Source organism: Trichoplax adhaerens, genomic scaffold (assembly GCF_000150275.1).
Source record: "Trichoplax adhaerens TRIADscaffold_3 genomic scaffold, whole genome shotgun sequence".
Lineage (NCBI taxonomy): Eukaryota > Metazoa > Placozoa > Uniplacotomia > Trichoplacea > Trichoplacidae > Trichoplax > Trichoplax adhaerens.
In genome coordinates this window covers 5473836-5545924 of record NW_002060945.1, presented here as the reverse complement: position 1 = coordinate 5545924, position 72089 = coordinate 5473836, and the positions used below count along the sequence as shown (strand labels likewise).

General features: G+C 33.6%; 11 protein-coding genes across 11 annotated transcripts; 4 read left to right on the top strand and 7 right to left on the bottom strand.

The window, feature by feature from the left end:
- Positions 1 to 4412: 4412 nt before the first annotated feature.
- On the top strand, positions 4413 to 5613 carry TRIADDRAFT_54647 (uncharacterized protein; the record flags this gene model as incomplete). The annotated part of the gene is made up of 5 exons (XM_002111040.1): positions 4413 to 4492; positions 4698 to 4815; positions 5088 to 5203; positions 5344 to 5437; positions 5536 to 5613. 5 exons carry the CDS (start codon positions 4413 to 4415, stop codon positions 5611 to 5613), a joined length of 486 nt encoding a protein of 161 aa, XP_002111076.1.
- Positions 5614 to 6378: 765 nt separating this feature from the next.
- Positions 6379 to 8542, bottom strand: TRIADDRAFT_54646 (uncharacterized protein; the record flags this gene model as incomplete). Its single annotated transcript, XM_002110495.1, has 8 exons — positions 6379 to 6564; positions 6707 to 6872; positions 7010 to 7037; positions 7141 to 7168; positions 7247 to 7399; positions 7641 to 7716; positions 8140 to 8189; positions 8429 to 8542. The coding sequence occupies 8 exons, from the start codon at positions 8540 to 8542 to the stop codon at positions 6379 to 6381; spliced, it is 801 nt and encodes a 266-aa protein (XP_002110531.1).
- A 621-nt stretch (positions 8543 to 9163) lies between these two features.
- Positions 9164 to 10137, top strand: TRIADDRAFT_54645 (uncharacterized protein; the record flags this gene model as incomplete). Its single annotated transcript, XM_002111039.1, has 2 exons — positions 9164 to 9389; positions 10022 to 10137. The coding sequence occupies 2 exons, from the start codon at positions 9164 to 9166 to the stop codon at positions 10135 to 10137; spliced, it is 342 nt and encodes a 113-aa protein (XP_002111075.1).
- A 12249-nt stretch (positions 10138 to 22386) lies between these two features.
- TRIADDRAFT_23036 (uncharacterized protein) lies at positions 22387 to 22792 on the bottom strand (the record flags this gene model as incomplete). The annotated part of the gene is made up of 2 exons (XM_002110494.1): positions 22387 to 22626; positions 22709 to 22792. Coding segments are annotated over 2 exons (324 nt in total), but the record flags the coding sequence as incomplete, so codon positions are not given.
- Positions 22793 to 30692: 7900 nt separating this feature from the next.
- TRIADDRAFT_8256 (uncharacterized protein) lies at positions 30693 to 31024 on the bottom strand (the record flags this gene model as incomplete). The annotated part of the gene is made up of 2 exons (XM_002110493.1): positions 30693 to 30860; positions 30941 to 31024. Coding segments are annotated over 2 exons (252 nt in total), but the record flags the coding sequence as incomplete, so codon positions are not given.
- A 7311-nt stretch (positions 31025 to 38335) lies between these two features.
- Positions 38336 to 46677, bottom strand: TRIADDRAFT_54641 (uncharacterized protein; the record flags this gene model as incomplete). The annotated part of the gene is made up of 31 exons (XM_002110492.1): positions 38336 to 38422; positions 38497 to 38595; positions 38731 to 38808; positions 39008 to 39147; positions 39239 to 39317; positions 39444 to 39517; positions 39593 to 39650; positions 39722 to 39764; positions 39902 to 39957; positions 40055 to 40141; positions 40223 to 40379; positions 40527 to 40650; positions 40707 to 40746; positions 40886 to 41069; positions 41139 to 41200; positions 41319 to 41462; positions 41601 to 41721; positions 41791 to 41879; positions 42094 to 42222; positions 42313 to 42400; positions 42556 to 42675; positions 42749 to 42857; positions 43282 to 43363; positions 43457 to 43544; positions 43614 to 43687; positions 43759 to 43800; positions 43962 to 44058; positions 44167 to 44208; positions 44485 to 44652; positions 45128 to 45217; positions 46316 to 46677. The coding sequence occupies 31 exons, from the start codon at positions 46675 to 46677 to the stop codon at positions 38336 to 38338; spliced, it is 3213 nt and encodes a 1070-aa protein (XP_002110528.1).
- Positions 46678 to 48707: 2030 nt separating this feature from the next.
- On the top strand, positions 48708 to 52813 carry TRIADDRAFT_23096 (uncharacterized protein; the record flags this gene model as incomplete). Its single annotated transcript, XM_002111038.1, has 5 exons — positions 48708 to 48797; positions 49916 to 49956; positions 51154 to 51375; positions 51987 to 52124; positions 52504 to 52813. 5 exons carry the CDS (start codon positions 48708 to 48710, stop codon positions 52811 to 52813), a joined length of 801 nt encoding a protein of 266 aa, XP_002111074.1.
- A 1387-nt stretch (positions 52814 to 54200) lies between these two features.
- TRIADDRAFT_54639 (uncharacterized protein) lies at positions 54201 to 57467 on the bottom strand (the record flags this gene model as incomplete). Its single annotated transcript, XM_002110491.1, has 15 exons — positions 54201 to 54269; positions 54378 to 54457; positions 54567 to 54664; positions 54791 to 54856; positions 55001 to 55083; positions 55179 to 55222; positions 55321 to 55449; positions 55522 to 55561; positions 55681 to 55717; positions 55814 to 55880; positions 55995 to 56055; positions 56362 to 56456; positions 56591 to 56705; positions 56852 to 57005; positions 57151 to 57467. The coding sequence occupies 15 exons, from the start codon at positions 57465 to 57467 to the stop codon at positions 54201 to 54203; spliced, it is 1455 nt and encodes a 484-aa protein (XP_002110527.1).
- Positions 57468 to 58718: 1251 nt separating this feature from the next.
- On the bottom strand, positions 58719 to 62402 carry TRIADDRAFT_54638 (uncharacterized protein; the record flags this gene model as incomplete). Its single annotated transcript, XM_002110490.1, has 8 exons — positions 58719 to 58815; positions 59561 to 59682; positions 59830 to 59942; positions 60095 to 60137; positions 60441 to 60548; positions 60703 to 60826; positions 60964 to 60998; positions 62352 to 62402. 8 exons carry the CDS (start codon positions 62400 to 62402, stop codon positions 58719 to 58721), a joined length of 693 nt encoding a protein of 230 aa, XP_002110526.1.
- Positions 62403 to 64139: 1737 nt separating this feature from the next.
- TRIADDRAFT_4567 (uncharacterized protein) lies at positions 64140 to 64784 on the top strand (the record flags this gene model as incomplete). Its single annotated transcript, XM_002111037.1, has 1 exon — positions 64140 to 64784. A coding segment is annotated over one exon (645 nt), but the record flags the coding sequence as incomplete, so codon positions are not given.
- Positions 64785 to 66815: 2031 nt separating this feature from the next.
- TRIADDRAFT_63771 (expressed hypothetical protein) lies at positions 66816 to 71801 on the bottom strand (the record flags this gene model as incomplete). The annotated part of the gene is made up of 2 exons (XM_002110489.1): positions 71659 to 71801; positions 66816 to 68048 (listed from the first exon to the last, which is right to left on the bottom strand). The coding sequence occupies exons 1-2, from the start codon at positions 71707 to 71709 to the stop codon at positions 66816 to 66818; spliced, it is 1284 nt and encodes a 427-aa protein (XP_002110525.1). The 5' UTR covers positions 71710 to 71801.
- Positions 71802 to 72089: the final 288 nt, after the last annotated feature.

The window sequence follows — 72089 nt, the reverse complement described above, 5'->3', positions numbered from 1 at the left end:
TGTGTATCATTCTTAAGTAAGTAATGTTATTTTGATAGCGTAACAGTGACGTGTAAATATAGATTTACGAAAAAATTAAGCTATTAATAAGCACAATAATAAGCGAAGTAGGTTCGTAGTAGCTTTTAAATACATTGCGCTACTAACAATAGATAAAAATCTGTAGAAATCTGTAACAGTTGCTATAAGTATTATAAAGTTAACCTATCGGAGCTGAAGTATCAGTTTATTTATGACTTCCATTACATATGAATATCTTACTACTGGATACTCGTCGGCAGTTATTCCTAAACTACATTATTCATTGATTCAGAATACTGTATAGGGTATAAGAGTCTAATTGTATTCACTTTTATGATTTTTAATACCTACAAATCAATACGTTAATTATTTTTTTGGATATAGATTTAGCCTTTTCCAAAGGTATTAATAAAATTACAAATCCCGCTATAAGTAATATTGTACCGAATATTTTCAATACTGAAAATGATTCTTTGAGGACGATCGCGTCAATAACTGCATTAATTGGTATTCCGAAGAGAGAGCCAAGCGAAACAAACACTGGATAAGTAACGGCGACTCCAATAACTATACAACAGCTATATAGCACATTTAATATATTTGTAATCATTAGAGGCTCCCAAGGAATTTGAGACCAGACAAGATTTTCAATTCCCGTATAATGAAATATGATGACGGATATCCATCCCAACAACAAGTTAATAATACCAATAATCGTCAACAGCATTGCCCCTTGAACTGATGATGCATCACCGATAAAAAATTTTTCGTAGACCTAACAAATATTATATATCTTTTATTACATTATACTTTAAAAAAATAAATAAAACATCTACAAATATTGATAAATAACTAAATTAGAATTATCAATACTCACGCGGAAACAAGCTGCGCTGAAAGCAAACATTGTTGATAAAATAACACCAAGAGCTGCGAAAGAACCAAAGCCATCATCATACGCAAAGAGTATAATACCTCCTGTAGACAAGCATACTGCTAATGCCTGACAAAATTGATAATTTTTTAAAATGTTATTCTTATTTTATGGATAAAGCATTATTATTCTAATTAAGAGTTATGTATTATATTTCTGTCTCTATTTATGCTTATTGCTGTCATGGTTTATGAGTAATGATTATGATATATTTACCCTAAGCAATATTAACGGCTCTTTCAAAAATATAATAGATAAAATATAGACCATAGCAAGTACCGACGAAAAAACTGCTGTAACATTCGTTGGGGTAGTAAAATTTAGAGGATAAAAATTTAATGTAATAACTATATTTAGGAGTATTGCTAAAGGTAGGAAGCGTAACCAAAAAGTCTTCTTGATATCTTTACGTGGATAAATTTTAATTGATTCTCTAGATAATATCAAAACATCAAAAGTGATGTAAGCCTTGTTGCTGTCGCTTAAGTAATTATAAAGGTTAGCTGATTGTCGCTTGTCAGTAAAAATTGTATCTACAAGATATAAACTGAAGGTATTCCTACGTCTGTAATATGTTTATCTAACTAGTTTAGTTAATCAATAGGCGTTTAGTGATTTCAATAATGGATTAATATATAGCGTATAAAATATTGCCGTGGATACCTATAGATTTGGCCAAAGTTTTCACCCTTGAAAATCATTAAAAGTATGGCGTAGAGTGGGAAAACAAGTGAATTAGTTGAAGTTGCAATCCTAAAATTTGGATTAATTACCGTAACTTACATTAGTGTCATTAATTCAATAAAGTTATAAAATTTCAATGCTCAATCTAATCTATCAAATACATGACAAGTTTGTATATCGATATCTTTATCATTATTTTATAGCTAAAAAAATATTATGTTAGGGAATAAATATAATGGTGTAGTAAGCTGGAGAGAATATTATTATTATTATTTAATACCGTACTGTACGTATATTGTATCATCTTATTGCAGTAACATGTAATGCTAGTACAATATGTTAAAATTATACGCTTTACTACCGTACCAAGTAAATAACGTTATGGAAGTGAAATTACTCTCGCTTGAGACTGTAAGCTGTCCAAACTGGTTAATAAGACTGAAACTGATAGCTGTTCCAAGAATAATAATAATTCCATAGATTGTTTTACGAGTGGTTAATTCAGAAAACGTTGATTTCCCTTCCTCGTTGTCATCTTATAGTTGAATTTTAAATAAAGCATAGCTTACGGTTAGTTAAATAATTAATAGAGTATTTCACTTTATAATAAAGAATCGAAAAATATCGTGGTAGTGTTAATTTCTAGATTTAAAATTTTATATGTATATCGTACTCGCTCTATACAATAGTCAGTAATAAAGCATGAAATATTCCTACCTGTAGAGACTTTATTCAAGGATTCTATAGCCATCTCATAGCTATTTATAGAACAATTATCCATTTTCAGTTAGTGTTTGTTACGATTTCTTTCCAATCTAAGAAAGATTGGTTATGTATATTAATTATTGATTACATTATCTGTCTGTTTTATCTCTAATTTAAATATTTGTTAACATTACTGCGAATTATCGTGATTATGAAGTAAAATACAATTGGTAGTCTTAGTTAAAGGTACTTATACGTAAGGATAAGTGAATATATCATGTGCATCTACAATGTACACATATCCATGCATATATCGAATAGAACGATCTATCATATTTAACGGTGGTATATGTTAATTATATCTAGTTCGAAACATTCTGTATACGTAAGCTAACCACCGATAGAGATATAAAGACTTATACATTCTGCTGTATAATTCAGCTAAAGCATTGGTTATAATCCTTAACGCTGTGCATGCTAGGGTACCGTACCGAATCAGCAGTATATGTACAAAGCAATTACTGGCTACCAATAAATCTGTTAACGTTAGGCTTAAGAATTGAGCATTCCGTATTAGGTCTAACGAGAACAAGATCGATTTAACTTAAAGCTGTAGAATATGGATAATTATGCGCTTAGTAGCTGGAGAAAGTTGAGTAGAAATAGAATTTGCTTTACTTAATAAAATAGAAATGTAAAGTATATCTGTACCAGTACAAGTATCTGTCTACATTTATATTTTATTAAATAGTGAAAGCAACTTATAATTCTACTCGATTAACTCAATACACAGGAATATACGAGTAATATTCATTCAAACCGCTACGCGTTGCAATAACGATACATACAGAGTGGTCCAGTTGGGGAATAATTCCTACATCAGGTGAACATACAGATATAAGTGTGTAATGTAACTTAGTATTGTGATTGTAGACTGTTAGCCATGTTTAGTATAGTCTAGGGTAGATATTTATCCTAAGAGATATTTGGTAGCCATAACTATAGACTGTAGTGGTATAGACTCTATGCTAGAGTACAGATGACTATATACAGTAAGGTGTTGAGTTACTAATAAGGTTATAGGTAAAAATAGAACTGTAAATCATATATTCGGATATGGTTAATTCATTGTACTTTGGCTGGTGTGAATAATGTCTACGTAAATACTGAAGTCGTATCCATATCGGATTAATGATGGTCCGCAGTAGAGTAGAGTTACTAAGAATAATTTAACTACAGTATGTGTAAAATCAGGTAAAAGGTTGCCGTGCAGATTGTAGCTGCGAATGCTACGAAAAGTATAAAAGCATGCAACTTTCGATTATTCTGTTAGTTCGTTCTAGAAGTCTTTAGTAGTAGCATTCGGCTAGGGTAGAGCTGTGTGTAGTTAATCTTTGTATAAGATTCAATAAAGCACTTATTTTTCTAAAATTTGGAATTTCGTGATTGGGTATATATCACAAAGTGCAAAACGTTCAAATTTTCAAGACAATGTCAATCTAAAGTTATTTCTTACCATGTATCATCAGTTGGAATACTAATCATGAATTATTTCGTTGAAATACGTGCTCTGTAGTTTGCGTTGTACCTTTTCAGAATGAGTGTAGCAGCTGCTACCTTGCTGCACTTATTTTTGTATGACCCTGTCCATGATAGCAGTAAACGTTGTCTCCTTTTCTAAAAGTAGTAGTACAGTACTACTACACTTAGACTAAAACGTTCATGTACACTTTACTAATATACTGCGATTTTAATTTCATTTTAATTAAAGCCACAAACGTCTTTAAGAAACCTCAATCCCCAAGAGGATCCGAAAGCTCTAAGGTTTCCTCTGCCAAAAATAACACTGTACTGTACTGTACTGTACTGTACAGTAGATACCTCGCTCGTATACAGTACGTACTGTACTTGTGAGTTAATTTGACTGCGCAGTAGTGTATTGTATACTGTAGTAATATACTGTACAAGTGTACAGTACTGTACTGTAAGGAGTCTCACCTGTTGTTTAATACGCATGAGCGGTTACTAGCCGAACCGCAGTGGCGCGTATTATAATAGTGAGAACAAGATGGATGCAGCAGACTTGCGAGAGGTCAACTTGCGTAAAGCTCTTAATTTAGCAGTAGAAGATGCCACCAAGAAAGCGCAGTAAGTGGAAATTGAATTGTGTATGATTGTAAATGATAGACAGGTAAATCGTTGGAATGACAATAACAAGTGGTTCTAGTGATAATAAAATATGGAACTTAGTCGATTTCATCACCACAAATTGAGTTTGTAGTAAAGAGTACAATTTGTTGAAGGCTAGAATGTATTCAAACTCGACATAATTCCTTGTTAATGGATTGATCAGGGCTAAATGTGTCAAGTTATATCGGCGTCAATCTAAGCATAATGCTTCCAATCCAAAACCTGAAGTTGCGTTAGAAATTATACAACAATGCCTAGAAAAACTGAAAAAGTCTATGGAGGTTTGTATAATATGTACGTTATCTTGTTTTCCGATCAAGTCTTCTTGATGAAAGTCTTACAGTACTGTATACTGCTTTAAATGAGTCTATCGTATAACTTATAGCGAATAAAGTCAATCTGTTTCTAATTTGAAAGGAGTCTAAGTATTTACATTACATAGGTACGTTGGTGTAGGATGATTGTGAATACTAGACACTATTATATATACAGCCTGTTAGCCTGTCAAGTTGTAAGCAATAAACATCTGTATTCCAATATTGACAATTGTTAGGACGAGTTTCAAGTTATGTTAGAGGAAGAGGAAATTCCGTTAGCTTTAAAAGAATTGGTTAGAGTACAGAATCAATTTTATCAGCATTTTCCTGATCGTAAAGGTGTAAAAGCTTGGTAAGCCTTCTGTTAACTCAATTAAAATTGACTTGAAGGGAAAAACTTTCTTTCATTAAACATTCTATACAGTCATATTCATGAAGATATGAGACTAAATATCGTATTTGTAAATAATCCTGTTACTTTATGTACTGAAGGCGTCCTACTAATCATTCTTTAACGGATGGACGCAGCGAAAGAATGAAAGAGAAGTTCTACTACCTCAATCAATGCAAGGATGATTTAGTGAAGGTTTGTAATACAATCATCATTCAATCAGTATATAATAACGGTAGAATGGTGTGTGTAGTTATTCGTTCGTTTTATAATTAATATTTTTGGCATTATAGATCAAGCAAGAAGTGGCAGATGCTGCAGAAATATTAAAACAACGACGCCAGATTATTGACGATCATTTCTCATGCTAGTATCTGACGCGAAGCTAGGTATATGTTGCAAAAATTTTGTTTTCACTAAGATACGATATGTGCATATTGGCATCAACGATTATAATAATTGTTATGAATACTATTTGCATAACAACTTTTTATTTGCAATTAGATACGTCTGCCGTTGCTCGAGAAGATAAAAAGAGAGAAAAATAAAACAGAATTGACGATATCAATAATTACGCATCAGATGCTTTATTATTTTTCACTGCATCAATTGTATATTCTAACATTGAAAAAATTTTAAGATTTTATTGTGTACCATGTTGTCCTAATACGAAGATGATAAGACATCTTCATTTTCTAAATTGTAAGTTGTTTTTTAGAGTGCCTTATTCTATATTTAAGCTTCTGCACATCTACTGCAGTTTTTAATCGAATACAATAAGCTGCTAATAATTCATTTACGCCTTGTCCAGTTATTATTATCATTGCCAAGATACGTTAGATTAATAGTGATACGTAATATATATAAACACGTAATGTATGATATATAGAATATTACTGCTTAAAAAAATTGAAGACATCCTTTTCGTCGTAATATATTTATGTCTGTCGTTGCAGAATACGTAATTAGTATACTCGATATCGCACAAATTGTAGTGATATTTTTTGGGAATAATGTACAGGAATATATAGTATATAACTCGTTTAACATTTTTTATCAAAATCAAATTTGTGATACTGAGTGCAATACTGCTAGTAGATCTAGCATATTATTAAAAATCATACAATATTAACAACTTAATAACGCCTTTTAGGAAAGATGCGAATGAAAACAATCATAGATATGAATATAAAGCATACAAAAGCCAGCATAATCCATAACCACCATGCGCACGGCTTTTTTACATGCTTTGAAAGTCTGTCAGATTCTACCTTTAATCTTTCGTAATTGGAATCAGCAGTTTTATTTATTGATTGAAGATTCTGGCATCGCCGAGAAAAAAAGAAAGCAGCATCTTTACCTTCATTCTAACAGACTCCATTCCAGGAATTGATACCAAAACATTCTAGTAGTATAGTTACTGTAAAGCAGTTATCTGCAGTGATTGAATGCATTTATTATTACCTTATTATCTTCTTGAATTATAGCACGCGTTAGTAAACTAGTTTGCTTTAAGCTCTTGGCCATACCAGCCATTTCTTCAGTTATCTTTTCATGATTGGCGCGGTGGTATTTTAATAAGGCATCGTCATCAACATTATCGTCGGTAGAGTTTTCATCACCCAGTAACCTGTTATCATTGTTTAGGAGGTCGTTAATATCCGTGTGATGGCGTAGAGAGGCTACATAGTGTCACACTTAATAAAAGAAATTCGCTTTCTACCGACTTGTTCTATACGTGTAACGTATTTATGAAATTAATCATACCTCTTTCTTAATGACGCTTCTTCTTGGCCTTTCAGTGATAACATTTTTTACCAAATACAATATAGAGTTAAATTAGTCATCAAACTTACATGAGTAGATGACTGTTATAGATATCTATTCTTGGTACTTACCTGGTAATGGATTTTTTTTCTTGATGTCCTATGACCAAAAATCAAACAGCATTAAAATGATATCATTTATAGTGCGTTTATATCAAGGTATACTATTGTATCATACTTTGGAAAATAACTCCTCCTTCATATCTTTATGATATTTAGATCTTGCAAGATAGTGTAAATTCTTTCCATTTTCGTCAGGATGACTATCACCGTTAAGTAGATATCGGGCTGTTGTAGTCGGTTGTTCGATTTCACTTGTTCTTTTTCGTGACTATCAAGACAGCATTATGGTAAAAATTAAATGATGATATAAGAGAATAAACTGTAGCGAAATATCACCAATATCGGTATCATATCTAATATGCTTCTGTATCTTATGTGCAAGTTTAACACGTGTATTCATAATTATATAATCGGAGCTGGTATGCTGTCAAAATAACTACAGTCATTGAAAGTTGGAACTGGTATCGCATGTACACATACAACATACCATATGATACTATTACAAGTACCTTTTCATTTTCAACATAACACTTCAAGAAATTCATTCTCTTAGTATAATCAGTGATACTTTGAGGTCCGGAGTAGCTATGTGGAATTATTGATAACTTTATTAGGGTAGACGTAAACAGTATCGATCGATAGGATTGAGTCATTCATTGATTAAAGTAGCAATGTAATTTTATAACTATGACGGAACTATTGTTTAGCCTACAGCATATTAGCTAATAGCAATGACTATCGAATTGTGGTAGCTATACAGTAATTATTCTCGTAAGATATTACGCAGTTACTGTTTACGTCAGCACAGCTTACAAGAGTCTGCTACAGTATCTATGGTTTTTTGTGGATGATCACTTTAGTACGATAGAGTTGAACTCGTTTAGCATATTGCCTAATAAGAACGAGATCATCTACGTGTATACTTGTACTCACTATACAGTACTACAGTATCGTCATGTTGGCATCGTTAACATAATCCATTGATCAACGAAAAGAATTTCAACTTACCTGCCGGATTTTTCTAATTCAAGATACTTGTTATACAACGTATCGATAAACTGCAACATGACAAAGTACAATCAAAGGGTCAATTACACTTAGTTGAGATTGATGGTATTCATTTCCTTTATAGCAGGTACTATGTACAACAGCATTGTATTTGATAGTCGACTACAGCACAAAATTATTTCAAATATCTTGACCGACGAATAAATGAAGAATACCAACAATACCATGATACTGTTATTTGAATAACGACAAGTCCACGTCTATCGACTGTCGACATTGATCTATTTACCCTTTCTAGTCTCCAGTCAATTGGCTTATCCGTTCTTGTAATTTCTGATGCCATTGCTTCACAACGTGATAGCAAACGCTGAAAATCAATTTCTATTCTAGTCATGGTAACCATGATTGGATTATTGAACTCGTTTCTACTTTCAGGATTTCCTAGTTTTAGCTTGTTGCACAGTCTGTATCAATTTCAAAAATAGAGATGATCCTTCGGTGGATTTCTTCCTACGATAAGATAATAGCACTTAGTCTGAGTAGCGCCGTATCACCGACACAGTCTATCCACGACTTCGATTCCTTTATGGAATGCAATTAATGCCTTTACTTCTATTTATTTATTAATAGAAATGTGTTTGCTGCAGTTAGTCCCCAACATTTAGCCAAAGGACAAGATTGGGTTGAGTTTGATCATCCAGGTGTACAGTGTACAGTACATATGAGCGTTCAGTACTGTACACTGTACAGTACTGACATGCTCACTGTGGAATTAATGCACGCAGTACAGTACAGTACTGGAAATACTGTACACTGTACAGTACACTGTACAGAACTGACATGCTCACTGTGGAATTAGTGCACACAGTACAGTACTGTACAATACTGGAAATACTGTACACTGTACACTGTACAGTACTGTACCGTATAGGAACCCTGAAAACTGAGCTGGAACATGAACTGGAACCCTGAAAAGTAGACTTTTGTATAGAAACTACAGTATCGCTTTGTGGGCTAGAGTGAAATGGAAGGCACTGGTCTAGTAGCGCTTGTAGCTAAACCTGTCTTGTACAATTGTACTACAATATTTGAGCCAGCATTGCCATTGGCAAGGACAACAACTGGAAGAAGGAAGAAGCCTTGGATTAATCAAAGACCGATGGCTTTCACTTTATACGCCTTGTTAGAAGCGGCTCTGCTATGTATTAATGCCATTGCTATCTTGAATGAAGAACGATTTTTAGCCAAAGGTATCGTACCGTTATTCTATGCACAGTGCAGTATTGTGACGAGAGTAGAATTCACTTTCCAACTACTGTAAAGAACTGTCAATCCAAAGTCTTCCTCCTTACTCATCAGTTGAACATAAGTAGAGTGGATATAACTTGATAGAAGTTGGATAGTATTTCAATTGAAAACGATGCAATAAGATGGATGATACAATGTTGAAAGTGCTCTAAATATCCTACATACAAGCAGACTACAAACTTCAGATATCATACTGTAGACGAATTGACCGAATCGTTTTAGTCTACAATACAAATACTTGCCAAGACTTCTACTTTAGTTCTATATAAGTAGACTTAAATGAACTGTAAGGTAAAGTATTTCATTGATGATGGAGTCGATAATTGAACGATAATCTTGATGAATACGGTACATCTATCATCATACAAAGAATACTATACTGTAAATGATGCTTTGTGTATTGGACAATTCAATATCCTAAACTGTCAGTAGACAGTACGTAGTACTCGTTGATTCAATTATACATCATGCCAATAGATGAACATTGGATTGCCTTACAAAGTAATTGCTGGCAAATAGATGATGAAGAACAATGATGATATAACTGTCTAACTAGAATGATCTATCATTTCAGTCGGTTGGTCCTCATCTCAACCTCAAGGATATGGCGAAGAAGAAGGGGTCAAGAGTAAACTTATGAACGTTATTAAATCAGTGCAAACATTACTAAGAAGTGAGTACAAAGAATAATGCAGTTAGCGTTTTGAATAATTTAGTGACAAATAGTGTAATTTATTACCCAGATGGTGTTAATTGAAACATACAGTACAGTAGTATACTTTTACCCGTATATACCATAAATAGGAGTAGAGACGCAGGATTAAAATGTAAAAATAGACTAAATACGATCAATCTTGTAGCCACTACAGTGTTAATACTTAACATGGTTAACGACTGTGAAAAGATGGTTGATCTTACTTTGTATAATGTAGCAAAGTTGGAATTGGCAAACTACACCAATTCTTATTCCTGTTTTTTTCTTAAAAAAGTTCCCCTTATAGGTCTCAACATTGTCACAATACTTCTCCTATTACTATTCGGATAAATGGACTATTATGGATATCAATTTGACTCTCACGTGAAGTATTGTTGTCCTGCTGTTGGATGTGCATGCACTGGATTAGAGTGAAAATGACGATCAATATATACCACGATGTTTTATTCAATGCTATTAGTTTATGTTTTTAAGATAAAATTTGTGTATTCATACTCACCAGATAAAAAATTATGAAAAATAACTTACAAAATTGCAATTAATTCTTATCTTCTTTCATGCCATAACTTTGTATATTATGGTAGATCATTGTATAGAACATATTTTGAAATACATTCATTACCTTTAAAAGCCTATACAGTATATATGTTAATAGGTTATATACAATATTGCTACATTAGTACTGTATCATATATTGAGTAGCACTTGAACGATGAGTGATATGCTAATAATATTATTTTTGTTACTTATTGGGGTGATTGATTTGGAATGTTCACGACAACTCTTTATTCGTACACGCACATCTTAATCCTCTATGATGACGACTTTACCGTAAAAACTACAGATGTGTATGCATGTTTGTGTATAGTCTGCGTCTATAGAATTAATAGCGATGACATAAATTATTGGTATGGAAATGAAGGATTATGAAATTTTAGTCAACTAGACGCTAAAATTGCAGTATCCGAGCGTATGCTAGTCTATTGACTTAAAAAGATTTATGTTATGAAACATAACCAGTGCAATGTAGCGTAATGTATGAGATAATTAATAAAAATGTTTAGTGTGTGATCATGCTATGCAATCTTCAAACGTATTCTTGTAAAAATGACATAAATTATTAGTATAGACATGAAAGATTACATAATGCTGATTAATTATACATTATAATTAAACTAAAAGTATATACATCATTAATCTGTTTATGTAGAAGTCCTCATGTTACGATTTGAGCTGCCTAGCCTTATTACATGCAATATTGATATCGATAAAATAGAGTTAATTTAGATCATATGGTATAATCAATCACTTGTATTACACTGTACGTGTATGTTTAAGATGATTACATACGCGTATATATATACGAGTATTATTATGCTTCGGCCGCCTAGACTAAAATATGTATACGAGTATAGTTGTATGTCGCGGAGGTCTCTCAAAAATACTAAGCGTAGGTATAGCCATAACAATAAGAAAAGACTAATACAAACATGAATAATGTTACAATAGATAGATAGCATATGTAGATATTATATATTTTTAGGGATGGAAAGTTTGAAAGCTTATGGTAAACATGTTTTAACCTTACGATAGAACGATTCCATCCATTTAATTGTGCAAGTTACCGATCAAAGCACAATGGTTTCTATCTGGAATTCTTTTAGTAAATACGGTACTAATCTCAACAAACAGCTCAGAACCTACCACGTCTGCAGCTTAAAGTACAAACCCAAACAACTTTTTAAGACTCATTTAACAGGCTCTAAAAGCCTGTGAAACATTACTTCCTAAAGCACATAGTAACTTTCTTTGTATTTACATGCATTACCTACGAAATCATTCGCTACTGACTTACTGTACAGACGGAACGTTAAATACCTACAAGAGTTCAGTAAATCCAAGTAAACGAATCACCTTTACTTTTTTTTTGCAAAGCGATAGTTGGTAAGATATTTATTTACGCAATAGTCTTAGAATCTGAGTATTAATTGCATGAATTTCATGTAAATCATAGGAGACAGGGCAGTCCGAAGATCAATACGTATATGGTTGTAACCTCAACAAGCTAATAAATTAATTTCATTACTTTGTCAAACGACAATTTTCGATCTTATCAATATTCAGGGTACAAGAGTAGATAGAATAGAATTGTAATAAACGAATTAATCCTTAATTGGCAACTTCTAAGATTGGTACGTTAGCTAAAAATTTGTTTAATATGTGTCAATAATATGATATATGTAGTTATAGAGTGATAGTACTTAGTACTGTTCGAAATTTCATGAGTTAGCAAGTAAAGCAATAGTTTATGCTCTGGCTTTCCAGTTGAAAGATATTATAGCTTTACAATCATTGCCATAAATTCTTCATGATAATAGAGTATAATAAGATTATTAATGAATGCGTTAAAATACAATTGTGCATGTGCAAGAAAATAGCTTAAAAATCAATTTTGAATATAGATTAGTGATTTCTTCGGAAACATTACCAATAAAACCATGATAGCAAGGATAAATTGTCAAACAACTAAATAGCGACGAGAAAGACAATGATGATTTCGACCAAAATAAGAGGGAACGTTGTAATCATCAATTTCGCGAATTAAAGTATAATATCATAACCACTTTTATAGATCGCGATTTGTATACCAACCACCAAATTGCGAATTACTGCAGGGAAGATATCGTGACCTTACCAATTACTAACAATGGCTGCAGTTGACATAATTGAAAGTAACAAACTGTATAATTTCTAAAATGACACAGATATAAAAATAGGATACAATTTTTTCTCTATATTTGCAATACAGAAGTCTTAATAGTTCTTTGACTTGCATCTGAGATTTTATGTTTTCGATAAGCGCTATCAAGTCTTTCTAACAAAGCTGGAAATCGTAATTCTGAAAATTTTCTCAAGATTTCTCTCATCCTTGGAAAGCTAGGTCTGCTTTCCGGCTTATAATTCCAACAATCACTCATTAGCTGATAGATCACTTCAGAACAACCATCAGGACAATCCATTCTATAGCCTTCTTCAATATGTTCCATTACTTCATCTTTCGACTGAGAAAATATAACAAAGTATCAAGGCTAAATTTCTCACATATGATACCCACTTATTTTGAAACGTTGTTACGTACCACTCTCGGATACGGAATACGTCCAAATGAATACAATTCCCATAAAACGATACCAAAACTCCAAACGTCCGATTTTACAGAGAAGAGCTAACATTAAAATATAAATAAAAATTCTTAGCAAACTTCAAATTGTTTTTGTAGCAAATGAATTACCACCTCTTGCGATCTCACAGCCTCTGGTGCAGTCCACTTCACAGCAATTTTTCTAGTGCCAAGTGATGGAGCTGCTTCGTTATTTAATTGAATGGTTAAGCCAAAATCTGAAATCTGGTAATCAAATTAATCAGTCACAATTTTAACCAGAGGGAAAATTCTAATAGTGCTTTTGTCGAAATTATAAAGACACATCGTATCTTTCTATGTAAGCAAGATTATAACTAATATTAACCTTAGCTTTTTCGTTGTCCGATAGTAGAACATTTCTGGCAGCCAAGTCTCTACATATAGCAACAGTAACTGTCTAGGAAAAGTTGTTACTATATAACCAAAATTATTATTACATACTAACCTATGAACGAAATTTTTACTAGAAAGGTAGCACATCCCTTCACAAATATCTCTAAATATAAAAAGTAATCATAATGTCGTATAAGCAACATGAATAATTTTTCAATTACACTGGCACGATAGCTGACTTACAAAGCAAACTTAAGTTGTATTTCCTCATTAATAACGGATCTACCACGGCTGCGAAGATAATCAACGAGTGATCCCTGATCAAAAATAATTATTAGTTACTACTCTATCGTGACATTAGATTCCATGCCGGTAATTCACGGCTAGATATTTTAAATAAAGGCGAATAAATCTACATTACCCTTGGCATAAGTTCAACTATCATATACATGTTGTTATCATCTGCAGCGATACCAATTAACTCAACCAAATTCGGATGATTAAGATGCCTAAATGGTATTTATAAAGGTGTCAACGATTGACTACAGATTTTCGGTACAAATTTTCAACAATCGAAAACTAATTTGATCATTTTAAAATGTAAAAGTAGACGTAATCATTCTTGCAAAGCATTCCTATAAGAATGTATGCCATGCACAAAGTGGCTATTATTTAAAAAACGAATAATACAAATAGATATTATTTCCTTACGTCGATATTGACGCTTCATGAAGTAACAACTCCGTGGCTACGTTAGAAGCATTCATTGATTTAATTGCTACAGGTCTTCCTCTATAAAAACCTTTTTGTACGCCTGAAAATAGTGTTGGGACGAAAGTATTTTAGCCAAAATTATCCAGAGTATTATGTATGTGTAATAATAATATAATTGTAATATCTAGTGTTGTACATATACAATTAGTTTCATACTTCCAAATTCCCCTTTGCCTAAAATTACTGAGTCTTTAACAATTTCTTCCATTGGCAAAAGCCATCCCTCTGAAAAGGTGAACAATTGCATTTAACAGAAGCGATATCGAAAACAATATAACTAAGCTACAAAGATAAAATCAAACCGATGACGTTACCTGCTGCAAAATGCTGTTTATTAATAATAGGCTTCTTTTCACCTCTATAACCACATGCAATTTTTAACGGTGTAACCAAGCCCATATCATTGATCATATAATGCTGATTTTGATGACAACGATTGAAATAACATGAATAATCAATTAATTATTGATCTAAATTAAATCAAATAGCATTATGAATTAAAAATATGCTGAACAATATTAATTATTACAGCGATAAGCTTCTCCAAATCCGTAAAGAAGACTTCATTATCTATTGTCATCATATTAGTTGGGGTATGGACAATGCGATAATGTTGAACTCCGTTTTTACAGCTAATACATAGAATAAGACATCAATACAGAGCAGCAGAATAGATTCATTTTAACCCTTTACAACATTGCAAACCTTAAACTAATTGAATAATCTCCAGGATAATGAGTACTTTCCCTAATTAAGAAAATACCATCTCTGGCGTTCTTAAGGCGGCTTTCAGCTTGATCTCGAGTTATTCTTCCATGAAACCAGCTATAAATAGGGAAAATTAAACAAGAATCAATGTAGCATATCGCCCTATAACCAAATTGGAAAGGTCTAAAATCAATTTATCGTATAATAAGCCTTACTCGTACGCTGATTCAATGACAGGATTTCTGTGGACTTCGACAAGTATAGCAGTCGGTACTCTTTCACGTTTATTGTCGCTAGTTTTTACGTAACACCAACCTTGTACTTGCTACATAGGATAGCAAGATAATTTTATAAATCAAATATTAGTTGCAAGAATTATAACTTCATTCATTACTTCATATCAAAAAGGGAATTTATTATCCGGGTTAATCGTAGCAACATAGAGTATGGCTAAGTATGTAACAAGAGTAATGTTAAACGTAGTTACAGAATTAATTAATTAATCCATTTTGTTAGGCAGCTTTTTAATATTGTACATATAGCGACATAAATACGTATAAGAGAATCTGTAACAGTATAACTATTGAATCACTTTTCTTAGGTGTTCTACATGAGTGGTAAAATGTCTTACCGAACATATACCAGTTACAGTAACAGTATCATCGACCCGTAAAATAGGACTCTAAAGAAACAAAAATAGGATATAAACATAGTTATGCGGTGACAGCATTCAAATTTCTTTCTAGGATTTACCAATTTTTTGGTCGATTGTATAACTATGTAAATGTACTCCCTTGGTGAAGGTAGAATACTTACATCAGCTTTTGGGCCCTTGAACTTATATAAAACGCGAAATTCAGTTCCAACATTAGGATTTGAAACAGTGGTGGGCTAAATTAAGGGTTAATTTCAAAATTAGGCTTATATAAAAACTAAATTATGGTATCCTGTATACATTAGTCTACGTTGATATCATCCTTTAACTCTACATAAGTATATTGTAAACAATTTAAACAATGGGTAGTAACTGTCACTAAACCCCATAATGCCGTCAATTTTTGTTTTTAAAACTTGCGTTATCAAATAGTAAATTTAAAGTAGCAAAGTCACTAATGTCAAAGAGCAACTTGAATTAAGATCTCAATGGAGAAAGGTAACTGCTTGAAAGTAATGATAAGCATATAGAATATCGTGTGATCTCGTATTTGAATCTATATATTAAAATGAGCATGTCAAAATAAAATAATTTGGTGTTTGCAAGAATCATTTTAGCGCTGACTATGTTTTGTTTTAGGCCGACAAAATCGATGTTTTACGTAATTACCGCAAGAATACTCAATAAGTTTTCATTCTGATATTATCTAAGATTATAACTCATTCGCGAAAGAAGGTAGGCATGGCCGGCAATGACTACGAATTTAATCATTTAAATATATTTCGACCAATATCAGTATTAAATAATTCTATTTCTATGAGAGTAATTTCTTACCGAAACAGCGGACATGATGAATCCTCGCACTATGATATCTTCGGATACGTTTTCCCACTCCACAGCCAAATAATCTCAACTTGATTTTGCTATAAGCGTACGATCATATCAAAAAGCAGAAAGACGAATCTAAGATAGAGTTAGGTAGCATACTGTACGCGTATATACAGTCAAATTCTTCATATGGAAAAGTTATTGTGGATTCAGTTTCACAGTTTATTTGATAAACTTATAAAAACTTTGGTGAAGAAAAGGAATAGCAATTCGCTTCCATTGCATGGAATTGATTGTTGATATCAGACTGGATCAATGGGAACTACAGTATAGTACTGTAGTGTGCATAAATAGCAGACTAAAGCAGAATGATTTCCATTTTATAATATTAGTGTTAGTACATTATAAAAAAACAGGATTTGTTTTTTGGTCTTATTGTCATGAATTGACTAATAGAACCTTCTATCTATTAGGTGCTCGTGTTAGCTTGACTGAGTGGACGTTTTAAATGTATTATAAAGGTAATATTTGTGGATTACAGCATTGGCTGGTAGACGCAGAATATGGTAGCACCAAGCAGGAACATTCAATTTTCTACCCGCCGATCTTCTCCTTTGAACTAATCAGAGTTTTCCCAATGTTGTATATGAATCACTATCAATAATTGATGAATATTTAATTTATCGGTCTATTAACCTATACAATTATTCGAATACACGCATGTAAAGCATAATGGGAATAGGTGTAATACAGCAATAAGATTTAAGATCGAAATGTATGCATTCCGTACAGTCTTGTGACCATCATTATGTTCACAGGGCTGTCAATGTCTGAGAGCATATAGATCTAGGTCTTAATAAATGATGACGCACAAGATTACATTGCAATGAACAGTTTTGGTAGCCGATGGAGTCCATTGTGGTCTTGTGGATAAGGGTACGAGTCATTTGAGCTCTTGTTCTATTGGTAGTTTGAAGATAAACTTCCATGTTTTAACATTACTCCGAAAAGATTAGCTACATAATAGGAAAATCAAAGGCATGACAACGGCAGTAACTTCTAAAAGGGTAAAGCGTCAAGAGATCAACTGGTATGAATGTCTTCAAATAGAAGCAAACTAAGATTATCGTATTGCATTGATCCGCCAAGACTGCTAGTTGACAAGTCTACTTTTTATGGCTAGATTTGACGTCTGCTATGCTCTGTGTATGTAGGAGAGAAGTTGTCAAAGTCTTAAAATTGATTTCGATAGCGCTAGTCAGAAGTAGGGGGGTATAGGCGATCATTTCTACCGATGATAACATAAATGTATCAACAAGCTACAGATTGACCAGCACTGGCCAATGTATAAAGCTACTCTGATGCGAGTGAGGAAAAGTAGTCATTCGATCATGGCCATGAGATTGGTAGTACCAAATTGAATGGTCAAGGTCGTTACTCTACTGTATAACCGATTGTCGTTATAATATATGGATTGTGCTCGATTGATCGATTTGTATTGTACAGGCTTTGATGCTACTGTACGCTGCTGAAATTTAAGATGTTGCCATGGAAAAAGATTTGTACTGGCATGTCAACTTCTCCTATCCAAACATCATGACTGTATTAGAGTAAATGAATTTTTAGTCGTCGAAAGATTGAATCATAATAAGAGCATGCTACCATTGCTCCCCGTAGAATGGGATAGCGATCGATGCAATAAGGGTAGCTTTAGAGTAAGACAGCTATTTTGTTAAGTATATCATTAAGGGATATATAATTTATAATCCTTTCTGCCACAATCGATTAACAAGTGTGATCGATTACAATAGAAAACCAAACCAGCGATATTTGAGATTGGAACTGATGTTATTTGGTAAGTTATCATGGTGTTTTTGACAGGTTGAATTTTTCAAGCATTTAGTAGGAGGAGTAGAAATAGAATGATATGTACAGTATAGGCGATTTCAATAGGTACTACCCGCTACAATCAACAACCCTGTCTAAGCGAAATGCTTTATCAAAGTCAATGAAGGATCTCGATTTTAAGTGAAAGACTTTCAGAGTCAACTACAGTACTGTAAGATGGCGAGCGCCTGCAGTATTATAGACGGTATCATTTGTAGAATGAGTCAATGCATCATCCTGCAAGGAAGCTTTAGTCCATGATTCTGATTTTATCCATCCAACACAATCCTTCCTATTGGCTATATCAAGGCAGCCATTTTCACTTGGTCATGACATCAACTAGGGAAAGAATCCCCTACTTGCCTCGTCAGTCTGATCAAGGTACAAGGCATCGACAGTGAAAAATGTCCTACTAGCCCTTAGGGGCTATCCTACATCCAAGTCGCACGATAGACTACCGCTTTGACTACGATGCTGTACCCAAACAAGTATACTTTCAAGATGATGTCATCAGTCCACGTCTCCTCCACTACACTCCATGCATATCCAAGGCAGTGAAAATAGAAACTAAATCTTTTTTAGCCATTCTAATGAATGTCTGAGAGAGAGATTCAGTTCACCGTTGCAATCGCACTTGCGATCGATCATGGATCATCTACACTCTCCTCCACCTACAGTCCATGACTATAGCAGCCAGTGAAAATAGAAAACAACTCTTTTCTATCCATGTCAAGATAGTCTGAGGGAGAGATTTAGTTCACCATTGCGATTGCACTTGCGATCGATCATGGATCATCTACACTCTCCTCCACCTACTGTCCATGACTACAGCAGCCAGTGAAAATAGAAAACAATTCTTTTCTATCCATGTCAAGATAGTCTAAAAGAGAGAGATTCAGTTCACCATTGCGATTGCACTTGCAATCGATGATGGATTATCTACACTATCTATCTTCCACTACACTCCATGACTATAGCAGCCAGTGAAAATAGAAAACAACTCTTTTCTATCCATGTCAAGATAGTCTGAGAGAGAGATTCAGTTCACCATTGCGATTGCACTTGCAATCGATGATGGATTATCTACATTATCTATCCTCCACTACACTCCATGACTATAGCAGCCAGTGAAAATAGAAAACAACTCTTTTCTATCCATGTCAAGATAGTCTGAGAGAGAGATTCAGTTCACCATTGCGATTGCACTTGCAATCGATGATGGATTATCTACATTATCTATCCTCCACTACACTCCATGACTATAGCAGCCAGTGAAAATAGAAAACAACTCTTTTCTATCCATGTCAAGATAGTCTGAGAGAGAGATTCAGTTCACCATTGCGATTGCACTTGCAATCGATGATGGATTATCTACATTATCTATCCTCCACTACACTCCATGACTATAGCAGCCAGTGAAAATAGAAAACAACTCTTTTCTATCCCTGTCAAGATAGTCTAAAAGAGAGATGGAATCCACCATTGCGATCGCAGTTGCAATCGATGATGGATCATCTACACTATCTTCATAACGCATTGGCTATCGCTACATCAGATTGATGACAAGCAAAACAACATTCTACTCACAAGGAATTGGTCGCTGTCGATGGATGAAGATTGGCTTTGCAAAGTAAAACGCTCCGGCCCAGCAGCCGTCTTTACCACTTGTGGTAGTCCCTGCCTTGACTCTACAGTACCACCCAATTGTTCACCAAGGGTCGATCGCTTTGTGCCGCTTGAGTGTGCGTAGTATGGACTTGTGACCTCCAGTAGACCGTCAACACACGAACCACCAGAACCACAGCAACGCGCGAAGGCCATCGCTACCGCCAACCTATTCGCCACTCTGTCTGATTCAGTTCTGCCAGATACATGCGTTAGTATGAAATCTGCAATCCCAATCGTGTGTAACAAGTCTGACTAGAGGCGATATGGACGTACACTGGACCGGACTGGACCGGACTGGACTGGACCGGACCAAGGGACTACTCAACATACAGTACTGTATAGAGACACATAGTGAACTAAACCGGACTGGACTGGACTGGTCTAGTCTGGTCTGGTCTGGACTAGACTGGACTAGACTGGAATGCAATGCACCAAGGACTACGCAATACTGTACGGTGTACAGTACTGTACTGTACTGCACAGTGTACAGTGCACAGTGCACAGCATCAATCTGTCGTACAGTACTGTACTGTAGTGTCTCATAAATCTATCCCGGAAATTGAAATGATATGAAAACGCAATCAACCAATGAGAAAACTTTATTAGACAAATTTGCTATCAGTCCATTGGAAATAAGACGCTCTATGTGAATATGCCATTGAAATGGATATAAAGTGTGTAAAGTTGCTACGATTAGCACTGAAAGTCAAAAATACCGATGTCAATTCTTGTCTTTTTCTACAGTACTATACATTGTAATGTACAGTATTCTGTTCCTTACAATACTACTGTACAGTATTACGGCGGTACTCTGCGAGACCATCAACCTCCACAGTCCAGATACTGGACATGACGTAATTAAAACTGGAAAATTTCTCGAAAATTGAGCACCGACTCCAAGTCACCAAGCTCTCAAGTGAAAATAGTCGGCCAATTTTAGAAGAAAAAAAGCTCATCGCTCCCCTGAATCAGTACATCCCCCTAGTCAACTATTATTTTACTTGAGAGATTCCTGAGCAAAGTACCAACACTTGCAGAGGTCTGCATTCCATCCTGTTCCATAGTACAGTCATGATCAACTATCAGCCGCTTTGCTTATACTGTGCACTATAGGCTGCTATCATTGACAAGATGTCAATTCGTTATTTCAATAGACGAACTGTAGCTTTAGCTGGGAAAATTCCATTTTAATCAATTTATCTCAATCTCAGTAACTATTCTCCATGATGCCATTCAAGTAATGCATTAAATTAACTTTTTCAATGAATGAATGAATGAATGAATGACTCACCGTGCCAGTCTTGAAAACGTATGTCGAAAAATCATCAAAACGCGTCTATCAACTTTTAGCCAATTCTCAAGATCGAGTCTTGATATCTAGAACTAGGCGCGTAGCAATCGATACGTAGTATAAACATCAAGTATTAGTTAATATCAATTGAAGACAGACTAAATGTTTGTGGTGCCATTATTACTCCCTATTCCATAAGACTATACTACAATAAAACAGGTAACCCCTTTCGAAGAAAAAAAGAATCAAGATTCTCTCATACTATCATTGCTATTGCCAAAATATAATCAATTTTATTGGTGACACGCGTAAGAAATCAACTAGAGCCATCGACTCCTATGCATTTCCAAGATATTCCAGTCAGGGCCATTATCATTGATAAATTCGTATCATCATTCAAAAATAAAAGGACTGATCATAATGCATCGGTGCTAATATTAGACTGATTTATCAAAGCAGTGTCAACCACATTAGCTATATCATATACAAAATTTGATCGATAAGGCATCTGTAATTCTTGTCATTTTATTCATTCACCTCTTGTAGTAGTCTTAGCTATACTATCAATATATTCATACGATATACAGAATTGGCCGTCAGGCAGAAATACTGTAGGCAATATCGACACCAATGGATAATTAACTCTTGTAACCAATACCCTAGCGATAACTTGCGTAGATAACCGTAATATACATTTATATGCCCAAGATGAATCATTTTGCATTATAATACTAAATGAATACACCAATAACTCTGTTTTAATCATACAGGCATAATAACTAGGAATGCGATAAATGTACTAAAAATCGTCTTCTATTTATGTCCGGGTAAAAAAGTTAATCATTCCATAGCTCTACTAATTCTTATAAAAGTGCAAGTTAGATAGTAACTTCATTATCATTAACAACTGGTTGAAATTCAGGAATATCATTATGTTGGCCCTGCATTATCTTCGTCTTTAAATTTAATAACAACTCTTTTATTCTTACAAACGTCGGCCTATCTTTCGGTAAAGCATTCCAACAGTCTTTCATAATATGATACACATTAGGGGAGCAATTCTCCGGGCAGTCTAACCGCAAACCGCCTTCGATCACACCTAATATTGAGTCTCCTGACTAGAATGTTATAATGGGTACGATATCAAGAATTAGTTCAACTTTGATGCCTTCTGTTTAAAATAGAATACAACTAACTTACAATTTCGGCATAAGGTTCACTTCCGCTAGAAAATAACTCCCACAACAATATACCAAAGCCCCAAATATCAGATTTACTAGTATACAGCTATGGAAAGCGATGATAACGTTATAAAATAATTTCACAAGCATAAGACCAAAAAAGAGCTAAATTACTTAATACTATCAGGAAACTATAGTATAAGATATAATACAGTAAATTAATACAGTTGAATACCCTATTTATATACAGTAAGACCGTTTGCAACAAACATTCAATTACCTCTTCTTTTATTGATTCTGGTGCCATCCACTTGATGCAATAGTGATGTAACGGAGGTGCATAACTATTCTCTTCCGTAGCAAAGTTAAAATTGGAAATCTACCGCCCGTAGAAAAGAGAATGTGTTGATTTTTAAACGATAGTTGCAATTGCTATTGTGCAACTATTCAATTCTTACATACCTTTGCAGTTTGATTACCAATTATAGCTATATTGCGTAGTGCAAGATCTCTAAAATAGTAAACAATAGAAATTTCATATAATTTTACAGATTTTGTCATTTTCATAAATGGAACGAAAACGTATTAGATGAAACTTTACCTGTGTATAAAGCGATTCGCAGACACATAGCACATTCCAGAACAGATATCTCTAAAGATTGAACAAAAACGATGTTTCTATCTGTTTTTATTACGATCATCAAATGGGAAATATAAATACACTAACAGCGCAAATTTCGCTAGCATATCTTCCTTCCGTGTATTAAGATCGCATTCATGAATATAGTGTAATAAAGAAATCTAATGATAAAGGTTAGGAAATTTAATTCAGTGTATTGTAATAATCATTATAAAGTTAGTTTAATTACGGCTTTGAATAAATATTCGTACCTCGGATACCGCTTCAGTCACTAAACTGATATCCTGCTGATCGTTTAGAGTTATACCAATAAATTCAATGATATTTTCATGGCGGAGATGACTACAAGGTTAGATAATCAAGTATGAGTACAGGAGTGCTCACAGAAACAGCTTTCAAACGATACTACCGGACAGTCAGTAAATCTTTTCATAGTAATAAGTAATACAAAGGTACTTTTGTCATCCAACTACATAACTACCGCGATGACACATTACAAGTAGCATAGTATACTCAATACACACAGTAAAGAATGTTTTTTAGGTGCAGCTTCTATCTTAGCAGGTATCTCTAATTTTTAGGTTTAAATGACAATATATTGATGCCGGAGTATCGAATACAACTGCGAATAAAAAAACCATCAGCGCAAATTAATTAAGTATACGTATATTACGTTAGTATTGATGCCTGATGTAGCAGTCCTTCACGGGTAATAATTGCATTGGATCCTCCTGTTCTGATCGATACATCGCGTCCCCTGTAATTACCACTGTAGACATCTAAAAAATATAACAATATTAGAACAAGTATTAGAATTATGTAAATGATGATTTTACTTACCTCCAATTCTACCTTCCGAAAATAGTTTCTGTCCGGAAGTAATTTCTGTCAAAGGTATTAGCCACCCTTCTGTGCGTGCATTGAACAGCAAAAAATACATCATGAGCACTAATGCGTTCATGCAATGAACGTCTAAATTCAGATTGAATCCTATGCTGTATCCAATGCAAAAATAGTTTTACATGTAGTGCACGCCCAGCAATAACAATCTGTTACCTTCAGCAAAAAATTTATGATTAATTAAGATACGTTTTGGCTCTGGACATCGAACGGCTTTACGCAGTTGTGAGCAGATTCCAGAATTAGAAAACACCTTATAATTCTGGAAGAAAATGCAGCAAAATAACAAATACGCACTTTTAAATTCGGTAAACATGCCCAAAAAGAGATTTTACGTTTATCGCTTAAGAAGCCAGAATCAATTTAATACCTGGATCAAGCTTTCGAGATTTAAGAAGTAAAGTTCGTCGTCAATGGTCACCATGGATGCAGGTGACGAGAATTTTAACCGGTAATGCTGCACATTCTCTCCGGCGTCACAGCTAATGTATCATAAGAATATCTTTAAATGTTATTGGCTATACAAATCATGCCGAACTTAAAAGTTTACATAAACAGCATACAAAATATCGGATACAATCTCTGCCGGTTGTATTCGTATTACGTACTTTATACTAATTACATATAGTGCTGCCTCATGAATACTCTCTCTGATCAGAAAAGTTCCTACATCCATATCTTTAAGCCTATATTCACTTTCCTCCCGTGTGATTCTGCCATGGTAGAAGCTGTAAATGTGTCAATTTACCGTTGGAAGTAAGTAAATTTGTACTATATTCAATCCATGGGATTAGAAAAATAATCTTTTCAACATTACAGTAGCAATCAATTTACTGACTCGTAGTTGAATCCTTTTACTGGACTTCTATTATAATTGCAAAGGATTGCAGAGGGAACTTTGCCTTGTTTTTGTTTGTCATCCAATGCTACAATACACCATCGATAATTTGGCTGCAATATTAACAAATTAAAATTTGACATGAATGTAGGAAGATGTATGAAGGCTTTTATTAACTGGAAAATATGTTATTAAGAAAAAGAACTAAAGTTGACATTTACGATTAAAAAGGATAATTTTCCCTGAGGTAATATGTAACATTATTGCAGTAGATCCAGATTATATCATCTTTAGCTAATATAATAAGGCCTCTTATGAAAACGACGAAGGGAATCTACATCTTACCTGACTTATTTCTAAAACGGTAACAACGTCGCCGATATCAAAGCTTGGACTCTACGGGAAAAAGCAGGGCGAACGGTTAGATAACGTAATGACCTATAGCAATTGTGAAATTTATGAATTTATCTACCGCAACTTTAATTATTTCAATCAGGGAAAGTATTATCAATGTAATACAAATCACTGCATAATTCAAATATGTTTCCTGCTAGAAAATGTTTTACTAATAGCCACATAATCCTACTAGTAAAATTTTGTGAGTGGATAAAGTAATAACTGTTGCAGTAAGCTATCAGCAGCTTAGCAGATAATTATCCCACAAAGTGTAAACTGTACAGAATGATGATCAACTTCGAAATAGCTTTCACTTCGATACAGCAAATATTGGAGGTACACTCGTATTCAGTTAGTTTGATGCCCTGTTGTTTAAGAATTGACACTTTCTTTACTAACATCTTCATTTGGATCTTGAAAATTATACATGACTCGGCATTTTGTTCCAACGGCAAACGGAGGAAGTTTCCGAACCTGTAATAACGAAAGCAGGATTGACGAAGTTGAGATCGACGCAAGCTAATGATTAGGGAATTTGCTATATTACTAAGTTAATTATTATCCATCCATTATTAATGTTTATTTTTCATACCTTGCATCAGATTTAGCTTATTTAGTCGATTAATTGAACAATTTTTATTATTTACATAAAATTATAAGTCGATTGGAAGATGGTGAAATTATTATTCACTGGCATACGGCACAAGTGTTGGACACAGATATCAATTCGCTTTATTTGGGTGAGCAAGTAGAATTCTATAAGATTTTCATGTGGAATAAAGTGCGTGTATAACTCAAAGTAGATTTTTGAGCACAAAGTCGTCAGCATAGAAGCAATAACCAGCTCTAATTTTTTTTACAAGTTTTAACTGTACTACGCGTATGTTGTTTAAAAGAGAGCGTTGATGAATCTTATTGCAGTAATATTATAAATCCCTTAATTAATTTATAATTATATCTTGTAATACCAGTGTCAATAGTACGTCTATTGATATGATTCGATTAAGATTGTCTTCTCATCGCTTGCCTAATACTCGCAGATTAGAGAATATCGTCAAGATCGAATATTCTTTACCTACCTCAGTTACTGATAGACACTTTACCAATGTCTTACGAAATTAGTTGACAGTTATATGAATGCAGGGGTAGTAGATTTACTATCAGATGTTAAATCTGCCTGGCAATATCGTGGATAATTAACATAGTATGATAGCGTAGGAAAAATTCTCATTCTATTCATTTTTTACGGCATACTGTAGTACTGTAGTGCAGAAAAATCACAATTGATCTAAAAAATAATATAGAATGATCATAATACCGGAGGGTTGATAAGACCGATGATATATATTACTATTATTATTCCAATTGCTATGCATCAACGTAGATATGGGTCAAAATTTTACTACCTTTGCGGACTACTAGAAGACCTTGACAGTGTAGACAGCATTGCAATTTCCCTACTAGATCGATTTCCAAGTACGTTGTGATAGCGTAACCGCCTTTGTGAAGTACGATAGAAGGAGTTTCCTTCAACGTACCGTTTAGAAGTTATACAGTATTGCTTGATGAATGCATCGATAAATCGCAGGTGATTTTATTGCAATCTACATCATTCTTCCTTTCTACTCTGGAAATACTACGACTATGTTCTTCACTCATCGATGTGTTCACTTAATATGGTCTAAATCTACGCGTATACACTTATGTAAACCGTTGTTGGCAAGCTCACCGAGGTCATTGAAAGTCTACTCTGATGGCATTAACTACTTCGTTATTGGTCATTTCTACAACGACTGCATCAAAATCGAAAGCGCAGCGTTCTATTTTTTTATATCATTCTTCTTGACTCGATAAATACGACGACAATGTTCATCACTCATCGAGTGCTAATTTAGTATGCTGTAGTTTATAGGTAACTTATTTGCTAGCAAGTTTACGGCGGTCGTTAGAAAGTCCACTCTAATGGCGTTTTACTACTTTCTACAGCTATCGCATCAAAATCAAGAGCAGTGTTATATTTCCGACATCATTCTTCTTGACTCAGGAAATACTACAACAATGCTTTTCACTTCTTGATGTATTAATTTAATATGCTCTAGTCTAGATATATATAAACCATGGTCGGCAAGTTCAGCGAGGTCATTATATAAGTCTACTGTCATGGCTTTAACTACTTTGTTATGAGTTATTTTCACAACGACTGCATCAAAATCAAGAGGGTAGTGTAATATCTCCGCTATCTTACCTCTTTCATCATTAGTTTGATATTTTATGCTTCGTGCTGGACCATTTAGAATTCAATCCAAAAAAAAAAGGAGCGTATGGTTGGCTACCACTAAGGCCAGCGGAAACTCTACCGAGCGTCGTGTCGTCGTTTTAACTCCTTTCCAAGATTAACCGCCGCCGATGCTAACCTATGTATGTAAACTGTCGATTCTAAATATTGACAAGTGCCACTACGACTGTACTCTAATTGCAAAGAGATTCTTTTTCTCTTCTCAATGTTCTAGTGGACTAATAGATCTCAGCAAGTTCATTAAGTTTGCAGTAGATATCATGGGTTGAAATATGTTTACTAATTATATAATGATTATTATTTGCGAGCAATGCATACTGTGCAGTACTGTGCAGTGCCATGAGCTGGTTGTCTATATACGTTAAGCTTTGGGGTTGTCCAGTCTACGTACGGACATACGGATAATTAGCCTAATGATGGCGATAGGAGCGATGGCGCCCATAAGAGCTATATCACTTTACTATTGTACGCGTAGGACTGCATGGAAGATTCAAAGGGAAAAGCTATCATGGCAATAATTCAATTCTTTAATTCATTAACTAACTAAATAAATAAATTCCAAGCTTTGAAATTGTCATAACGAATGCAGCAGCTATTCAAAAGAATTCTTTTTCTCCTCTAGGGATATGGTGTGGGCCCCAAATGAGCTTAAGATCGAATTACAAGATAGCGCAAAACTAGTTCAAGTTGTGCAAGCTATCATGAAAAAAATTATCATGGCAATAATTCAATTCTTTAATTCATTAACTAACTAAATAGATAAATTCCAAGCTTTGAAATCGTCATAACGAATGGAGCAGCTATTCAAAAGAATTCTTTTTCTCCTCTAGGGATATGGTGTGGGCCCCAAATGAGCTTAAGATCGAATTACAAGATAGCGCCAAAGTAGTTCAAGTCGTGCAAGCTATCATGAAAAAAATTATCATGGCAATAATTTAATTCTTTAATTCATTAACTAACTAAATAGATAAATTCCAAGCTTTGAAATCGTCATAACGAATGGAGCAGCCATTTTAAAAGAATTCTTTTTCCCCTCTGATACTGTAGAGATATGATGTGGGCCCCAAATGAGCTTAAGATCAAATTACAAGATAGCGCCAAGATAGTTCAAGTTGTGTATTGCAGTATAAGGTAGTCTAATTTTATGGAATCAAGTTTTATAGGAAATACAAGTTGATATCTGAATAGTTTGAAGATGTTTTATCGCTAGGAATTAATTAATTTGAAGAGGGAATGGCTCCCTGTGCAATACGGCATATACGGTAGATAAAAAAAATGGGAAATACTGCTGTAGTTTGTTATTATTTGTTGCTTGGCGAGAAGGAACCCATTTCTGCACAATCGGGATTTAGGGACTATTTCAGCATAGACCTGGATAAAAGTCAACTAAAGCTACCTACAATTTCAATTTTCTTCTTTTGAATCTGCAAAGCTTCGATCTTGATCGTTCTAAATCAGGTGGAATTTCTTTTACTAAGCTACTAAATGGAGTACATTAAATTGGGCGAAAACTTGAATCCGTTATCGCATGAAATTTCACTTCATTTCCATTACAGATTTAAAGTAAAAAGAAGTACTATAAAGATGAAGCGTGGATAAATTTACTTCATAATTAATCCAATCACAATTCCAATGGCATTATATCTCTAAGGCAGTTTGCAACAATGCTAATCGCGTAAAACATCATCTACAGCTAGGATTGTTCTCTTATATTGATTTCATTCATCCGCCATAATTGTAGATCCTAATAACGTAGGAACTGTGCTAATTTTTAATTCGTTTATCACATCGAATTTTCAGTCAAATTTCTGTTACAGATTTAAAGTAAATAGAAGTACTATGAAGATTGGGCAGGTATAAGTTTGCTTGATAATTCAAAACTTAATCAAAAACTCCGATGAATTTATGCCTTTAAACCTGAATAAAAAGTCAACTAAGGCTAATAGAATTGCAATTTTCTCCATTAAATCTGCAAAGCTCCACGCTTGATAGTTATAAATCAGGTGGAATTTTTGAACTATTAAATTTGAATACATGAAATTTTTCGAAAACTCTATCTATTACCACATTGAGTTTTCTGTTACAGATTCAAAGTAAATAGAAGTGCTATGTGAAGGTCTATAAGGATTGGACAAGTACAATGAGTTTGCTTCATAATTCGAAATTCAATCTCAATTCCAATAAAATTATGTTTTTGAGGGAGTTTCCATGCTAATCACGTAAAGCATCAGCTACATCTAGGATTATTCTCTTACATACAGTATAATTAATCTATTCACTACAATTGCAGATAGCGTAGGATCTCCACTATTATATAATTTTTAAAATATGAACTGATTTTCCATAACCAACTGAAAATGATAAAATAATGCCCAACGATACTTTCATAAGTTTTCACTTTAATGTGAACAGCTACAATGTTATTAAACAATATAAATTGGCTTTATTTTCAACATTATAAATAATTCAAGCTCCATACTTGCATTTAGGCAAAATGATAAATAATTATACAATCAAGAATTAGCTCAATAATTTAAAAATCAGTTGTAGCGCAATAGGGCTTTCTATAATTATGAACTTCTTAAAGATTTCCGAACTAGATTGATTGAACTACTAAGTAAAGCCAGTAGAGCCTGCACTCAGGCCACAACAAGTATCTACATCGATCTGTAGTTGGCTCTCAAGACAAGAAAACAAAAATTATACAGTTAAGTGCTTGCTTTCGCGAGTAAACGTGCAATTTTGCTTTAAATAGTAGTGAGATCAGCAATCGTCATGAAGCTAAAAAAAGTTGTCTTCCTCTTACCTCCAAGCAAGAGTTCATCTGCTAACCGCCTTATTATTTCTTTTAAAATAAAGCGCTCGATATCCATAATGCTCCATCCTCTGTTAATTTATTTTCTGAGACGCTATCGGGTTGATTTTGTGCTTGTGTCGATAGTTGCATTCGACAATAACTGCTTAATCTTTTCAAATGTCGTCCTATTCTGTGGTAAAATATCCCAGCAACTCGTGATAATATCATACATACTCGTAGGGCAACCCTTCGGACAATCTAAGCGGAAACCGCCTTCAACGAGGCCTAATATTTCATCTTCTGACTAAAATAGGGAATAGAAATTAAATTCCAACTACACAATCAGCATCATTGAAAATAAATAGCGCTACAGTATTCACTTACGCGCTGAGGATAAGGCTGACATCCATAGGAAAATAATTCCCATAGCAAAATACCATAACTCCAGATATCAGATTGACTAGTGAATGACTAAAGGTGTCGAATAGCAGTAATATTGTTACCAAAATTGAGCCAAAATATTATATAAACCGCTTCAACGATCCAAATTGTATATATATATACACATAGAGCCTGCAAAAGTCCTAATCTATTGCAGCTTTAAATTAGCGTCAAATAAAAGAATCAATTACCTCATCTTTTATGGATTCTGGTGCCATCCATTTGATGCAGTGGTAATGTAACGGAAATGGATAACTACTCGCTTTCATTGCAAAATTAAAATTGGAAATCTACCAAGAAAAATAATGCATATACTTGTTATTAACCACACCAGGAATGTTATTTGTGTCGCTGTTAAATCATTACCTACCTTTGCAGTTTGGTTATTCACCAAGGCTATATTGCGTAGTGCAACATCTCTAAATATGATAATAATCAATAGAAATTTTATACATCTTCATAACTCCCTTCATGTTTAGCAATTTAAAGACTAGTCACTATTACTTTACCTGTATATAAAATTTTTCTCAGAAATATAGCACATTCCGCAGCAAATGTCACTACAAATTGAACCAAAAAAATAATTTATATTTCTAACCAACATTGAATAAATATCATCAAAAACCACGTACGAAGTATACTTACCGTGCAAAGTTCACTAAAACATTCTCCTTTAGCACAGTTAGACCACATCGACGAACATAGCTCAATAACGAAATCTAAAGTGAGTGTTAGGGATTTAGTATGACGATAGTAATTATAAATTTGATTTAAAATGAAATTACAAAAAATTCTCAAATGATCGATACCTCAGATACCGCTTCAGTAACTAAGCTGATGTCTTGTTGATCATCCAGAGTAATACCAATAAATTCTATAATATTCTTATGATGCAGATGCCTAAATGGTTGTAAGTACGTATTAGTCTTTATACCAATGATTTTCAAATCTATTCTAGTTACCAAAATCTTAAACAACAGTAACCAATCAAAATGAATTTTTAAAGTCTGTATTCGAATCTGGCAAAGACTTTAAAAACGAAGGTAATACATATTAAGTACTCGATCCTAAGAATAAACCTTTTCTTGGATCTAAGATATAACACAAAGATAGTTTGAGCAAATCTGAATTAACTAGAAATTAATCTTTATCAGCCTTTAAAGTATACAATCTAATTGCACTTTAATAAGATATAAACAACATTGCATACTCATACATAAGGTCAAATCTTTCTTAGGATTAAAATGCGACGCAAAGATATTATCACCAAATCTAAAATGGCAGTAATCAATCTATAGGTCTTTAAAAGTATGGAATTCAATTTATTCCAGTACTTCAATGAAATGCCAATCTCATGTATACATCAAATCTAGCTCCGATTTTATATTAAAAGCAGAAAACTGTATTCTCGATTTATAATTAAGAAATGGAAGCTTAACTCTATTAATAGCATTACGTTAGGGTAGACGCTTGACGTAACAGTGCTTCTTGAATAATAATTGAATCGGGTCTTCCTGATTTAATTGATATTTCCCGTCCTCTGTAACTGCCACTAGATACCTCTTCAAAATTATCCAATAGAGTGATAAATTATTATATTAGGCTTATTTATAACTTTTATCACCCATTATCAAATCAATCTGCACATGTGAAGTGAATTTTTGTAACTAAAATATATCCGCAATTTTTGAAATCAATAGGAAATTCTTACCTCCAAATCTACCTAGTGAAGATATTTGTTTGCGGTGTGTGATTTCCGTTAAAGGTATTAACCATCCCGCTGTGCGAAATAGTAAATTATTAAAGCATAAATAGAAAGTAACTTGTTACAAATCCACCAAAGTTTCAGCTGAATTATTGAATCCTATGCTATAAGTATATCCAATGGAAAAAATTATCACGTATGATAAAGGTCTAGTAAGAGTAATCGATTACGGTACCTTCAGCAAAAAAATTATAATTGATTAATATTTGTCTTGGTTGTGGACATCGAAGAGCTTTATCCAATAGCGTAGGTATTCCAGAACTGATATAAGATTTATAATACTGGAAAGAGTTAAGTTAGGTTAGTACATAAAAGGGGTTAAAATTGCCTACAAATGTTAAGCATAATTGGGAGATCAATATGTAAATATATCCAACATAGTTCAGCTGTACCTGGATTAAGCCGTGAAGGCTAGGAAAGTAAGCTTCAAAGTCAATAGTTACCATATATTCAGGTGATGTAAAGTACACGAAGTAATGGGCTATCTCTTTTTCCAGACTGTGGGTAGCATAATTATAAGAAAATATCTTAAAATGGGCTTTATAATACAAGTTATAACGAAACGAAAGTACTTTAGAAGCATTTAATGATGTAAATGTTAGGACGGAATTTATATGGATAGCTTGTAAGTTTGTACCTCACGCTCATTACATATTGTCCCACTTTATGAACACTTTCTCTCATTAAAAATGTTCCTTCACCCATGTCTTTAAGCCTTATTTCACTTTCCTCCCTCGTAATCCTTCCATGATAAAAGCTGTAAACGTAATATTAATTTATAGTTCTAAATTCATTGAAAGATCAAATCATAGTAGGCCCAAGATTAAGGCAGTTTTCAACTTTAGAGCTATAATAAATTTGCTCACTCGCAAGTTAGTCCATCCACTGGCTTCTTGTCACATTGAACAAGGATTGCAGAAGGGATTCTGCCTTGTTTTTTATTATCTGCTGTTACAATGCACCATCGGGAATCAGGCTGATCATCAATCAGTTTAAAAGTAGCGTTAGTTTAGGGAGAAATTATAAAGTTTACGGTATTACTGGAAAAGCATTTTCTATGAGGATCTGAGGTTAACGATATCTATGACTACTTTTACTAAAACTTGCTTAGAATATTTCGTATACAAGCTTACATGCCCGTAAATCAGAGTAGAATCAGCTTTATATAATTAAAGATTGAAATTATTGGATAATGGAATGGAATTCCAACTCAATTTACCTGGCATATTTTTGAAACAGTAACGACATTGCCGATATCGTAGCTGAGGCTCTGCAGACAAAAAAAAAAATCGAGAAAATCAGTTCATTTTAAGTACCGTACAGTAATGTAATCGAAGTCATTATAAAATTAGCAAATAGTAATTGGTTAAGAAATTAGCCAATTCAAATAGACTACTAAGATAAAATAGGATCAAAGATCATTTTCTTCATTTGAAGAAAATTAATGACCGTCTTTACGAGATTTTGAATTATAATTAATATTACTATGAAACAAGACCAAGTAGAATTGTCGATAAAAGTTGAAAACTAGCGCTGAGTTAACTATAGTAAATTGATTATCTGATTACGTAATTTTTCCTATATAAATTATTCATGAATTTTGCAACATTCATTTATGGTTAGATGAATATGTAAATAATTCATTAGCAAGTTAGATATGTAGCTGCTGTAATTAGAATACAAGCAGTTTTCTTGACTAACATTTTCATTTGGATCCTCATAACCATATAAAACGCGGCATTTTGCTCCAACTTCGAACGGAGGAAATTTCCGTACCTGTAACAGCGATGCAGAAATTAGTAAGCATGAGATACAGATTCGTAAATGATTTAATTATTTAAGGTTCTACTTTGAATACTGTAATAGTTAGCTTACAAAGTAACAAAATAGCGTTTACTTATGTCATAATGTATAGCAGATCGCAAGATATCAAGATTGAATCATCGCAAAAGTTTTTTCTAGCTAACGAATATATAAACGTGTTTATGGTACTTTGATGCATGATAGTACTCGTATATAGATATATTAATAGATGCTTAACTGCATCGTGTAGTAACTTGCTAGTAGCTAGCATTAGCCTGTTCATTATTAGAGCTAATGTCAAGAACACGATCAGTTTATGAAACTAAAAATATTGCATAAACGATAGCATCCACATCCATGCAAGTAAATTATCAATTACTATAAGCCCAAGTTAAATAAAATTAATTTAAATTCGGTCTATCTTAATTATACCTTGCATTCAAACTAATAAAGTTAATAAATTATGCCTTACAATAGTAAAGTATAATATATATGAATAGTAACTAAAAGAAAGGAAGCATTTGTCGATGTAAAGTAGAGATACCCTCCACACTGGAATTCAAATCTTACAAAAGCACAAACATGATCCTTATAGAAGCGTACAGCAAAATGCTTAAGATGTTCGTTAACGGTTATGTCCACATTAACAATTACTTAGTAATCAATTTTCCGACCACATCTCTGGACAGTTTTAGTAATGCATATGTAGTGCTTTGAAAAAGTACTCAGCACTTTCTAGATTAGTGAAGAATTTCTGTTGATGATATCATAAAAAAGTAACCGTGTAAATTAATTGTAATTTATCCACAGTAAGACTCACGATTTGATATAAGTAAGAGCACACATATACGCGTACTGTGGGCGTTTTTTAATAACAAAGAGAACGAAAATAGATGGATTGGAAGTAGTAGATTAAACTGATGTCGTGCAATACAATTAATCTTAGTCTATTCTCACAATCTATCTCATGACTGATCAAAGAAATGTTATCTAACTTTCATGCTTTCAATGAAGAATACAGAAAAAAGATGGATTGAAAGTAACAGATTCAACCGATGATATCCAATAAACTTGATCTTAAAGTTCCATTCTGACATTCTACTTAATGACTGATTAAAGAAACGTTATCAACCTTTCGTGCTACCGGAAAGCTATCTAGCCTTTTTTAGATTATAAATGACTGTAGTTGCCTGAAAAGTAACGAATATACTAGTATACCGTCCTAGTAATGTGAATATAAAGGCAACAAGAAATGATCATCTGTATCCCGCGGGCTTATTATTTGGCGCTAGTTTAATTTCTTTCTTCGATACGCCTTATACGTAAATACTAGCACACATAATATTCGCGTGTATATTATCGACTATATAATAATCAAATGCCTAAATTACATTGTCTTGCCCGCATCACAACTGGCATATTTTCAATCACACAGAATTTCTGAATTCATCTTTCAGCAGAGAATTTTCACGCGATAACCTAAAAGCTAAAGTTAAATTGCCTATGTCCTACCTCGGCTATCATTGGAGTTGGATCATTCATTGCTCAAGAAATAGATCGGTAAATGTTTGGGATTAGCTACTTGTAGGAAACCAATCAATTATAAATTAATTCACTATTGAAATATATTAGAATACGTTTTAATTTACTGCTAATCTCAACTCTCGATTAAAGATTCTAATCTAAGCAAACGCTGCAACTACGGAAGTTGAACAGTAACAGTTCTTCTATTTTCCTTTCGGAAAGCTATTAATTAATTAACCAATGTTATTGTATTATTCAAATTTACCCGATTCGCTTGAGGGCAGCTAATGTTGCAGTCAATCTACTATACAGATACGTATGCCATAGACAGTGACATACAGTATTGTATCAACGATCATGCACTATTTTAAGTGATGTGCTGTGCACTTTCTTTCAAGTACAGTTTGAAAGCAAACATTCGCATTTTACTCTTCACTAAGAACCCTATCGTATTGGCTCTAAAAGCAGTCAATAACTATTATATCATTCTGAGCCATGAATTACTGTCTCTCTCTCAAGTATTTACCATCTTATTTATTCATTAATTCATTAATTTCGCCGCATGTATAAATTACAAGCTTTATTTACTAATAGGATCCAATAATTAATTATCATGCCTATAGATAATGTACACACCCAATTTCTTTATACTATACTACTACATTCACTAGTGAATTTATCACATTATCAAACTATCACAGCATCTAATATTTTAAGCTGAGCCTGATAAATTCCTCATAAAATTATTTTTTTTATTTTAATAACCTATTTTCTATTATGGGTGTTCGTCACACTGTAGCATGCGGTTCTATCCCTGAAAATTGTAGATCAATAAGCAAGATGATTAAGTATTGTGTTGCATAAATCAGAAAGATGCTGTTCCTAGAGGATAAAATTGCCCCATATGCAGTAAACTACTCTGTGTCGTGTAACAAGAATGATAACTGTAAGTAAGTGAATTCAAAAGCGTTGTCCAATACTACTACAGTTACCAGTACTAGAGAATTTAATGTGATCCCATGACTACGAGTAGTGTATGCCTGGTCTTTACGTGCTGATTTGTCAACGTGTATTCGCATGTTATGTAATTATAGACATACATACAATAACGAATAGTTTTTCAGCTTAAAATCTTGTAATCATATACATAATATCGTTTGTAAGAAATTCGCTTTTGCAAAATCAGCGCAATACTTCGTACAATAAGATCACAATGAAAATTGTAGAAAAAAACCTTTACATTTATTTGAAGATACCGTAGTTTCAATTAATTCCAACAGGTCATAAACCAGAACAGTACAACGTGTAAAGAACTAACGGTGTTGACGCATTATTATAATTATTTATACGTCCGAAGAATAAACAAATAGGCTTCAATTAGTATCATAATATCAATGACCTCATCATGCTACGTCTTGAAGCTCTTAGTTGTATTATAACTTCATACAATCAGCAAATATTCGTAAGTTATTTACGGTTCAATACAAAAACATTCTTACAAATCCATGAGCAATAATTATTGTTAACTATCTTGGTGGTTAAATACGTTATAAATTAAATCACCAGGATTGCAGTAAGCTGATATTCCTTACTCGTACTGTAATACAGATTACTGACATAAATTTAAAATCATCTCAGTAGCTTCCGAAAGAAACGTTACAGTATTCATTACGTGACAAATACACAATAAAAGCTGAGTTAACTCGTCACCTTTTAGCCCATAATATCGCAAGTATGTCATAGCTTTCGAGATCGAGAAAGGCAAAGCTATTAAATAGCGATTGTTGATAGTGTTCATTTCATCAGTTGCATCTCATAATGGGGTAAACTAGCCATTTCCTATGTTGAAACGTGACGTATCTACAGTACAGTTTTTTGTATAATATTTCCCTATGTCTATAACATATGAAATATACAGTAAATACTGTATTAAGAAATCGAAGGCGACGGATTTCGCGAACCATAAATTAGCACAGCCGAAAATTATCCGTAAATAGCATTAATCGGTTGCGCTGTTCACCTTTTCAATAGAGCCTCTGAACAGTTAGCAATTCAGTACGCGTCATCGATAATTGCAAATTTTGTCAAGTACTACTGTACACCGAGGTAAAAACTTATGATAACAACCGATCGCCTATCTTTTGATATTGAATAAAACAATATGTCTAGTAACTCATGATTAAACTTTGATTGTCAGTGTATCATAAATCCACAGTACTATAAGAATTTCGCTTTTTTAATCGACTTTAATTTCTCTTCATGTCTCGATAGGAAAAGTTTAGCTCTTGCGACATGCCAGAATGCATCTTAAAGTCTTCATTCAAATAGCTATCCTATTTGATCCCAAAAAATATTGTTATCATTTACCGTATTAAAACGTATATCAAGATAGTCGTATCATATCAACCTGAGATAAGCCACCAGATTGAGAAAGGGTATGCATTCCCTGGTTTGTTAGTGCTGGATCTTGAGTAAGAAGACCTAACGAGAATGGTTGAGTGGCATCCTAAGCAACATAAATATAAATAACACCGTTAACATTATATTATCGCTGTATATATCTTTTTAATTATCTTTGTTCTACATTTCTCTTAACTATTAAATAAAAAATAAGGAGATAATTCAGACAAGAATATCTTACTTGGCTCATTGTCATATTTTGTGAAAAATCTTGCTGTGATTTATCTCTATGGCCGGCTTGACCACCACCGCCAAATTGCTAGTGTATAATATGACATAGAATTATTTACCCGAAGAATTATAATTAATAAACGATCAATACCTTTTTGAGCAATATCGAGTTAAGAGTTAGCTCCTACTTTAAAAGCTCTCATGTAATGAACGCATCGCTAAATTATGGTCCCAAAAATACTGAAATCCATAGCTATTTCGTTAATAAAGGCGATTTGATCATATACCTGATTAAAGTGGAGAACCGGTGGTGGCATAGGAAGTATGATATTTCTTGGTAAGGGTATTCTTGCGTCATTACCGAAACCACCCCCTCCAATATAAGACATTAGATCGTGACCTCTATATAAATCGTCCGGGTAATTTACTATAAATAAGGAACATTGACTCTTAGTTGTATAGCAATACTTTATCATGGCAAAATTGATCTATTTCCTAGAATAAAAGGGATAACTAACTGTTTCTGTAAACCGAAGATTGAATTGGTACTTCCTGTAAATCAGATAGAGTGTAATTGCCAGGCAATAAACCGTAGCTCTACACATGTAATAAAAATTAAAAACTTTTTGAGGCCATAAGTGCTTAAAACATTGCGAAGTAAACGAGTTCGTTAAACAACTATATTAACAATAAGTTAAATGAGTGACGATAAGTTTCACATACAGATTGTACTTTGCTCGCTTTCTTACGAGGTACTGGCAATCTCATATTGCATTCCCGTAGATTGTTTAATGACCCTAGATGCATGAAGTAAACGTAGTAGTGAATTGAGTTACTTACATAGAAGACATACATCTAATTTCATGACATACCTTCCATAAAGCAATGTTTGTCTTTCATGTAATCAATTAAGTTATACCATAGAGGATGCTATGAATATCAATACATTGACAATTAGAACATCGTTACAAATTCTACAGTTGGAAAATAGTTAAATTTACCTTAGCTAGAACACGAGCATTTCCAATGATGATAAGTCCATTTCTGTTAATAACAGATGAGACTTCATTAGCAAAATATCATACGATAACTGTGATTTAAGAAATACTAAGAGAATATGAGGATATCACCCTGCAGTACAGAGTTGATACCAGTACAAGTAATTGCATTTAAATGCTAACTTTGCTCGTGTAATTGATACGTTCAATCGCCGCGGATCATTTAAAAACCCTATGCCCTAATATTGTAAAGAGTTAAGTCAGGTATTTAGCTCAATTTGATAGCTGTAACACAAGAAGAAATGTTGTTACTTTTCATAAATATTTAGAACTAACCTGATATTCGTTACTCCTAACACAAGACAATATAATATAATCTTTTTCCCGACCCTGAAAAGCATCTACGCTTGCTACTTCTACTTTCTAAAAATTTTTAAAAGACGACGAAAGTAAGCAAAATGAAATTCTGATAAGAATATCAATAAAGTATTGCACCATACATACTTGGTACAAATCATCCTGCATAGATCCACGAGTTTTCATTAGAGTTACTACGTAAGCTCTTTGGCTCTCATAAGGTGTAATAACACCTATCTGTTCAGGTTTTATACCTGTTCGTAGGAAACACGTAATAATTTTTTCCACACTTTCCGCTTCGCTCCTATCCAAAATAGCATAGCAATTACGTCAGTTACTGCATCGAACAATTTAAATTTGTTCTTAACCTCATTAGATAAATCGAAATATTTAATACACCGTTTATGTTATTGTTGCATTTTAATTGATATACACGACTTATAAGTTACACCTATTTAAATAAGAAGAGCCAGTTGCGCCCGGTTCTTCCGTTCCTTGCGTATTCCAAAAGAACATTGGCCTATTTCGATCCACTATCAAAGATTCGGGCGAGGATTCCGAATCTGAAAGAGTAACTTTGAATGAATTTCCATGATAATATGAAATAGTAAATTAAACAAATAGAGCAAACCATTCGCTTGGTCTTGCTGAACCTCTTTCGAATTATTTCCCTTTACATAGTTAATTAAATAAATATAGAAACAAGATTTTAAAAAATTTAATTAGCTCTAGAATGAATTCGAAATCTTATCAGCAATTAAAACTCGAGCATCAAATATAAAGTTATGGCTAGATTATGTTAGCCAATACCGAAGCAGTAATCGTTGGTAAGCCTTTTCTATCTATTGCAACACCATTTTGCAACGCTCCTTCATAAAAGTGGAACGACGGAAATTCACTGAGATCAGGATGCATTCGATATTGGACAGTTAATCGTATAGGGCGTACACCAAGAGCAACAAGTCGTGCAAATAACGATTGAGCTAATCCAGCACTAATTGAAATATTGAAGTTTAAGCGATATTGAAAGTGTTAAAAATTCGAATTATCTGTAGGCACGTACCCTGCAGCTTTCTTACACATTACAACCGGTCCAAGCTGACAATGATCGCCAACTAAAATGCACTGAAAATATAGCGATAGATAAGCTTAGATATTCGATAAGCAGGGGATAGTAAGAATACGATTAACTTTATATAAAATACGAAATTTTAGTTTTATAAATTTAACATTTAGTAATCACCTGTTTAGCTCCTCTAACTATAGGTATCATGCACTCCGGTTCCGTAGCTTGTGTGGCTTCATCGATGAGAATCACACGGAAAGTAAATCCGGTTAAGCGCCTGTCGCCAGCACCAACACAAGTACAGCAAATAACATCCGCGTGCTAATAATATCAAAGAAATGATCATACAATGTCTACAGTTTACATTTTATTAACACTGCAAATCTTGAATGATAATTATCAATTTAATCTTAATATTTAAGATATCTGACATTATATCATAGGGTCTCATTAATGTACCTGTAACAATTCTTTTTCACATGTATTCCTTAACTGACGATATAGGGCATCATCGCTACTAGACAATTCCCCTTGCTCTTCTCTTAATTGTTGTAGCTTACGTAATTTCATTCCTTCCGGACTAACCAATTAAAACCGTTAGGAAGTTAGTTATAATTCTTATACGGCATAATATTGTACTTCTACTTACGTTTCCATTCGAAGGATCTGATTATGTAACGATAGCATTGAAACCGAAGAATCTAAAGTTTCTCTACTTCTAGCACAAAGTCGAATTACCTACAAAAGACATCAACGTTTCAATACTATTCAGGATTTCAAGATAATACGATGTACTTTCAGTACATATTAAATCTGTCGTTAATAATTACTTTTAGGCCTGCTTTATGAATTTTTTCAGTAAGTTGGTCAACTGCAACGTTGCTGGGGGCACATACGAGTACTTTGCTGAAGTGCGGGTAAAGTTAATGGTAGTTAGTATGCTTACTTATACCCTTAAATGTATTAATTCAGGTTTAATATTTGGATAAAGTCTATCATAACTTTCGTACCATCGGTTTATGTTTACCAAATGATAAACTAAAGCAGCAGATGTCACCGTCTTACCAGTTCCCGGCGGTCCCTAATAAAAATTGATATGAAATATTAATGTTCATGTTGTGTTATTATCACAATGAAGCGAATCACTAGGATACACTGTAAAGGATTTTACCTGGATCAAGCTTAACGGCTTTTGTAATACATTCTTAATTGCTGTCCTTTGAGAATCATTTAGTTCTGGTAAACCAGAAACAGCAATACTAGGAATGAAATACAAGCAAAAATTTCAGCATCATAAAATATTTCTAAAGATATTTACTCATGGTTAAAGTCTAGATATTTAAAATTAAAACAAAAATTTAACAGATATTGGAACCAAAATCGGTTCTACTAGATGGTCAACATAAAAGCATACCGTTTCGGAAGTTTACAACTTATTGGTCTTTCCTCCACTAAATGCCCTAATAATCGGTGGTATAAGTATCCATTCATAGAGGTCTTATCTATGGCAAATTTATGAACAGCAGCTCGCATTCTAAAAAAAAGTGATAAACAACAAAAGCTACAAAAATTGTATATACAAAAATTAAAAATTCGTAATGTTTTACCTATCAAATGAGGTGGCTTTCCATACAAATTCTACTTCAAAAGGTTCTTTACAACTTTCCGGGACATCAAAATTTGATTTTAATTCTAAACCTACTTCGTCGTTATCATCTACATTGAGAAGATGTAGTTAAAGAAATGACAAAATAATTAAATGATATTAACAGTTACAAATGCCGCCACAATCCTTCAATCTTAGTATAGATAATTTTATCTTGGGCGCAAGTATAGACATTGAAAGGTCTCTTAATTAACGATTCTTGATAACAGTGTGAACTAAAATACAGTTGGATAATAAAAGGAAGAAAATATCAACTAAGGTGTTAATTCCATGTCAAAAAAGATACTATTTGGAATTTTGATAACATGACCAGAGCATTCATTAGCTGTGCCATATCCACTACCAACATAGCGAAGCTTTAATTCATCGCCAATCATAAGTTTCATATCTGTCAATTATCATCATAAGAACAATATATAGGTAAGGGCAGAAGCGATGATAATTATAATTTCAATTAATAGATTTGTTCCAAACCTTGAAGATCAGGAAGGCTGAAATAAGCAAGTCTTTTCTTGTTTAGACGTTGATCCCAGCGAACTTTTACATTTTTTTGGGCCTACATTAAAAATTTTTATCAACAAGTAAATATAGGGACTACTTACTGATTGTATTGAAGTGCAATATCCGTATGAAAATCATGATGCATTACCAAATTTTGTTTCAATTGCTTATCGTAATCAGATTCCATTATAATTAATGGTTCAAATATGGACTTGTAGATATAAGCGTCTTCATATCTAGTTGATAAATTGAATTTTATTTCTTGAATGCAGGATAGATTCAGCTATAGTTTATCAAATAACAACCTTAATAAAACTGGATGGACTTCTTCTGTTAGTTCCGGTTTATCTAGATCTTCTAACGTAGCTTCAGGATGTTCCTAGAAAGAGATTTCAATCTAAATAAATATGTAAAAGCGTATGCCATAGCTAAGAATAATGTCGATCTTACCCTCCACAAATCTTCTAGCCTATTGATTTGTTGCGCAGTAATCTGACATGGAAATTAAAAGTTAACGCAAACAACGGTTTATTAGCAGAAAATGCTATTTTTAAAGTTATGGGATTCGCAATTATTAAGATGTATTTCCAAAAATCAATAATTTTAAAGCCGCTAAAGTTCAAATATGCGTATTATAATCTTATCAATTGTACCTGCTTGGCTCTCATTTGTTCTTGGTCACTAGGTACCTTAACAAGCCATTTGCGGAAGCACTTTTCATCAATTAATGACTGCCACTGACTTTGATCCCTATGGGTATAAATATACTTAGTTTTAGCTGTCGGTTTTGAAGATTTTAAAAATAAATACTAAATTAGCTTTATGATAATAATATAGTTGTTAACTGAATTTACTAACCAGTCATCATCTTTCGATTTTGTCAATGTTGCACAAGGATGTCTTATTAGAGAAGTTAAAAATATCAATTACTTCATATTGTACGTACGTTACATTAATTTGTAGGTATATAAAGCAAGATAAGAATGAATGTCAGCTGTTTCGCTGGTTGGCAATGTTAACATCATTAAATCTTCAGTGACATTACTATAGTAAAATAAATTATACTATTTTACGATCGTTGAATGTAATGATATACATGAAATATGGTCGTAATATTATACTATGCATGTTACTATAGCATAAATGTATACGGGTATATTGTTCATGAACACTTACCGGCAAAGTAACACAACAACAGAATCAGATTTGGCTGGTATGTAACCTAGTACAAAGATATTTCTACAAGCACAATTGTAACATTCTAGTACTGTCTCTCCGAGAGGTCCATCTTTATGAAGTGTTACTTCTCTGTGCTTCGCTCTCACCAAATGGTTAATGATATGACTATTGAATAATTAATCGGTAATTTATTAGTAATGAAGTAGTTACGATTCTGTAATTACAATAGAAATCTCCAATATTCCACACTTGCTAGTCGTAAATTGAACTGCTTTATTCTGCTACTACGTCGAATAGTAATGGAGTACAGAAGAGAATAGAATCATATTATTAGAGCAATCTGTATTTGAAGCACAGTCAGGAACCTGTCATACATCATATGATAGTAATGGATACTATAGTATTTACAGATCGAACTTAATGGGCATGCCAGCATTCAAATTGACCATTACGGAATGAATCTCTAGCAAATTATATTACTCAATATAGCATGGCTTGCATGAACTTTAAATTAAGAATTTCTAACACATGACGGTCAAGTAGAATATGACAACAGAGTTTAATGCATTGCTTTAATCTGTACCGTACACTATCTTCAAATAGTAGTAATTTATAATTTACAACAGTATAATAGACCAACCTTCCTGATGTAGTACCACGGCCATTGCAAAACCATCTTTTGCATGTATTGCACATAACGACAGCTGCAGGATCATGAATGCCACAGTAACTACAGATTAAGGATAGAAAGTTTATAAATACGTCTGCGAATATAATACGTTCATGGTGCAGTAAGTTATAATGTGAACATTATCATAAAGATCTAGAATCTAGTTTATAGCACCAATTTTTAAGGTCTGCAAATGGATTATTACAGGCATAAGATAATACTGTCTCACTGGTCGTATAAAACATTCATTGTTAATAAGAATCGACTCATGACAAAGTAACGGAAATCAACTACTGCAATATTGTATATGGATTGCTGTACTGAGAGACTAGCATGCATATACTGTCATCAATTTTAAGATGTAGCTGTTGTCATTAATGTTCAGTAGTTTTCATTCATTCTATGTAGCACGACTTCATCATTGCTTATTACTCAATGGGTCGTGCAATTGATCTGACCTCTCTTGTCATGTACCTTTTATTCTAGAGTAATAAAATTATAATGTTCAAGGAAAGATTCACAAGCTTGTACCGGTCAGATGATTCAATAATTAGCATCATTCACATTTAATATTTATATGATATTATCCTAGGGGGGGGGGGTATCCTACATAGGATGGGAAAGTAATTTACAAGTACCATTTTGATAGCAATGGATGGGATTAGCGTTTGAAAGTGAACTGAGCGTCATACAAGTATTACCATCAATCATGGAATAGTATTCATGAATGATTAACGCGTATTCATGCTCAACATCCGTTGCATCTTTTCTACTAGTAGTATCAAAGACAATCCAAGGGAATAATTAATGATTTTACTGGGCTAGTCCCATGGCTGTACAAATGGTCTTAGGTGCAAGTAATTCTATTTTGAACTCTCTTGAATGCTGTCACTGTATGGAAAGTGATGGACAATACCTGAAATGATTGGTGGCTAACTAAAAACATGTAGGACATGTTTCCATTGCTATGGACGATAACTATTTATGACGCGAGTGCATAATCCATTGAAATAGTATTGCAGCTCGCAAGATAGCCTTCAATGACTGTACAGTACTACAGAGGAATTCACTCAGTGGGCAGATTGGGAATAGAAAGTAGTAGAACGATTCTATCTTGGACCTTGTTGTATTCCCCATAATAAGTACTGTACTGTATACCTGCATGCATGTAATAAACGTTCCTTCTTATAGAATCCGTCCTCTTCATCTTCATCATCTTCAAAATTTAAATCGACCATTTTATCCGTGACATTAGTCAACAAGTTATCGCTGGCAGCCACCGCAGAATGGATATTGCGATTTCCAATAGTCGAATTTGTAAAAGATTTATTATTGCCATCGAGGTAGGGAACGACCGGATCCGATTGCGATTGTGATTGCGTTTGTGATGGAATTGTAAAATCTTTGAAATCATAATCGCTAGCTTGAGTATCTCCGCCAAAATCACTGCTTTCAGGATCATAAAAAGTTAAAGTATTGGCCGTCGATGGGCCGTAAGCATCAGCATTGGACATCGCCATTTTGGGCTGTTCAACTATTTACCGCGATTGACGTAACGATGATGTCCAAGAATCGCCACGATCGTACAATGACTGACACGGTCAACGGGTGTGACGATGGTTTTTATCAGTGCGGTGTGTTGGTGTTGTAACACGCGTGGTGACCATGGTACAGTACGTACTGTACAGTACAGTATACGGTACTACTGTACACTGTACACTGTACAGTGTACTGTACGCATAGCGTTTCGTTTTCTTTTCATGTGCACAGTACAGCATGATCTTTTTCCTTTCCAATTCTTGAATATGAAGTTAAATACTTTAGTATTAACCAATGTCACATAATGTATACATCAATGAGAGCTTACTGTTTCCACATATACAAAAAATTGGCCGGATTTCATTCAAAAAATGCCCGCATGTAATATGTGCTGATTCACCAGATTGGAAAAGGGTCACACAGTACTATGTACTGTAATCCACAGTAGAAAGTACTGGCCTTCGAACAGTACTATGTACTGTGGGTGCACATTGAATTCATAATACACTATGGTATACTGGAATGATGTAATCCTGACCAGTGACCACCAACGTACATACTCAGTAGATAGTATCAAAGGCGATCATGATTCGATCAACCGGTGACAAGATGAATAAACCACATAAGCAAGCACATGCTCTTGATTGTCCATTCGACTGTTATGAATGATCGATTACTAGTACTTTTCAAGTAATCTACAAGTACAGCAGAAAGGAGGAGATTTGTTCATTTACTATGGTACAAAGTTCGGCAACATGGAATACGATATACTGTAGTAACTGTATACTATATGCATCCAAATATCATACTCCATGTTGCCCCATTTTCTACCATCGTGCTATTTTTACGCGTATTGATGCTATAAATAAATAGTTCAATTTATTTACCGAGTCGGAAAAGACGATCGAATTCGAGTCTGATTTGGACTGATTACTGTATATAGATTGATATACAGTATTACTAGTGCTTTGGGGGGGGGGAAAGGATTTACACAAAAAGCGCTACTTTCGAAAACGTCTTGTCTTAGGTCGAGATATGACAGTATATTCGTACTGAACAGTAAAGTAGAATGTAATGATTTGGCCATTTTAACCTTTAAAATCCCATACAAGACGTGTACTGTATTGTTCAGTATCATGGATTTACAGTACTACCAATGACCAGTAGTAATTTCTAGTAGTCCATGACTCTTCTCAATCCTGTAAATATTGTATAGTACTATTATTAAATGATCGATTGATTGATTTTCGGATTGATGACAATGTGCATTGTGCAGTGCTGTACTGTATTATAGCCTACTAAAATTGGTATTTTAAAATTGGTACTAAAATACCAATTTTAGTAATAGTTTTAGTAGCAATTTTAGTAGTCGTTTTAGTAGCAATTTTAGTAATCTACTGTACTGTCCATATCGAATTCGATATTGACCACTGTAGCTTTGAGACCATTGTGCAGTACAGTGTACAGTGTACAGTCATACTGTAGACTACAGTACTGTACTCAAAAAAGACCTTACAAAGTTAGTACAAAGTCCTATACCAGTCAATCAGTCTATACAAAATCCACGTCGCACTGGTCTGATTTAACTCTCTCTCATGTTCTGTATGGATGCTCGGCAGCCAGCCAGTGATCAATCAATAAATTCACAAAAAGGACCAAAATTATTTTTCAATTCCACTTTGTTTGCATAGTATTGAGGGAAAAAAAGAAACTTTCCATCAATAGCAGCCATAACAAGTCTAGGTACTCTGTGAAATAACCAACATTGATAACTAGTTTAGCCATCACAAGTTGATTTCTACTGCAGAGAATACAGCAGTTATCCAAAAAATGCAGTTCGATGTAATCCGTTGCAGGACGATAGTGAAAGCTTTGATTTGATTTAATCCCACCCCCCAAAATGGCACTAATAACAACTTTTTTCTCTCTCTCTCTCAAGGTTGATTTTAACGTATTAGCTTGGCTATAACTCAATTTAAAGCATTGATTCATCGTGGTTATTACTGGGATAATGCGGCACTTTGCTCGTGGTAGCTCTCGCGTAGATTGGTGCGAAACCAACTATGTCCAATCATCTTATATTGCTGAATTTTATAACTGCGTAAGTACTATACTGTACAATACTCTACATTTTACATGGACAATTTGCTTTCAATCAATTAATCACTACTTGGAAAATGGGATTCGGACTAATTACGACCGTCGTTGTCCATAGTCATTGCTTATCAACCATCTTACTAATTCATATGTCTATCAACCTTCACGTAGGAGATACCACCTAGTCTTGAAAAAACCTTCAAAATGACATACCAGTACATAAATAGTTGACTCGACCAATGAATTGATAGAACGAAGTTCATTGAAAAACACCAATCGACCAGTTGTAGTGATATTATCAGCTCACAAAATACTTCCATCAGTAACTCAAATATTGCATTCTCCTCCATCTAAAGTATGTGCATTAAAGTGTCAAATGAGATCGTATTTTCAAGTTCCTTAGTTCAAAAATCGTCGCTATGATGATACTCTTTATTTTTTCACCTACTGGAAATTAATTTCTGTATACTGGAAGTCATACATAAACAACCAAGTACTGCACAGTACAGTATGACGCAATGTTGAACTACTGTACAGTACTTGGTCATATAAAATTAGCTCGTCAGTATTATATTTCTTTCATTTGAAACATATCGTTGTAGCTTTAGTAGACACAAGGGTAAAGTAGTCTCCAAAAGTGGACACGAATAAAATGCACTATACACCTATAGTTCAAACTATGGACGTATTTAGCCTGAATCGTGCAGTAGATCCTATGCTAACTGCAATCTCCAACGGTGCATCGTTTTAGATTCATTTTTCTTTCGCTGTTAACTTTAGTAAATAGTTTTAATCCTTGGAAAATATTCAGTAAACACTTACCGCGCAATAACATGATACTATTCTTATGCTATTAATAGAGCTCAACAATAACTAATCATTAATTAAGAGACATATTTCTATTTGCTAGGACCATATTTGTTAATATAGTGATCGTTTACAGTTGATTGAACATGTTGATGTACTGCAGTATACTTTCCGAGTAACGAGATATCAATTGTATTGACTTACTTTATTCCTATTATGCATAGTAATGTAACATTTTGAAACTAAAAGGAAAATGCTTGCCGTCATGCATAGCATGTCTTTCTAACTCCTAGACAAAATTTCTATTAATTATAGGCCAGCAATATTCTTTTCTTTGTTGTACCGCCAATTTTAATGTAAGTGTCAAATTTAATATCGTTTTCACTGAAGTTTTCTGTAGACGTCGGACAAAGTTACGCTTGTCAAAGTGTCGTCTTAATTTACTCGTTCGTTTACCGACTTTTCATCCTCTATATGATCCAATATTGCATACTTATTTCATTTGTAGCATAATATTGAATATTTTAAAGACTTGCTTTTATTTACCGTCTTTTACAACATCGCGCCACTGAATAAGAATAATAACGATATACAGTACGCATACATTCCACTACTTGTTACTAAAAAAGTTTATAAGCAGACTTGCTATTGTTCTTAGTAAACTTCTCACTCCTGCATTCAATATATAATTAATTCATATTTACATATGTCGTGAAAATACAAGTTATATTCTTATTACTATACTGACAGTCCCCGACAGCATCGAGGGGCAAACAAGCAATTAAATAGCCGATTTGATAAATATCATGGAAAAATAATGCTAAACGACGTAACTCGCGTTTGTCAATACAGTACGGACAGGTATAAGCTTTGCAATAGAGATCATAAATCATAAAAGTATTGAACCGAACCTTTCTCAGGTCTGCTTTACATGTCTGTCGTGAATGAGTGCTGACATTATGTTATGCCAACATTCAGTAATCCTTGACGAATATTTTCTTTTACCATGATACTAAGTCTCCACTTGTAGGCATACCCTTATGCGATTTGATCAAATTAGTACATAGTATAATACAACCATATCATACAATAATATAAAAAATTCATAGAAATGAAATTGTGTCGAAGGATGATAAAAACGGTGAAATTTTTTTTAGTCTTCTCGCTATAATACAATTTTCAAAACATGCTAGTAGCTAATATCATCTAAAGGAAGCACATCTCCTTATACCCATTTACTGTAGACCATAACAAATAATCAGCAACGAGACGACGTTGGTTATAAAAGAACAACTTGTAACCAGTAGTTCTTAACAGAAAACTGATATCAACAAAGTTAGCCATTATTTGGCTTTAATGAAATTTATTTATGCTAATAGATCTCGAAACGAATGTAAACTGACAATTAATACCATGAATTAGTTATATACAATATTATTATAGATTGTATTCATTTTGCTTTATTATACAGTATGATAATAATAGAACTGTTTTTATTTTATTACTATTTGGTCCATTGTTTAGCAACATTAAAAATAAAATATGTATTCTAGGTGTTTATTTCGACCTTATACGAAATGCATTAATGGTAATATGAACGTTGTACTGGTATTAATGATGTTCGTTGGGCTAAGTTCGGTCTATTTTCATGCCACTCTAAGTTTGCTTGGGCAATTAGTTGATGAATTATCTATACTGTGGTTAATGGCTAGCGCCTTTGGCTATTGGTTACCACAACGGATATTGAAACAAATGCCTGTCATTAATGGGAGCAGGTAAGTTATTGTACTACTCGTACTTTTTCATAACTGATACCTTATTATTACTGTCTTTCAAAAGAAATTGATACACTGCATACTGAAATTCCGTTTACTATACTCCTTATCCACTACCGTTTTCTTCTTATCGGTGTCCGTTCATTCAAATAAATACTAATCTAATGAAACCTTAACCATGCACATACTGTACTGTATGTTAATGCGCGCAAAATAATTATACTTTGGAGTGGATTTCTGTATACTAAATCTATCAAGTTTTTGAATTGTTAAAATTGTTTCCCATTGGAAAATGTAGAATAGGTCATCAATTTAACAGCTACGGTATTCGTATAAAAATCCACTGTATTGTATATCTCAATACTTGATGTAGATTAGAAACGTGTACACATTCCTTCCAAAATTGTGCGATTGTCAAATACTGTATTATAGTTAAGCTAGTATTTGAAACTATTGCAGATTTGTTAGCATAATAAGGAAATGCAGTATATGCATATTTAGTGCAATACACACTAGTAGGCACTGCATAGTTAGTTTCTATTTATTTATTGCCTTTTGCTTAATAGTTTAATTTTACCACATATTTAGCACTGATACATGACAATTTTTAGAGTTATATTCCAGAGGGTTGTCTTCACTGTGGCTGGGATTACCACGATATTGTCTTGCATCAAACCTGAAATTAATGCTTTTGTACTTCTAAGCTTTGGATTACCTTTCGTTGTTATTGCTGCCAGAGAAGTTCGAAGGTACAAAATTAATTAATATAATGTATATCTCTGCAAATCTTTACTTTGAGCTGCTTGTAAGAATTAAAGTTTACTGTTCTCTACAGTCATCTACTTCCTCGTGATAATGCTTCATGTATTATTCAAAGCACATTAATCAAAGAATTACACTGCAAGAACTAGCTTGCTTTCACATTCTAATTTTTACCCTGTATCGTGAAGTTACAATTAGTACACTGTAGTTATTTTATCTAGTCGCAGCTATAACGGAAACTGTTCATATTGTTCCTATGCCATCATACACCTATAACTTAGTAATAACAGTACTTGACTTATAATTTCAATTTTGCCAGATACTTAATTTACATCAATTTCATCTCTTTACCCACATTAATCGCAGGTGTAAGTGTCAACGTGTGAAGCAGTTATGTTGTTCTGGTGTTTTATGGTGGTGCTTGGCGGTAATATGCTGGATATCTGACCGTTGCTTTTGTGATCTATGGCTGGCACTGAAATTTCCTTACTTACATTGTGCTTGGCACCTTCTAATCGCGGTATCGTCTTATATCGGTTGTGTAATCTGTGCATATATTTTCGCGGCAAATGAAACTCCGGAACTATCGCCCAAATTAGTTTACTGGCCGGTGGATAACCAGCTGGGATTACCTTACGTTCGAATTAACTCTGGTAAAAGAAATCATAAAGCTTAAGTTGCCGTATCCTTGCAGCCAATCGCCACAACACTTTCATAAAAGTGCTGAGCACTTTTTGATTATGTCGGAATCTATACCGTTGTACTGTACGAAAGTATTATTGACCATTGTGGATTGTTAAATTTGCCGTAAAATTTTAGTATTAAAGCAGCGATAATGCAATCACTGTTATTATTTGTATTGAAATGCATTGCGCTCACGTATAGCTTTCGAATTATTTAAGATAAGTAATTATAGAAAATATATTAAATAATACAATTGCTATATAAGTACTATAAAAAATGTCACTTTAGAGCAAAAAATCCAGTGTAAGTGATTATATTTGACCGTGAGTGCGTATCTATAATTAGTTGAAAATATCCTCATGATAAACCAAGTCATGCTGTGATAATGATCTAAATTTTTTACAGTTCATCAATCGCTATGAGTATTCAACATTGATTGTATAGTTAATGTTAAATCGCCATTACAGAATACGGGAAAACTTATCGAATTACAAAATGATATGTATATTTAAGAAAATAGTATAAGGTATTTATAAATCCAGACACAGAATCTATTAATAAAGTAACCTAGCATTGATAAATTAATAAAACATTTGGATTTATAGATATTGCTACGATGTTGTAGATTACTACTGCATTTTCCACTTTATTATCGAAGCATCGTCTACCAAGAGCGATCGGATATTTTACAAAGATACTGTAGCTTGCTAATAGCTACACTTAGCTGACGATTCGCTGTACTAAGAACACGATTTATATATTTTATACGTAGATTATCTACTTTGAACTCATTTGGGCGTCACTCTTGACAGGAAAACACTTTTAGATTACTACTGCATTCTACACTGTATCACTGATGTACATCCATATGAATCACAATTACAGTTTGATATAGACCAATATAACTTAGACCTTTAGTCTTCCACACATTTTAGGCGAATAATTTTGATCTCATACTCTATATCGAAGCATCACCGTCTAAGAGAGATCGGATATTCTGCGAGGATACTGTAACTCACCAAAAGGTTACACTTAGCTGACGACTTGCAGTACTAAGAATACGATATATACATATATATAAATTATACGTACATCATATAACATTAACTCATTTGGGTGTCAATCTTGATGGTAAAGCACTTTACGCTTAGGTAGTTATAGTTTGCAAGCAAAAATAATCAGTTTTATTATCTTTTACAAACTTATTTCATGTTGCAATATAATCAGTCATAGAACTGCTGCAGTGCCTGAATGCATTGCAATAAAGATTCTTCCAATACTGCAATTAACTGAAGATCGTCGTAGGGAGTCCATAAATGTAGTTTGCATGAAATAAATACAGCAGATAATCATAGCCTCAACACGTTAATAGCATTTTACTAATTCTCATTAAGTGAAAACGAAAATAAAGACTTTAAGTCAGGGTTTTGTCTGAGGGCCTTTTCCCCCTAAAATAACAATACGATTAACACATGATGTAGTTAAATCAAGCCGTTAATCAATTGATTAATTATGAACTATTGTATTTATTGCATCAATTTAACATTGTTATTTACCATATTAAACGCTATCTTTATTTTCTCATATTTCTTTCTACTTCGTATGGAGCGGGCAACATTTTTATCCTCAAATGGTTCTAAATTTGTAAAGTAAAAGAAATATTCACTTTAAATCTTTATGCAACAACTATTTTACGAGTGACTGTACCTGATAAACAAAGAATGACAGTACACTGACATACTCACCTTCAATATTTATATAGTGGGCTTTAGCAGTCATAAATTTGTGTCTCCAATCCAACGGAAACTTGCCTTTCTTTATTGATATTATGTAGTTTGACCATCTATACAGCCAATTTAAAAAGTTAGCACTAGTACGATTATACTTACGCAATTTAATTTACCGATATTGATATCTGTAATAACAACAAACAAATACAAACTATGTTCGATAGTTAGAAAATACTCACTTAAATACAGCATAATGTCTATAAAATCCAATGAGTAACTCTCCTATAGTTTTTTGATTCTTACTTCTACAAATCAAAATTTAAACAAGCTTATATGAAGAATAGTGTGAAAGTAGAGAATATATCTTGGTACTGTAATTGCTAATGCAGCCATTTAGCATTTCTCTAAATGATCTAGTCAATAAAGACATTCAAAGAGAAAGTACATACAAATTTTGAGGAATTCCTGATAAGTCGACGCTTTTGCTACGCTTGGGTATACTGTTAAGTGATGACTTCTTCCTAAAGATATTCTAAAATAAGCAGTAACATCGTTGTTATTGATTAAAGTATAACTGATCGCAGCATCGAGATGATCCATAGTTAATCATTGTCTAATCAATATTACTGGAAAATCCTCTTGCAAGAACGGCAACACAGGTGGATCACATTCTGTTGACAAACAAGGATTATCACTTAATGCCTACATATACATCTTAATATCTTACAATAAGAATACACTTTTAACATTCAGCATTTGAAGCAGTTACCTTGAAGATAATTAATAACTAAATTTACTACGGCATAGCTAGATAAGGTGCCATACTGAGACTTATTGATGCCGTAATAGTGTCCCCACATTTTGATAAATTTAACAAGCGGTGCAACCCTATCATCGCCTAAACAAAATTAAGCGTTAATACAATGATAACGATAAACTGATTCTTTATGGAATCTACAATCCAACGTACACAACGAATATGCGTATAATAAATGGGTATTCCGTATTCCCTATATCGTATGAAATAAAACATTGTAAGATTTAGAAAAAGTACCATAAAATTGGTCTTGTGCTTTTAATAAATATCTATATCAGGAAATTACGGCAAAATTTTTCTACTTGTACTAACCGTATCATTGTTAATGCTTATATCACAATTAAATCCACTATAGAAAAAAAAGATTAAATGAAAGCAAAACATAATTTACGTTAAAGACGATCCAATTCAAATGCATAAGAAAAAGTCTAGAAAGTAAACTAACGATACGCAGTCCTGAAACTCCAAAATCGGAACTACAGCAGGTATAAGTCTAACATCCTTCAAGTATCCTATCAATGAATTTAATGAATTCTTTTACTATTTAAGTTACTATCTATCAAGACAAAGACATTATCCTTATTCTTCTAAAAACATGAAATTGCCAAGTCGATAATGTAACATACGTAATGTGGCTAATTTTGCACGGAGATTGGATAACGCATATAACGTCTTACGACGGGTGAACTGAAACATAGAAATTACAAATTATAAATGAAATTTTAGTAGAAATTGTTCTACATATCAGGTCATGTTAAATATGATTATGTTAGTGCATTGCGCTCAGAAAGGAATGACTATTAAAAAAGAAAGAAAGAGAAGCACCCTCTCTTTCTTTCTTTTTTAATAGTCCCTGCATGATGAAATTAGTAAAGTAAATCGCTTTAATCTTTTCCCATCTTAGCCAGTTATTAATTCATTAATGTTACTGTTGTAGTTTAACATTAAAGGTGTATTTAATTTAAATCATGTAAATTGGCATGTCGACCTTACCTCTCTATTATTATTTACAACGGCACAAAAATCGATATCACTATCTTCACTACCGAATCCATTGGTTGAAGATCCAACAATATGCAGAGAAGCATCTACGTATAAAGAGATTGTATCCATCAATGAAAATTGCTGTATTGTACTGGCTTGTACATGACCTAAATTGTGATATGACTACTAGAAGTGTAGGTTATCGTTCTAGTAGTTCATGACCGTGATCATATCATACCTTTATAAACAGTCTTTATAGCATGTAGAAGAGCTGACCTAAGCTGCATCTTTTGGTCCAAAGTACTTTCAGTCTGGCGTGTTTTCTGATAGTGCTCCCATAACTGCAAACTTAACTACATTTAAGATGAAGGCATCATTGAAAACTCACGTTAGTACTGAAAATAACCTACTGAATTCTATGCTACCGTCGCTATAAGATTCCCCTATTGCTCAGCTGGTATGGCAGCAAGCAAATTCAAGCAACATTGCATATTCTTACCTTGTCGCCACAAAATAAATGCAATCGATCACTTGGAATGCTTTGAAAGTCTTTATGATTCTTAACTGCACTATTAGATTTCACTATCAGTTTTTTTTTATTCAGATCTTCCGACATCGCTCTACTTTCATCTCTAATATCATTTTGACTATTTCTACCGGTTGTTAAAGATAGTCCATGGAAAGCAACAAAATCATTTCGATTAGCATTCCATCGTTAATCTCTACACGTACTATGTGCAGCCTTAATACGTCCTATTACTTTCAATGCTATAGTACAATTGTTCGCTATCACATTACCTCAAGTCTTCTTGCTTAGAAATATGTCCATTACGATTGAATGTATCTTGATCGTCTTGCAACTCTCCTTGTTGGCTCAAGTTTACCGCCAACTCTATTCCACTCTCATCTGGTGATACTTGCACATTGGATTCTTCTTTTACTTGATTCAATTGACCTCCTAAACTTGAAATCCCTCTACTGTAACCTACACCACTATTCCACTGTGCTCCAACTCCTGACTTTAATGAACGTGCATACAAATAAAATCGACTGCTATCCGTTACAAGGGCTAATAAATTGATCGTGAATCTCCTATTGCAAGCATAGCACGCCATGTCTGATCATGCTAGGCTAGCTAGTCATGGAAGACCTCGACCTTGTGGCAATCTTAATGCTACCGCTCAATCAGTAGCCACAGCACTATATATACACTAACATTACTGGGATAATTTGCTTCCAACACGCTCATCCTACAGCGCATGACAAGTCGGTTCGGTTCCAACCTCGAACCATTCAAGAAGAACGTGACAAGCAGACATTGGATGGACAGACGCGGGAGGTGTGACGTAATCGAGATAGGTAATATGTGTATAGAACTCTACTACCGGCCATAGCCAATACATAAGATAGTATGCAAACAGTGGATCTGTTTCAGTCTCTTTGCTATAAAGGAGCCTCCATATTGCGTTAGTCTCCAACAGCTCGAACATGTAAAATTGGCAATTTTTCACTCGAACAAGCTCCTGCAGCTTATTCTGTTGTGAAAATTTTGAATATCAAAAGTCGACCTGAACTATGTCAGCGTAAATCATTAAGGCGTCACTTATCCATAATAGCAGCATGTACATTGTACAACCAAGTTAGAATTACTAATTGTACACTAGTACCAGGATAATACTGTAAAATATATAAAGGTGTAAAAAGAAATGAAGAATAAAATAGAATAAAGCGTCTGCTTGATTAATTTTCATTATTCAAATTGATTAACGGAGAAGTTAAAAATTCTTCCAATTGTTCCTGATAGATCATATAAACTATCTGTAACTGAAACTGTTCATATTGAGCAACACGTGAAGACATTCGACGGATAATCACAACTAAATGCATAAATAGATACGCGTAAATAATTAATCTACTGGCAGTTACAATAATGTGCGCTTGAATGAGTCTGATGTATATTCAACTACACTGTATTAAAATCCTCTTCATAACTTCCAATATCGATAGCCATCTAATTAATCGATCAGCTATGTTCAAAAGCTTTATACAGTATATCAACAATTTCCTGATTTTGATTGGATACCATTCCTTCATCATATACAGATTTTCTTAGCTGTGGATGCCTCCACTTCATAGTATGAATACTTTTCACATAGTCTTTCGTTCATTGCAACCGATCAAAGCATATTTTTACGAGCTGTTAATACGATAACCTTTAGATTTTATTTTAATCAAATCTATATATGTGTATCATTACTCAAAACCTTACAGAGATTGAATTACCTTAGATCTTAACAGTTGGTAATATTGAACTACTTATTTTAAATTCGACGAATAAAGTATTGTATCCAGTTGAAAAAAACATTTCAAAAATTAGCAACAGTGAATGCATCACAAGTCAAGCTCGTATTTATATCGATTTTTGTAAATTTAAAAATATCAAAAGTTCGTGTTCGAACTATCCTGACGATAGTATATAGGGAAAATTATCAACATAGAAGATAACTTTATAACAGTGTGACAACTGTATCAAAATATGCTAATGATACAGTGCTTAGCTGTAAAATATAATATAATTGATTGCTATCATAACAGCAAATTAGCTAGTATAATAATGTTATCATGTCAGTAAAGAATAAATTTAAAGTAAGAAGCAAGAACTACAATATACTGTATCTTAATGAAGAGACATACACACATATCACTCCCAACAAATATACATGATAAGAAATTAATCAAAAAATTGATAAAGAAATAAATAAAATAATTCACTTTAGTAAAATAAATTGAAGTAATAGTTACTGTCGATCCCTAACATGAATACAGGGCAGTAACTATAACAGAACACGAGACTGTAGATTAGATCAACACAGCATTAAATACGCTGTATCGATATGCATAGTATCAATACCTGTAAATTTTTTTAAACAATAGAAACAAACCGTAAGATTGCGTTAAACCACGGCAAAGACAACAAATAACTGGAGCAATAAACTGTCTATATCATTCACTCCCCAGAAACTGCTTGATAACATCTTTTAAAGTCAGCTGTTACAAGAATTACTCAATAGTGAACAATAAACGAGAAACAGCCGTTATAAAAATATATTCACGCACTTCCCTTGTTATAATCGTACATGAAAGTTCCTGAAAAAGAAATTCGATTTGGGTTTGTAATTTGATGCCATAACATCGATAATGAACTGACCTTTGATAAAGAGAAATTAGAGTGTTTACGTACTGTAGAAAGTTTGGAGATTTTAAGATAGCATGTTCGAATTCCATATACGATAACTTTTTATCGTCATCCAAGTCAGCTTCTCTCATAATCTACAGTACATTCAATAAGCAAAAAAAGTCTTATCATGTGCACAATAAAAGATAAAATATCTGCCAATTAGGTAATAAACAATTGCAGTAAAGCATACGGTCCAACTACTTTGTAAATTCATCTTGTAATATTAAAATTCGTTTAACCTCATTGACGATCATATTCACTTCTTTACTAGGTAACTCGTCTACACCGAATAACAAATCCTTTAAGGCATGCTTTAGATCGTCATCTTCTAAATAATTGCTGTCATTATAATCTAAATACATATCAATATACAGTTTAATATATTTATTACAGTAAACGTCCAATATTAAATTATCCGAAGCAAACAGCGAGTACTGGATAAAAGGTATTTAGCTGTTTATGCTGTTTATGATTAAGTGCAAATGAATCTTACAATACACATACCGTAAATTCTAAAGGCGTACGCCGCTTTCAGCTCGGCGGGTGCCTGTATCGATAAGAGAATATCAGTAAAGAGCATTTCTTGCTATTATTTCATTTAGATGTTTTGGAAAAAATTGATACAAACAAATAGGACTACTATAAACTATATCTATGTTACAGCTACAGCCCGAATTCCGGTTATTATGCATAATTATCTAATAGCCGGATCATCTATAAGTTGCAGGACAGTTACACAGGTCAGACATAAATGTCTGCATGAAAGCAGTACAAGATGGATATCATTACGACGCAAAATAGTAGATCTAGACCGATGTCTGAATAATATGAACTAGTAATTAAAAATTACCCGGTCACTTAGAACAGTCATCATGTTCAAATAATTGTTAAAGCTTAAGTATCCAGGACGTTCGGTGGTGGAGAATACTTGGCAGATTCTCATTGCGAAAGGATTCTCCTATATTATTGAGAGGACAACATCATTGTAGGAGTAGGCACCAAAGAAGTCATCCAATATCAAAATGTCATAGGGCGCATATCACAAGATGGAACAAGATTTCTTATACTTTATACTTATAGTGAAACTACACCGTCTATCAAGAAATGAATACCCTTAAAGCTTCTGATTCTTTGATCGCATCAGGGCCAATTCTTAATTTCATAGCCTTGCTATAATCTTGTTTAAGAGCAACCTTTCCCCTAATATTCGCTAATTCACAAAACTTGACGTAAGCCCTAAGAAACGACGACAATGGATGTTAAAGTATAACATTTCTTCAGATAGCTACTGTAATGTAGATTAATAATAGTGTTCGTAAAAGTAGATGGGAGTAAGAACCAATATCATCACTATAGTACGTTTTCATACTTACGTTAGGATTTCATTTCGTGTAAAATAGGTACAATCCTGAAAGAGAACACATTAAATTGTATTTAAGAACTGTTCAACTGTTCAAGTGCGGAAGAGTATAATAGTACAATTATTTGGATAATGCTGTATTCTGTAAACTATGATAATACTGTACATGTATCGAAATCAATCAATCAATACGAGTATATAAAATAATGCGAAATGCTCTTCCTATCTCCTAAATCAGTTATATCATCTTGACGTAAATAAAAGTGAATGAGTTGGTTCTAATTTCAGGGATTTTAAAGCCAATGATTGGCGTAAATGCTCATAACTAATATTATTCTATTCACGAAAATGGGAGCATTAGTTCCGTATCTCCCTTGTCATCTTCGTACTAATAAAGAGCTGATGATAAATGTGTCATATTTACTGATCTGTTCGTACTGTGGATAGGGTTTCATGGTTAAGAACAACTTGACTTCCGCCCGTACCAAAAATATAAAATAAAGTACTAAAATAGTAAAATGGTCAATTCTCCATTGTAGGTGCAAATTGTACAGTTACCAGGCTTATCTACTCGTGTATGACTACACTATTAGCATCGACCAGTTTTATGGATATTTTTTGGGCGTAAATTAACATTGAGGTCGCAATTTATAGTCTCCACTTTTAAACTTGTGGATACTGCGCCGTCTAGTGAATTTGAATATGCAGTAGATCAATATTAGCGAATTTTTTCTAACTGCATGATTAATTATCAAGTATTGAATTCACTGATATCACCATGACCGGTATAATTGATACAGTATCGTGCGTATAAGAAATTTTTACTGGAGATCTACCAGTCAATCCCTGGCCCATTTTACTTTTGCATGTAATGGAATTGAACGCTAGACAATTATTCTCCAAGATTATGTCTATCATTACAGTGGAGGTTGTATTTTCATATGATACTAAGTGGAATGGACTTGTGATCAATAAAAACAAAATGCCAAATTATTGACTAGGCCTAGATTACATGACAACATCAAGTATTTTATCTACGCCATTTGTGCATATCCATTTGACTTGGTCGTAAGTGAAATTGAATTCGTCGTCTTAATATTGTGTGCTACTAATAAATTCATGACGCATTCCAAGTGCTGTAAATAACACGCGTTCAAATTGCAATCATGGTTATAAATAAGGAAATTCTTGTAATCAAATCACTATAATAGGTTCCAGGATAACTGGAATGTGGATATCAAGTCAACATAATGTACTGTACCTACTCCCCACTTTGAATAACTTCATTACTGAATTCTCTTAATAGACTGGCCTAAAGAAGTTTGAACATTTCGGCATGTTTATTTGCTTACAATATAAACAGATTCATTTCAACAAACATGACTACCTCAACAAGTGTACCTGATACTTTTCCAGTTGCTCCTCAGTAAAAGTCGACTGTCGATTTCCCATACTTGTAGGATATCAACCACAACTTGGTTCAAAAAGTGGAAAGGAATATTTTTCAACTGCAAATCTTCACAAGGCAATATCGAAAATGGCCCGTGAGATGGCAATGAAGCGGTACAAATAAGGAAGCCAGGTCCAGGTGGAATGCTGTTGAGGAAAGCACCAGTAAACAGTACAGTGCTGTTGTACTGTACTGTACAGTACTACTGTGTACTGTACAGTTCACGGTGTACAGTACAGTACAGTACAGTACTGTAGTAACTGTACCGTATCGTCATACTGTACACTAGTACTGTACACTGTACAGTAGGCGACGTCACCCGTCAATACGGACTGTACTGTACCGTTACTAAAATAATTCCGTTTCCATTTCTACAACTACAGTACAGTCTACAGTATACAGTACTGTACTGTACGGTACTGTACTGTACACTGTACAGTATCGTCATACTGTAGGCGACGTCACCCGTCAATACGGTACTGTATTGTACCGTTACTAAAATAATTCCGTTTCAATTTCTGCATCTACAGTCTACAGTATACAGTACTGTATACTGTAGACATGCTGTATTGTACTGTACTGTAATCATTGATAGAAACCAAAGGGAGAATCTACCAACAGTATACAGTAGAAGAGAAAGTAACAAACTGCTCGCCGTACTGGTACCATGAATTTCTAATTCCGGTGTTACCAGGATCACCGTGATTCCCGTGATTGGGTACAGTATCGTAATGAATTACTATAGTAATTCAAAGTGCGTATGGGCACTTAACCAATTCAAAGGGTTGAATTCCATTCTGGTCCGGACCGGACCAGACCAGGAAGATCTCTGCCGTACTGTACAGTACTGTACTGTACTCTGATTACAGCAGTGTACTAGTGTACAGTGTACAGTACCACAGATCGATAATACTGTACACTGTACTATCTTTCAAGGTAAGCACTCAATCCATAGCTTGATTACAGTACACTAACTGTACAGTCATTTGCCAGGAACAATATCACCCAAGGCTGTTATACTGCACTGGACAGTACTGTACTGCTTACGATAGAATACTGTAGGTCAAGGATCATTCAAGTGAGTAGATAGCCATCAATCCTTGAACCCATTGCTTAGCTATGCAAGCACAAATGGATCAAGACTATTTGATGTTCTTTATGTACTTATACAAGTGATGTATTCGCTTCTAAAAATGACAAGATGCAGCATCCTGCTAGAGTAGAAACACCGGCTAGGTGTCTGCATGCCGTGGACTAATTCACTTGTACAGGAAGGAATACTACTATATCTGTGAAATAAATAGACAAAGCCAAACAACTCTGCACTCTCCATATTTACTTACTATCGATGCTTCTAATCCACTTGGCTCGGAAACCAACATCGTCCAATACTAATCATAACAGAGTTAATAATACCGCAATTTGATGTTTATGATATGAATATTTCAGTTTATGTTACTGCTATAATTGGACCATATTCAACTTGGAGATAATACACCATATTTAGAACACTAATCTAGTTCCGTAAGATAAACTCATTCATTCGCATGGTTATGAGAGTAAAACATATGATTTCATATTTCTTCATTTTGACCTTAGCTGCAACAGTTACTATTACTCTAATCATAAGATCTAAACTTGCTTATAACGTAAGTGCAAGATATACAATTTCATACAATGTCTTAAATCGTACTAGAATAAGTAGGAACAATTCGAAAGGGAATATTTCATTTATTTTTGATGAATCTTTAACAGAGAAAATCATTCGACACAGTGCTAGCCCTTGTCATTCGCCTGCTTTCCTAATAGCCATTATCCTTTCTGCTATTGATAATCTCAATTATCGTCAAGCCATTCGTCAGTCGTGGGGCTGTCAAAAATCATCCAACACGTCTGATCGATCTCATTCGTGGAGGGCATTATTCGTTATTGGTAAAACACAAAATGGAACAATCAATACTAAAATCGAGCAAGAATCACAACTCTATGGTGATATTATATTAGGAGAGTTTATTGATAGCTATCAAAATTTAACTTATAAAACTTTATTGGGTATGAAATGGGCTTATACATATTGTAAGCCACGATTTATATTGAAAGTAGATGATGATGTCTTTGTTAACACATTTCTGCTGTATAATGAATTACTGAAACTGAAGAATAAGCACGATTTTTATACTGGATACGGTCATTTCCATATTCGCCCTCATCGTGATCAACTTCATAAATGGTATGTACCATTTCAAGACTATCCACGCGAATATTTTCCAGATTATTGCATCGGTGGTGGCTATGTATTGTCAGGAGATCTACTTGGAAAGATATTACGTGTTGAACCTAGAATTAAAAAAGTAAGATTAGAAGATGCTTACACAGGTATTCTAGTCAATCGGGTCAATGGAAAGCCAATTCACGATAGTAGATTTCATAGCTTTCACAGCTTTTATCGATTCTGGCTATTACCAAGATTATGCTATTACAAATCAGTTATATTGCAACATGGAGTACCTAAGCCACAGTATCACATTGCTCTGACTGCAATTGCTAGAAAAGCCTATACTTTAAAACACTGCCAGTGTTTATCCATTATACATTTATGTTATCGATCGACTTCTCGAATTTATTTCTATATTGTCCTAATCACTATTGTGAGTATCATTAGTGGTGTATCATTGCAACTTTTTTTGAAACGAGTTCAAATTTTCCCCTTGCATTCGACAATATGACAAACAGTATATATATATATTCTATTACTGCTGCACCGAACTTTAATAAATCTTTGCACTTTTCAACAAGAACTAACCGCTCTTGATAACCTATACTAATAGCCTTAAAGTAAACGAAGTTAATGCTCAGAGAAACTAATAATAATTATTCAAAGGTAACTACATCATCAATAAAAAAAATGCAACGATAGCAAAAGATGTAACTCTATCGTATTCTGACTTAGCAAATTTATAGAATGTAATAATATATACCAATTTGCTGAATTATAAAGTGTTGAATATACTTTATACACTCGACAAATACTCTAGCGATATTCCTAACTTAAAGTTAAATCTAAGCAAAATAATTCTTATATATAATATCCATCATTATATACGAGTCGTATATGTAAAATTATTACTGAATGAAAATGACAGTAATTCAATTATTTATCACCATTGACTAATGATAACTAAAAGATAGCGCTAAGAAATTTGCAATGAAAGTAATGTATGTATCTGTATTTACGTGATGTAAAATAATCACTGCTTGTTGTTCTACCGTGTTTTTTCAACTATTCGGGTTTACCTATATAATCTACTCTTTGTACCTACACAGAAAATAGATAGTACTGTACATTATACACACATTTCAATTTGGATTTGATATTTTCTTGCAGTTAAATATATAAATATCTCCTTGATTTCATTACTAAATCAAGAGAATGCAATAAAACACATTATCCTTACTCAAACTTTCAATTTTTTTATTGATAGTATAACACGGTTAGTACAAACAGCAGACAGCACAACGCAAATACTGTGCGTATCAACGTACAGTAAATACATCTTATTGTGCTACGGTGGAAAGTGACAAAAACACATCAAAAAACTTTTGCAAACGTGCACAAAGAAGTACGAACCAGGGCATGTACTACTAACCTAAGAAAATCATTATGACCAGCATAATGTAGCCAAGGAATTATAAAGCATCTCCAAAATATTTTACCAAAATTACCTTAAGCATATGTAGTTAATAAGTCACCACAATTCTCGATAAATGGTAAGGCACCCATTACGTACAATATTCAAACAACGCCCAAAATATGAAAAACGTTAGTTAATCGTACACGTTTGACAAGATTGAAAACATCTACTACTGTCTAATTATAATTATTACAAGATTACCAACTCGCGTACGTAATAACTTTGAAAGAGACAAACGAAAAAGGAGTGCATTTCTCGAACCAGCCGCTATGCAATAATTTTAATATGACTATTAGTTAAATATCCTCCAATCTTGCATATCAATTTTGCTATATTATAGGTAATACGATAATGAAGCTAATGCATTGCAATATCAAAATTATTATCTAATATTGGATTTTAACAGGAAGAATGGAGGCTGCCCATGTTCCATAGCAAATTAGGCATATTAAAATTGGCATCTTAATGAATTAGAATTTACCAAGTGCAGCAGAAATACTATTAAACAGTCCTTCATGACAGTGTATCATTCATTAAATCTGCTAAATACCCTGCAGACATGGACAACTATGTACAACGATCCAAATAAAAATCAGAATAATTACTAGTTGTTTAATCATAGCTATCCACAAATACATGCACTAATAATAAAAAATTATTCTACTCATGAAAAAGTCAGAAATTAAAGCCTAGATTGAATCCTTTTAAATGTAATCATTTACTTTATTGCTTTGGTGTATCGGATAAAGATTTGGCAATTAAGAGACCTCGTGACATTGTATCTGTTATAAAACTCATCATTGCTACGTAAGCCAATCGAACAGCTGTAATTTTCATCAATAAACGATGCGATAATACGCCAATCATACAAAATACCACAAAATAAAGACATATAGAAAGCCAAGAATTAGACTGATAACATAAACGGCTTAAAGGCAAGCACTGACAATGCTTTGAATTGTAACTATTTTTTGCAATGGCAGTTAAATGCGCATGATATCCAGGTTGTGGTATTCCATGCTGTAACATGATCGCCTTATAATTACAGGGTCGTGATAGTAACCAAAATCGATAAAAACTATAATAACTTTCAAATCTATTATCGTGAGCAATTTTACCTTTTACCTTCTTGACTAGCATACCAGTGTAAACGTCTTCCAAATTACATTTTTTGACACTAGGCTCAACACTTAATATCTTTCCAAGCATATCTCCTGACAATACATAACCACCGCCAAAACAGTAATCTGGAAAATATTCCTGTTCATAATCTTGATAGGACACATACCATTTATGAAGCTTGTTGCGAAACGGACGAGCATTGATATGTCCGTATCCAGTATAGAAATCGTGCGTGTCTTTTGATTTCAATAATTCATTATATAACAAAAATGTGTTGACAAAGACATCATCATCTACTTTTAATATAAATCGTGGCTTACAATATGTATAAGCCCATTTCATACCCAATAAAGTTTTATAAGTTAAATTTTGATAGCTATCGATGAATTCTCCAAGAATGATATCACCATATAATCGCGATTCTTGCTCGATTTTAGCATTGATTGTCTCATTTTGTGTTTTACCAATAACGAATAATGCCCTCCATAAATGAGGCCTATCAGGCGTGTTAAATAATTTCTTATTGCCCCACGATTGACGAATTCCTTGACGATAATCGAAGTTGCCAATAGCGGAGTGAATGATAGCTAATAAGAAAGCTGGCGAATGACAAGGACTAGCACTGTGTCGAATAGTTTTTTCAGGGATAATGAGTGAATTATCAAATTGGGAGACTATCGGTTCAGAGGCTTGTACAGAAGTAGAGCCCCAAGTGTTACTTAATAAATATAAAGGTACAACAACCGCTACCAAACAAAGTAAACTAATTGCGATAGCTAAAATCCTACACCGTACATGTGTGAGGTTTGAATCTTCTCGATAAATTCCATAGGCCTATATTGTTGATAAAAATAAATGATATTACTATTTCTGTAAATGCAACGAAAGATCGCTACGTAAGCGCCTATCTGTGATCAATTAATGCAGATCAAAGTCATCGACATTGCTTTCCGTAATCCAATCATAGCAGTTATGTACAATAAATATAGAGTATAAACCTTGTTTGAATATCAGGGTTGATTTAACTACTTGTGATTCCTTTTTAAATTTAATTAACCAACCATTCAGTAAGCACAATCTCTCCATAATTCATATTTAAGGTTACTACTATGCCTCTCCTATCAGCTTAATACCATTTGCTATTATTCTGTTAGCACACGATGCTTTTGATCAGAATTAAAGGATAACTCAATTTCTTTAGCTACTCCAGTATGATTTATTGCGTACTGGTAAATCTACATTATTAATGTTATTATTATCATACATAACTACAATCGATGTCAGTACAGTATAAAAGAGAGAACGGTAAGATTGAACGAATCGTTATTGTAATAATTATTAATTTTTTTATATTATTATTACACACTCAATTATCAGCATGACCTACTATACAGTACTGTACGTAATATTGTAAGCGTCGTCTCGTAATTATCATTAAAACACCATGAGCCGCTTTTAGACTATAATATAAAATGCCTAGGCTAAGAAGGGTTATTCAATCTAGTATTTATCTAATCTTTTATAATTTTGCTAGCTCGTATACTCTAGGTGATAGATCGAACTACCAAAAATAACTGCCTCACATTTATGCCGTTCTACTACCTCTCTCTCAATTTGAGAACGCATAGCGCTTAACCCTCATTTGTCACTTTTAAATTTTACACATGACAAGATCTAGTAGTAATACGAGTCCAGATATAATTTATATAGTTAGTGCAGGAATAGACAAATTTTTATGCTATCTATTGACATTTTCATTGTACACTTTTTTGCACAATAGAGTATAGCAGACTACTATCTCTGTGGGTTACTAACGACAATAAAGACAACAAACAATATAATTTATCTCCGTGGCTTCTACTACGAGAGCAAAAGACAACGTGTAAAGCACGCAATAAGCCTCTATGAGAATGCATGAGGACAATTAGGCAATTGCGCGTGGTTTGATCATGATCAAGGCGTAAAAATGATCAAAATCATTCTACGTGAATTACTTATGGTATTCTTTTTCAAATTGAACTGTTGATTGCTTAATTTAGAATTAATATTTTTTTACGATTACAACAAGCCACTAACTAATGTATTCAACATTTCAACTGTTGATGCACTATAGAAATTCATACGGCATACACAACACTTGAATTAGTACGCAATAAAAAAAACGTCATTATATATACAGTATATATATATAGTACTGTATATAAGTTATAATTGACACATATAATACGATTTCATTATCATTGAACGCACTCTAGATAAATCTATGTTTAGTTACCAAAGTAAAGATAAACATGAACGCTAAACTTTCAAATGATTCTTTTATCAAATGTTGTGCAACGTACCGTATACTACGGTAGTCAAGTATAATAGGATACTAATCCTAGGCAGTACTTTTTTATGCAGAAGGCACCTTCACGCCTACATTATGTACATTTGAGCGTACATAGTATTGTTCTAGGTTTGAAAAGGCATTTTAACGTTACAATGATATGCATAATCACTGTAGTGTACTTTGAAGACTGGATACCCTTACTCTAAGGGTCTCTAATGAAGACATACTAGACAAAAAAGCTTTCATGCTGTTTATGTCAATATTGCAGTATCGGTAAAGTAAATAATTCCAGGAAGAGATACTAATTTCAAGCTAAAAATATGAAACTAAATTATTCAGTCCATCAACACCGAACTACTGCATATGTACAGAATATATCAACGATAAAACTGCAAATAATCGAATGCATTCAGGTTTCTTGATACTTTCCGTCTTAACTTTGTAACATGAACGCTTACTCTAAATACTATAGGAGCGTTGAATAGAAAATATATCGATCATGACAGAGTCGTAATGGTGACATATAGTACACGTATCTAATACATAGTACATCAATTCTCCAGAATTATCACACACTTTAATTTTTGACCAATCTGCAGTGAACGTGTGTGGCAATATTTAAGGGAGAAACACTGCTATTGAAGAGATTGAAATCTTTGACAGGTGTCTGTGAGATGGATAGGGTGTGGCGGAAATCTTACAAGTCACAGTATTTCCAACACTTTTAAGCGAGCACACACCCAGTGACAAATTATATTAATTAATCAACTAGTTAGTCACTTAACGGAAGACTAATCGTTCAATATTGTCAAACTTTTCAACGTTAACGAATTAACAGCTCATTATCACACGGTTGTTTGAGCGAACGTGATCATCTACTGCTCTTGCTATGGTTCATAGTCCCATCGGTTAAGTTAGGCGGCAGTTTTCGTACAGAACACAGTCGATTATATTACATACGTACTGTATAATAATTACAGTACAGTATATAGCATTATCAGGCGAATATGAATTTAAGAAAATGGTGCATTCATGACTAATATACATTTCAGAATGCCCCTTTTAAGTTACTGTCTTGTTACCGACTTATTCTAAGCTTATTACCAAAGTGTTTAAAAAATGAAGGACACATCTCCTTTAGTCCATTACAAAGGTAATGATAAATATCCCTAATTTATGATAATGCTTCTCCACTATTACAAAGGTTTATAAGCCAAGAGCGACATATATGTATTAGAAAAATTGAAGGATTGATGTAGTAAAATATCTCTATCTTTCTATATGTATTTTTAAATCATTCTAACCTATAGTAAGTGCGACAACTAGTCTACAGGTCTCCCTCCATTTATCAAGAATACATTATTACTTGATATCGAAGATCAAACTCCGAGAACAGAAACTACAATGGGGAAAAAAAAATTGTAGCTACTTTACAGTATGTACTGTACATTCAGTTAAAAACGCATAAAAGGCCTTCTGTTCACTATCAGGATTCAAGGAATTTATGAACGTTATTTCTGTCAATCAGAAGCGCCATCATCATTATCAACATAGTACGAGATTCGATAAGAAATCATACAGTTGAATACATCGATTTAATAGCGTTTGTGACGATTTACTCGACACATGATCATTTCATCTTTCACTCTAAATGGCGGTCAATAATTCATGGCTTGGCATTCACGATAAATTATTTGCATTCAATGCCGATAACAACACTAGAACCAATTCAATCCATCGTGTAGTACATACAATAGTTTGGTATTGGTAGATAATTATTGCAAAACTTCAATCCCATTAAATTTAGCGTTGAGATATGAAATTCAGTTTGAATCAATCCGTTAAAGAAATGGTATCAACGAAGTATTAAGCTAGCATTTGATTTGGATCGGATTCTTTGCATAACGATAGGCCCCAAGCATGCATCGTTTCCATTAACAAGGCCTTCAAAAAAAAAGGAACGTTGCTAACTCAACTTGATTTAGTATGAGCGACCTTAACCTCGTTGCATGAGTCACCGCCAAGTAGATAAAAATATAAGCGATTCAAAGTCCCCTAACTGCCATTGGCAATCACTGAAGTACGGAAGGAGGCAGCTATCGTTCATCTTACCTGATTGACTTCAAGATACACTATTGAATCGAATTTCTCGTACGAATTCATTTTCAGTATGATCTTGCAGCATTCTCGCTCAAGGCCTAATCTTTTCCACCTGATGATCCAGCAGTTGCAACACCGTCGTCGACTCTTTTCCGCCTATGCAAATTGAAAGTATTCGTACGTTAAATTAAATACAGTACAGCCAGCTTCGATACCATCACATGTCGATTTTATAGTATTTATAGTATTAGTATTGTCACCACATGCTGTAGTATAATTTTACCGGCGACCACGGCGTAGGTCTGTAAGAACAGGCTGTATAGAAGACTGGACTATAACAGCTGAGTGAAGACTGATCGAGTAGACTAGAAGTACAGGAGCTATCTCTATTTAATTCAGGACTCAATAGGATAATAATCCCTTGACTATTAATTAATCCATGT